The sequence below is a fragment of the Accipiter gentilis genome, chromosome Z, assembly GCF_929443795.1.
Source record: "Accipiter gentilis chromosome Z, bAccGen1.1, whole genome shotgun sequence".
NCBI lineage: Eukaryota > Metazoa > Chordata > Aves > Accipitriformes > Accipitridae > Astur > Astur gentilis.
Window position 1 is genome coordinate 68,077,524 of NC_064919.1, and position 62,911 is coordinate 68,140,434.

The following is a 62,911-nucleotide window of genomic DNA, read 5'->3' on the forward strand; positions in this document are numbered from 1 at the left end:
TATTTATATCAACCCTGTGATACCTTTAGAGACCAGACAGCTTTCAGTGCACGTGCTGTAACAGCCAAACTGAAGTCCATAGCTAACCAAATATGCAATCAGGCAGGACTAGTGAGGACTTGTCAGCACATGTTGCTGGCTCGCACGAGCTAGCCTAACATTGTGCTTCAGGCTCATTTCAGACTCCTGTGTCCAGTTCCTGCCATACCTTTCAATTCTATGTTTGGGTTGGAAATTAGGGTCACTTTCCTTTGTAGCCAAATTTGTTTCAAGGACAAAAGTAGCAGGGTAGGAAACAAACTCGAGCATTCTAAAGCACTGTCTCCAGGATTATTCAATTAAAGTTTAAAGAAACAAACCAAACATGAGGTATTTTGATTCAGGAAGATCACTAATAATCTTTGAACTCTTTTGTTGTCCTGTGTGTTGGGACCCACAATCAGATTTCAATCTCCTTTCAACCACCTCCCACTATGAAAACAGATGTAATATAATACAAGACTGTCCAAAAGGGAGTAAACTGGGAGCAAAAGGCACAAAGACTCCCAGGCAATACTACAGCTGAATTTGAGAATTCAGTTTTTACAAACACGAGCATATCCTTGCACCCTTTTACTCTTCACTCCCTAAAGCTTCTCCAAATTATTTTCATCCATAGACTTCACTGGTCTCTCTCTTCTTTATTTGCCTTCACACTGTACTACAATTTTGCTATGTATCGACGCTGGGTTTCATATCAAGCAAAGTATTTTAAGAACCTCAGACCTTGAAATAGTGGCAGGATGCCCAGAGCATAAAAATCAGTGCCCCCTTCTAAAGCCCAGTAATGCTATCACAAGCATTGTAAAGTCCAAAAATATCATAAAGTCAACTCAGCACAGAAAAAGCTGTGGTTATGAATCCAGACCTCGCCAAATCTACCCATAAGAACAATTTCACATTTGGACTAGGTCCACCTGAGTACTCAGTCTCCCCCAGCAGCCAGGAGCAGAATTATGGGTGCAAGAAGAATGGCACCATAGTGATAATTCCCCAGGACACTACCTCAGCTCCCAAAATTTTGTACCTACAGGCTTTCCTGAATCAGAGCGTGTGTGTGTTCAATCTATTTCCATTAATTTGCCCAAGGCCTTCTAGAACCATTTTGGCTCAGCTGTTACTTGTTTTGCCTCAGTCCACCATCAGGTTGCTTTCCTATTGCTATTACGGAAGACAGAGGGCAAAGCTGGATTTCCACGGCTTCACCCACGCCGAGCAGAAAAAAAAGAAGCATGAGGAAGCACAGTGGAGACACAGCCAGCTGGCATGGATGTGAACCAAACCAGCATAGTTATATTGGCTACCCTGTTTCATGTTCTTTGAACTTTTAGGGCTTCCTTGGGCATCTTGCTGCTTCACTTTCATGTGGGTAAGAAACCTGGCAGGAGAAGAGAGACAACGTCTCTCATTCCGCTGGGAGACTTGGTTGGGTTTTGTGGTTCCAGGTGAAACCTGAACAAAAGGAAGAGAGCCCCAAAGCATGCACCCTGTGCACTTCAGACGTCACTGCTAACTTTTATCCTAACCAGTCTCAAAACGAGACTATTCAGAAGAGGATGAGAACTCCTCCGCTTCAGTCTATGCTTGGAAGAAGGGGGTGGAGAAGGGGAGCAATACCCACTCCCAGGGCTCTGACCCTGCATCCCTGTGTTGCTATGAACTGCTGTTGTCACCTAATTTAATACCATTGCAGTTCAGATGAGCACGTTGGTAAACAGAGCAGCAATGTAAGGGCAGCATCCTGTTTATATTTCACTGCAGGATGATTCATTTACGGTTCTTCAGCAGGGCAGAGGCTATAATCATGCAAAAGGTCAGCAGTTTCTGCTAGGGCTTTTGCATTTAGTCAGATAGTGTTTAGGTTAAAAAAAAATGCAGTGTTGATATAATCCTGCTGAACAGTATTCATCCTTCCTGGAAATCAAGAGTTTGACGTAGATGGAACTTCTTTAATTTAAGGTATGGAAAACACTCCCCATGTTGCAAAAGAAAGTTGACTGTCTTTGAGTACAACAAATGTAATCCGCCTGCAACCATACCTTCTTGTGGACACTGGCAATACGCCATCTCTCACAGATCCCCAAAACCAGCATTGCCAGACTTGCAAGGTGAAGGAACAAGAAATCACCTGGAGCATTAATGGCCTCTGTTAAATGAGGCTGGGGGAAGCTCTGTCATTGTTTGGGTAAAAAATTACAGATGACCAAAAAACCTAAAGCACTTGCCCTTCTATTATACAGCAGATGGCCTGCAGGATCAGGCATTTAACTTCAGCATCAAGATATCGAACACGACATCCGGCACAGTGGGAACTAATCAGTTTCTGATGAGCTGTGATTTCTTCATGCTTAGCATTTGCCTGAAATTTCATCTTCTACCCTAGTCACTGAGCTTTGCCTTTTACATGCATTATACACAGCTTCTCGTGTTTTGGCTTCACTGTGAAGGTAACACCACACACACAGGCAGTGCTTGTCCCTGGTCTGTGCAGGAACAGACTTTGGAAAATCTGTGCACGATCTCCCAAATAAATTATTGATTTAGAAGTTGACACCAACTCTTAAATATAGCAAACCCTCCCAAGGTGTATCCTATTCAAACACTAAACTTAGCTCACTTATACAAGAATACACATGAGGAACAACCTTTCCCAGCTGTTGGAAGAGTCTGACCTTACAGTGCTACGTGATTTATATTACAATCAAATAAACATGGCGTCTGAGAGGGATAGAGGTACTTATTGCTTTCCAAATATTCCCTCACATACGCACAAGCCAAAAATCTCCTTAAATCAGTAACTACTTCAACAAGCCCTTGAGGAACTAGGATGTAATTATTACAGCACCAGCTCCTGATTAAGGACTTGTTTGAAAAAGGGCTCATTAATTTGCATGCACATCTGATTGACTGTGATGGAAGGGAGCCTTCAGAGTTATGCAGGACACTGGTTCCCCTACACAGTGCTCAAAGCATCAAATACATGCCTATTAGAAGAGTTGCCACCTGTTTGTTTTCCATCTCCTCTACATCTTAGCCCCTAAAACCTCAGATCTCTCCTTTTCTTGCTGGCCTAATTAGTACTAACAGTTCTATGCAAGTCTATCCAGATTGTAAAGAGGTTCATAAAAAATAAAGTGATTCAGGGAAGTCTGACCTGTTTCCAAAGAGTACATGACAGGAGAGAAGGAGGCCAGCATGGCTGGGGAAATAACTTGCTGCCTGTTTTCAACTCCAATCCACTGCTATATAAAATAGAGTCTTATTATAGCAATATGAAAAGTAACAGTGTATAACTGTTAACATTATATTAAGGACTGTTCAGAAAAATGTGAAAATAGTTCAATTTTATAAGTACATTTTAATAAGCAGAAAGATTTAATCACAATTTTACCTGTACCATGAAAAGGGAGGTTTATAAGCTTTATAAGCCAGGGGTGTGCAACCGAACTATCACAGGACAGTTGGCCAGAAATGCTGGAAACCAGAAGGAATGTAGCTAAAACTATTGCGCTACTTAAGCAAGACAAAGGCTGTTGGAACAGGAACAACAGGAATAATAAATACACGGGATTGCACAGGCCAATTTACCTGGCAACATTCCCCAGCATCAGCTAAAATGGTACCACAAACCCGAGGCAAGGACAGAGCCCCAGCTGCAGAGAAGTCCAGGTGCCAGCAGAAAGGTTTCCATCTCCAGTTCCACCACTGACTCCAGCGCATGCATGAGCAGTCATTTTGGCTCCAGTTTCCCATGTGTGCCTATAGCTGGTGGGAAGTACGTACAACCTCACTTTGAAGACGATACGTACCCTGGAGCTGACTGTTTTGATGGAGCATTGTATGAAAAATGGGGAAAAGTCGTGAAGTGATGTCAGGAAGGCTCATTTTCTTCATGCCCTGCCACAACAGAAATGCAGAGTGAACATGTTTGTCCTCCCAGTTACTTTTGCACTTCTACCATTCATATAATAATATTTCAGGTCAGACACGGTTGCTGCTTTCAAGCGAGTGGCACATCTTACACACAAAATCCTTCATGTTCTTAATTACAGGTTGTGAGCTGTTTGGGGGCAATAGCTCTCACCTCTGCCCTCTTTGAAGAGTGTTTGACATTACCAGGTCTTTAGGCAGTGCAACTAACACACAAGCTGTCCACCTGCTGCTGATTGCAACCATTCATAAGCTTTTTCCCAAACTCTGGAATGTTTTTGTTTTGTTTTGCTCTCCTAAATATCCACTTGCTTGTTTGTCTTGGCAAAAATATTCCTGTGTTCACAGTTAAACTTTCAAGAACCTGAAGGAGTCCAACCTTTTTCTCCATAATCTCAAAGTGATCACGTTGGCAGCTGGTATCACTCTTCTAGACGTGGGTTACGCAGTTCTTTTCAAGGACCATTTCTCCCCCTCCCTAAGGATTAATTCTGGCACTCTGACAACAGAGTACTATCTGTTATCTAGACCCTGGAGAACAGTTTCATCTGAAAAAGGACCAGATCTGAGGTGGACAAATGCCAGGTATTCAGGCCTTCTAAAACTTTTCCTACAAACCTTGCACAAAGACAAAGAAAAGCCTGTTCCTCTGCCTTCCCATGCATTTCGCTTCCAGTTTGCTTCCCTTGCTTTGTTCTGTGTGCTTTTAACGTTGGTGATAAACAGAGGATTGAGAGCAGTGAACGTGGGCAGCTCTCTGCTGTCAGTAGTTATTTAGCACCTAGCAAGCACCAAAGCCTCAGCAGGGCAGCCACATTCGTACAGCCTGGTGTTAGGTCTGAACCCTTTCCCAGCACCTCTGCGGTTCTGGCAGAGCAGCAGCCAGAACCAAGACCCCGCAATGTCCAGGGTGGCTTTGCAGGTTTCTGCATGCAATAATAACTGGGACACACACGTGCTTCACTATCCCTACCGCAGCAAGAAGAGGGAAAATCTCCAAGCAGCAGGATGGGCTGGCAGCTCTGAACATCACCTCCCTTCAGCAGAGACACAGGTCTGTAGAGCAGAGCTCAGTGCCAGCACCCTGTAGCGTGGGTCACACTGGCTGTACAACGGCACGGCATGCTGCTGCAGAGGCCACGGGGCCATGCACAGCCCCACTGCAGCCCCTTAAAATGTCTGCACCTGCACCGCAATGGCACACAACCCCAAGGGGCTGGCACCACTGCAGAGAGGAGCCCAGGTGGCACGGCCCTGGAGATGGCCTCCCAGCAGAAGGTGGGATCTGCAGGCAGCCCAGGGTCATGTCACCTCAGCAGGCAAGAGTAATCTTGATGAATTTGAACCCACTGCCCATCCTTAGAGATAGTCAAAAGCCCTCTGGACATGGTCCTGGGCAACCAGCTCTAGGCAGCCCTGCTTGAGCAGGGAGGTTGGGCAAGACAACATCCAGAGGTCCCTGCCAGCCTCCACCATTCTGCGACTCTGTGAAATCTTAGGACTTGTCAGTTCCTACTAAAGACAGTTACGTAACTCTGGTTCATCTATGTAAAAAATTTATAAAAATTACGTTACCAACTCCACCCAGTGCTCTTGTTGAGAATTGTAGAATCAGAATACAATAAGAGATTTTAAAACTCATAAAATGCAAATCAGCACACTTAGATGAACATTGCCAGCTGGTGTTAGGTCCAAGAAAATCTTGCCTTTCTATATAAATATGGTTTTAGTCGGAGACCAGTAGGAATGGAAATATTTTCTTGAGGAGTAGAAAAGAAAAATGGTTTAATCAAGCTGTCTCTGCATGGCTGCAAATCAAATATTATTCTGGTGCACGGGAGCTTTGCAGTTTATATAACCTGCCTGTAGGAATACTAGAGATATCTGGAAAGTAAAGTGAAAATTTCTCAAATCAATATGAACATGAAAACGGTCAAAATCAATAAGACGTAAAGTGAGTGATTTTCATTGCTCAATAAACACGAAAGAAAATGAAGCTTTAACACCTGCAGGTAATGAGTTACAGCAATACTGGTTAAATAAAAAAAAATTTACTTTGCCCCTACCGTTTTATTTTATTGATGTGACCAGCACTGAAGGTTAAGAAATAATATAATAAATAATGTCAGCACGAAGCTAAATATTATAAAAGGGTATCTGCATTCCATTCAGGAAAGATCTGATACATGAAAGCCGAGAGCTGCTGATTGCTGGTTTTGTTTCTCAAATGTAAACCCATGCACATTGTAAGGTCTATAAAACCATCAAACAAACATGATCAGTTCTTCGAACTAAGCATTCACTTGAACCCCAGAATATATTAATCTGTATGTGCAAACACTGTGTGAGCAGAGCTCTCTGTTCCTCAAGTACACGTGGTGGTTTTTAGACATAAGGTAAATAACCTTTGGAAAGACTGCCTCCGATTTCCCTGCATAGTAAGCCAATTCACTGCTCAAGCATTAATACAAATCACATACTTCAGAAGAAAAAGAATTGGCTTTCTTGAAAAATCCTGAAAAGTAGAACCATTTGTCCTGCACTTAGTGGGCACACTTGGCCACTGTGACCCCAGAAGTGACTTCCAGCCACAGGCTCATGCCCTGCAATGTTCCTCAAGCCTGGGGAGAGCGTGGCAGACGGACAGGCCAGCCTCCTCACTTTGCAGAGAACCGCCTGACAAGATCAAAAGTTACCTTGTGGTTTAGTATATCCTGAAAAATGTTAGTGGCCAGCACGAGAAGTATCGACTGAAGAGCTGTTTTTAGAAAGATCTGTAGGTATTACGCTGGCACAGGTGCCACCTGCAGGTTATTAAACAGGCAGCGGAGGAAGGAGACAGCACAATCTTTCCTAATCTGCTCTTCCAGGTCCTCACTCAGATTTACTCAGTCCATACCTACCACACTTGAAAATAACACGTGAGCACTACAGCCTCAGCAGACAGTTTATATTTTGCTTCACCAAGGCAGCCTTTTAATCAGTAACAAACATAGACACTAACTTGTTACAACTCTTGGGAGGTAGCCAGCCTGGATGGAAGATAAGGGTATATTCTGCTTACACAAGGCAGCACATTCTGCAGACGGGTGCTCCTCTGAACCTCCTCATGTTTCTTCAAACCAGGAGCCTTCAGCAAAAGCTGTGTCTGCCCACTGCTGTGACCTATGTATCTTTGGCTACCTCAGCCTTAGTGCCTATAACAACATTTCTAAACTTCTGAGCAGTGTGTCCTTTAACAGGGAAGGCAGAAACAATGAAACATCCATGGAAAACGACATGGTTGAAAAAGAAATTAAGGACTGAAACAGTATCTGTTCTTGGAGTCCTCATACAGCTTAAAATATTTTATGTATATGCATACACACACACACACACACACACACATTGGTTTTAAAGAGTTTTCTGTGGGGTAAGGATTAACAGTCAGCATATATACTCAGCAGTATATTTTTCATTTTTTTTAAATAATTTCCATCTCCAACAGAAAGTTCCAAAATGTTTAACAAGAAAAAAACTCAAGTCTTCAGCTGAAGACTTGAAACTCTCATCTCCAGAATGTACTGCATCCTACATCACGTCATACAATGACATATATGAGATGGTTGCTCAGTTCTATATTTCACCTGCTTTGTTGTCCAGTTCCTTTAGAAAAGAGAGAGTGGTGAGTACACCTAGTGTCTTCACTCAAATACCTACTGCCCTGGGAGCCTGATCCCTCACATTTTTGTCTACTTCATGTATTATTCTTTCACCTATAGAGCAGGACAGGCTACAAAATATTCTTTCCTACAAAGATGAAATATTTGGGCCCGTCTTACAGGCAATGAATATAATTTTATGGGATTGGAGCTCTTAGACTTCCTTCTGCTGTGCAGCTCTGACTCGAGCACTGCTGCACAGCAATGCTACCTGCTTGCAGCAACATGATGCACCCCGTACGCCCCAACTTGTGCAGCATCACTGTAATCATCAATGTATGAAAGATGTAATCTTCTCTGCCTCTGGCATAATCAGGAGAAATCCTTAGATTTGAAACACTGCATGATATTGCTGCTGAGCAAAAGGAGAACAGGAATGCCCAAGCTCTTACAGGGAAAAAAAAAAAAAAAAAAATGAAGAAGTGTTGCAAGATAAGGATACAGGGCTTCTTTTAAATGACTGTTTGCAGATGTGTTTTGGCTTTTTTTTAAAGGAGTGAAAATCTAGGCCCCAATTTAAATGGTGAACAAAGTGAAGGTTTGCATGAGAGGTATAGCAAAACCCCTTGATTATCACCTTAACTCAAGTTGAGGCATGGGCAGATGGGGCAATAGTTCCTCTACTACAGAAGTAACAGGTTAGAGACCTGTGGATTTATTTCTTCCCTCTTGGATGGACACTTTCTGCTGTTTTCCAAGGAGTTGGAGGCAGCAGGAGGCAGCTTTATTTCATTTGGACCAATCCCAGGATAAAAGCCCAGCCTCTCCTCCTTCAGACACAGGCTCCATGAATCCCCAAAGTCTTACCATAAAAGACCTTTGTACTGTGTAAGTGCATGACCTCCATTACACATGTAGCCTTTGATTTTTATTTATAAAAGTCCTTAAGCAGCTTTCTAGCCCCACACATCTCTGTTCCGTACAGCAGGAGGATGTGTCCAGAACTGCAAACTAACATGTGACCAAGGAACTAGAGGGCATTTAATCCAGAACGCAAACACCTGCAGCATCTCTTACACAGTTAGTATGATAACAGAAAAAACTAGTGTGAAGTGTTGTCTTCCTCCTCAAGCAAGAGAGGCAGAGTACCACCTAATACCCCAGAGACAGGCTGGCATGTTAATACGTCTTATTCCCTAACTCCCTTAGGTCTAGATAGTTACAACAAAATTGCTTTTAATTAAAAGTCTAAAACAATGTTGTGAAGTCTTGTTTTCAACCACAGTATCTTTTACTCCCACTGATGAATAGAAATGGCGTTGCTCTCCATCTTTGAAAAATGAAGCAATTATCTTAAAATATATATTCACTTCATGCTAGCCACCCAGATTTCAAGATTTTGCCCAAAAGCCACAAAAAAAACTTGTTATAAGTGCTCATGGCTCATTTCCAACAAGCATGGATCAGCATCAGAACTGCAGTGCAGGCAAGAGATAAAAACTTCTTATAAAAATCCAGTGGAAAATAAAACTCCTTTAAAAGACCTGCAAGTTGCAGACTGTAAAAAGCTGTCTCATCCCAGCTCTGACAAGAAGTAGTCTAGCCGCAAGTACATAAATGAGAGCACATCTCAACTATATCTTTTCTGTCCTCTAGTGTCAGCTTTTTGTGATGAACAGAATCAGAATAAGCTTTTTCCTGTTGTCGATTTTAACTGTGGGGTTTTTTTTAAGGAAAGAAATCCCTGTCTTATTGTGAACACTGAACAGTGGTAGAGACACCGCTGAAAAGAGGCCAAGTTTTGACTGAAAAATGTCAGCCTTCCCCAAACCCAAACACAAAGTTTTAGACAGCATCACTGCAGCACATGAATGCAACCAACAATCTTCAAATGGGAGATTTACTTCAGGGGAGAATCGCAGCAGAACAGAGAATGCAACTGATTTTGCTCCCACCTTTTCTTTTAAAAAGTGTTCATGTATGCACAGAGCATGCAGGTAAAAATATAACAGAACTGACTTTCCCTCCTTGATTTACAACATACCTATACATGCAGGCTGTTCGGCCTAAGAACATCTCTAGCCAAACTCCAACCTATAACACACAGTTATTTCAGTCGTTTCACAAGTATAGTCATAAATCATACCAAAGTAGAGCAGTTCTATGAACAGTACGATTGTTTCTGCGTTTAGGGGCTGGTATAGTAAAGTATAAACAAAATCTACAATACTTAAACTAGTTTAGAAAAACAAAACCAGATTAACTAATAATAGTTGCACAAAGTCTATGAGTAGAGCAGGAACAGAGGCCAGAGTGAGCCAAAGATCTCCAGCACCCTCTTCTGGTTCCTGGAGCCCACAGGCACGACGGCAGCTAGAAACCTCCCTTCTGCTCAAGTGACATTGATGGACCCAGTTAATACACACCTAGATCCCAGCTAACAGGATGCCAGTGCCTTCAGCAGCACTAGAGCAAAAAATATAGGTCATCCTATTGTGTTGAAAATTTCAGGAAGAAATTTCAACTGTTGTAATATAGTTCCTGTGAGTCTCCTTATCTATTCTTTGTGTTACTGCACTTGCTAGAAGCCATAGATTCAGGGCCAGGACACTGATGTACCGGACAACGTACAGACACTGGGAAAAACTGCTTACAAGAGACTGATGGGAAAGCAAAGACAATTCACATGCAATGTGCTCCAAGAGCCAGGCAGAGGTCGGAGTAGCCTGAGTTGTCTAGGTTCCTTATTTTGCTTCATTTCACTTTGGAAGGTTGGGGAGGAGGCAGGGAAGTTGGGGGTGTCAGACACCATCTCTAAGAAAGAAGGTAACAATGAAATTTCACTGACCTCCAAAGACAGTATGGAAGAAAGTATAAGGATGCCTTTTTCAAACCTGACCACATGGATGACAATCCAGCATCACTGGCCAGAGGCAGAGGCCATCTTCTTGAAGTCAAGTGAAATGTGACACATGGAGTGGGAGTGCCTACATCTCAGGGGGCTCAAAAGCATGTTAAATGTAATCAGGGACAGGAGATACATTGGAGGAGCCAGAGAGGATCAAAGATGAGAGAAGAGCCTGTGCAGCATCACTCTGAGGCAGGTGGGGCAGCAAGGTGCTGAGGCCAGAGGTGACACTGCTGACTCAAGAACTGGGCAGATGAGAAGACCCCCAGTGAAGAGTCTTGTGATACATGGGCAGAATAGGTTATACAATAGAGATGTCCTACAGTGAAGATCTGCAACAGCTAGAGGTGGTTATGAGAACCCAAAGATTGTAAAAGGCGGGGAGAAGCACAAATTAATAATTAGGAAAGTAAGTGAAGAGTGAAATGGTCAGACGATACTATTTAAAAGTAAGAAAATAGAAACCAGACCATCGATTGGGAAGTCTGTTCTCTCAGCTAAGCAATACTGCTTCTGCACCATGTGGAGCCATTTGCTTTTCTTCCTATCACACTGGTATTTCAAGTCATTGGTGTCAATAGCTCTGAAGTCTGGCCCACACATCACTGACCACCTTTTTCCTCTTGCGGATCAGATACGTCAAACACAACACAATCATCAGCAGGTCACCGCTGTTCTCTCTGGTCACACCATGATCTTTTCTCCCTGGAGTCACTCGAGCTCCCCAAAACCCAGACTTCCATCATTTTGCACAGAGCTAAGGCACAGAAAGCACCCTTGAGGGCCAGCCATGCAGAGGCCCTGGCCAAGCACCTGGAGGAGAAGGTCACCTGGCCAAGGACTGACATTACCCTAGGACCTTGCCAAAGTAAGCCAAAGATAAAATGACCTGTCTGTCCCTGCATGGTCAAGCTTTCATGCATGATGGGAGAGATAATACCATCCCAGTGCCAGTCACAGAAGAGCTTTGCAGGAGGACCAGGCTCATGCTGAATAAGTTCCTGGGAAGAAGAACTTCCTCAAGAGCAGAGAGGACAGCCGGACACCCAGGCAGCAAGGCCCAGAGACTCCTCCCTGTGCTCCGTGCCAAGCTGCTATTCCCCACACCATTAATGACCAGGAAAACCAGCCATAAGCATAACCATTAACTCCACATATATTAATAAATGACGATGACAACAGCCACCATATTGCTGCTGCTGGGCACCCCTAACGTGAGCAAACACTATGAAATACCCTTCCTCAGTCCACACGCACTCCCTCCACAGCACTGCCTGCATGCCTGGCAGAGCAAGGGCTTGCCCCACTCATGCTCACCATCCACCTCTCTACACCAGATCCTTCCTCTCACCTTGCAATAAAGCCGACAACACTATTTGTCCCCTGTCACCCTGCAGCTCTGCCAAGATTGCCACTGTTTCAAAGATAATAAAAAAAGGTTTCTTCTTTGCTGAGGCTTTCTACATATTAGTTAACTAAGTCTGTCCATCCTGGTTTGACAAATCCTAATGGTTACTTCACGTACCAAAGATGGGTTTGCATCATTTTTTCTTAAGCAATTAACAGTGAAACTGTTGCAGAACTGGGCTCCTCTGCTCATCCACACACCTCCTTCAGACACTGCCCAGCAAGTCACTGCTCATCCAGAACTATTTCACCTACATTTCCTCCACTCATTTCTGCATTTAATCTTTGACAGGGCTTAAACACCATTAAAACACTCCAACACCAACATACCAGCTTGCAGGTCCTCTCTGCCCACACCAGGCACTGGCTGTGCTACGAAACCTCAAAACTTCCAGCTCAGCCTGAAGCTGTAAGCCACTGCTCCTCCTTTTTGCAGCTTCTCCTCCTCCAGGCATGTATCTGAGACCCCCAAACCATGCTGAGCCCCCCACCCACATGGCACCCATTGCTCCTGCAGCCAGTGCAGCACCAAGACCTCACTGGCCTCCCTCACAGCTCTCCCTCCAAGCCCAGTTTTCTCCCCCAGCCCCACCAGGCAGCTCAGGCCTACCTGGGAGGTAACAAGCAGCTCCTGATCCACAGCTGCAGCACGGATGAAGCGCCTCTTGAACAGAGCCAAGCTGCCCATCGTTCATTTTACTCAGCTGTTTCTGCTAAACACTGAGCTCTTCCACCACCCAGCCCCACAAGCCGTGCCTCTGCATAGTCCTCTCCACCCTTTGTTCTTATTATTTCTTTATAAATTGTTTTCCACTCTTTATTAGAGCAGTTTCTGCTCTAGCCTTATCTCTCTACCCTCATTCCTTGAAGCCAGGTCTAGCTGTAATTGCTACCTGCCATTGGGCATCCAGGGGAAGAAGCCAGTGGGTCCTAGTGGGTGAAGTTGTCTTGATCTACACCCTGCTCCCTCAGCCCAAGTCAGGAAGCTTCTGGGCCTGTCCTTTTGCTACTGACTCACTGTTTCTGCACCACAAAATCTGTGAAAAATTCAGAGGTGAGGCCATCTGCCTTTCAGAAGGCTTAATAGCAGCCAGACAAAAAAACCCAACCAACCAACCAAAAACCAAAAAACTGAAGAAAAATGCATATTTAACCTACACTGTATCTGCCCAGTTTTGACCTATACATTAGTTAAGCCAGGCTGTGCATCATTCTTTTGATTTCATTTCAGCCAGGTACCAGCCTCACCTCTTTGGAGAGCTCAGGCCTTTCCCTATTTCTGCCCTACTCTACTAATGATGCACCCCTTTAGTTAAGGGTACTTCTACACCCCAGGTTACTTGGACAATTGTCCTGGGTTCAGCTGGGATAGAGTTAATTTTTACAGGAACCTGGGAGGTGGGGGCATAGCCGGGGCAGCTGACCTGAACTAGCCAAGGAGCTATTCCATACCGTGTGACATCCTGCCCAGTATATAAATGGGGAGCGGGCCGGGGGGTGGCCTCTGTTTTTTTCGGTGGGGGAAGTGGCGGAGCGTCGGGTCCCGGGTGGTGAGCAGTTGCACTGTGCATCACTCTTTTTTGTATACCTTTTTTCATTAGTGCCGTTGTTGTTGTTGTAATCTCTTTTGTGTTTGTCCCAGTAAACTGCCTTTATCTCAACCCTCGAGGTTCCAGTTTCTTTTTCTTTTTTTCTCTCCTCCGTCTCCTCCCCATCCCACCGGAGGGGGGCGGAGGAGTGAGCGAGCGGCTGCCTGGTCCTTTGTTACCGGCCGGGCTGAAACCACGACAACAATGCCCTCATCCTCACTCACAGGACTGTGCCTGTGCCTAAAATCCCTTAAGCATTTTACAGAAGCTCCAGCTTTTTTCTAATCCCTTTTCAATCTCGATTTTCCCATTCATACAACAGGAAAGCATTCTAACATCAGGACCACCTTTGTTAAGCAGCAAGAGAAAGGTTATTCAAAGAAAATTAAGGTCAAGCACTTGCAAGGTGAGAAATACAGAACCTGACTGGAGGCCAAGAAGCATAAGCCTGTGCAACCTTCAAGCCCTTGCAGGCATGCGTTACTTGTTAGCCTTTAATTGTGTAAGCACATACTATTGACCTGGCAGGACACCTGCCTTATTAAGTATTTTGTTTTTCCCTACTTAACACATGATCCATACTGTGCACAAAATGCAGAACTACAGCCCTCCTCTTAAGCGTGCCTCTAGTACTCTTGTACTGAGCCCTTCACCAACATTAACTTACCTTCATATCCTTGTCATTAGCCCACAGTATGGTCCATTTTCTCCAAGTAAATAAATTACCAAGATTAAGAAAAAAAATTTCAAAAACATCCACTAAAATCAGTATCTCGCTTGCTTATTGTTAAACCTGGCACGTCCTGACCAGCTTTATGCTCTCTCAATGTAAAGCAAATAAATATAAAAAGATAAGAGACAAGAAATAAGAGAACCACACCAAACCTCCACATGAACCATCTTTTAGGTTCATACTTTTAGGTTTATACTTTCTTACAGTGCAGCTGCATAATTTGAGATCATCACATGCAGCAGATGTTGGCTGTAATCTTCTAACACAAGAATAGCCACTAAGAGACAGGGAGGAATACTTCACTGGCATCAGAAAACAAGAGTCTCACTTTCAGACATAATCTGGATGGAAACATACTGCAGACCTTTCTTTTCAAAATTAGGAGAGCTTGTGCCTGTTCCTATTTGCTCCCATTTATTCTTGCCACTGAAATTTATTTTCTCTTTTTTGCCATTGAGTTGTACCCAGTTTTACTTGCCTTCGGCCTACCTGGGGTCTGCCATGCTGCAGTCACAACCCCAGTGATCTGGTCAGCCAGGGAAAACTGGTCCCATAAAGTTAACTATTTGGGAGTTAAGTGACTGAGAACAGATCCTTGCAGTAGAAGCATAAGATAACCATAACCACAGCCAGTATCACCAGTTCCACCTGCAACAATATGTTCATTTTTCAGCAGTTTCATCAAATAAAAGACTAAATTAAATTATACTAATTTATCATTTAAGTGGAACATTAAGATATTTCCACACTGCACTTTCAGAATAACTAATTCATTAACCTCAATTAAGAAAATGGTTTTATTCCATGCAAAGATTATTTGTATATGCCACTTTGGAGGTGGACAATGAAAAAAATCAGAGCAGAGAAAAATGCTCATGTGAGGACTTAGTAAAATATCTGTGTACTATATATTCATACTTGAGCTTCTTTTTGAAACAGCTTTCCAATGCAGACAGAAGTATTTCTCAGCTTTTGGTAATGAAGCATTTACTTCATTAAGTTAAGCTTAGCATAAACAGCAGCTTGAGTCAGTAGGCCCACAGTACATGTCAATGCCTTACAGACCAGCTCATTTCAAACATTGTCCTTTTAAACAGTGTACCTTTGTTTTGGGGTTGTGTGGCAGGGTTTTGGTGTGGGACAGGGGGCTATAGGGGTGGCTTCTGTGAGAAGCTGCTAGAAGCTTCCCCAGCTACAAGTCGGACCTGCCTCTGACAAGGCTGAGCCGACGCTCTGGGAGAATGCATTTAAGAGGGGAAACCTGCAGTGAGTAGTGGGATTGGAATGTGAGAGGAACCCCTCTGCAGACACCGAGGTCAATGAGGCAGGAGGGGAAGAGGAGGGGGGAGGAGGGGATGCCCCTGCAGCCCATGGTGAGACGGCAGGCTGTCCCCCCCCCAGCCTATGGAGGGGAGCTGAGGCCACCCAAAATGACCGGGACCCCATGGCTGAGGCAGTCTGTGACTGAAGGACTGCAGCCCATGCAAAGAACACACGCTGGAGCAGTTCGTGAAGAACTGCAGCCTGTGGGAAGGACCCACACTGGAGAAGTTCATGGAGGACTGTCTCCCATGGGAGGGACCCCACGCTGGAGCAGGGGAAGAGTGAGGAGTCCTCCCCCTGAGGAGGAAGGAGTGACACGGACAATGTGTGATGAACTGACCACAACCCCCATTCTCTGTCCCCCTTTCAATTTAAAGGTTAGTTCTAGAAATTTGGAACTGTAAGATCAGGGTCTTTTGCCGTCAATAACAACAGCTACACTACAAATGGCTAAAGAGCAGTTATGTGTGGAAGTAGAACAGTACAACAGTTCAGTTAAGGAAAAGAGTTGTAGTGCACATTTTAGCCAACACACTACATTGTTCTTTGTGCATACAAAGTGGACTCAAGGATTTCCACTGTAAGAAAGAAATCACTTGGCAAACAAAACACTGGGTCAAGCTGCCCTTTTTTTCCCCTCATGGACTTGGACATTTTAAGACAGAAGCTTTACAAGACATTACATAATTCTTTGTCTTTATTATTAAATGTGAAAGTCTGACTTGTTACATTGTGACATTGCTATTCAGAAATGCTTCAGTGATGAAGGAAGTCAATGCTGGGTCAACCTAAGTCCTCATTCTACAACATTCGTTTACAAAGAAATTATAGTAGCTTTCAACACACCCAACACAACATTCCTTCAGAGAAAAGTCACATCATTCTTCCTCTAATGGGTAAGTTACTACATAAATTAGAAATTTTTTTTGGACAACACATCCCCAAATTTCTGTAAGATCAAAATGGTCTTCTACAGATGTTACAGAAGTCTTCACACATCATCATCATCTGATGTATCACTGCTGCTCGTCTCAGAATCCTCACTCTCCGGAGTGGTTTTGACAATGCTGTTTTTCCAGGGGCTAAACTTAAAACCACAGATGATGCCATTTTTCAAAATGCCATTTTTCCGAAGGCCGTTTTTTTTTAACTGAAATGAGAAAACAAGATGTATTTAAGAGAAGGAAAAAGCTAAACACAACAATCTGTTGCATTTCAACATTCTCTACATCTTCATCTCTGGGCTACATTAGATCCACAGCACTACCTTTTCATATATACACACAAAGGAAAACTCCCCTGAGCGCCTTCACTTCTGGGCCAGCCACCGGTATCCAAGCGCCTCCAATAGTGCTAAGCTCCTGCAGTCAACGAGAGCTTACCCTCTTCTCACCCACTTCCTCAGATGTCTGGCCCCAGTGATCCCTCCTCCCACATGGTGTCTCCTGCAATGTAGTCCCTTTTTCCACAGTGCTGCAAACATCTGTGCTAAGAAGGGCAGGGTCTGCAATAAGGAAGGGGCCTAGACGAGGAGAAGCAGCAGGGAGGAATGGGTGTCCCAATCTGTCTACCTGATGCAGTTGGAAAGTCAAAAACACTGGAGAGAAAGGAAACAACTGATTCTACAACAAAAAAGGAATTACTGCATTTCCACACATAGTGCAAAAGCTGGGCAATAAGCCAAGCATTTAAGAGTTTAATATTCCATATGCTCTAATTGTGGCTAGACTTACAGAAATATCAAGTGTTCAGATTTAACATTGCACAAGATTCTCCCCTCCCACTCCTCCTCACTGGCCCCATCAGGTATATACAAAATTCCTAATCTCAAAAAAAAAATAAATAAAAAATAAATCAAGTCTAGATTGCCTTTTCAGACTTTGTTACTAGTGAATTAAATGTCTTTCAATTTCCAGCAGAGAAAACTCAGATTTTGGACAACCAAGGAAATTGCATAAAAACCTTGAAAGAAAATTCCCTTTCCTCGGGCCAAGTTGAGGAGCTGGAAAGCCTGTACAATTCTACTCCCAGCAATGCTGAAACTACTCAGAAGCATTCCTTTACCCTTCCCTTGATATTTTGAAAAAAGGCCCTACCTACAATAAGCACTGGTCCCCTATTCTTTTAAAGCAACTATTCTTCCTAAAGCACAACACTGAAATGGTACTGAAATGGCAATACCCCTAATCATCAAAATTACTGCAGGTCCTTCTCAAAGGTAGGCATTTAGGGTAGCAAACTACAAGTTCATAATGGAACATTAACTTAGTGTTACCTGTTCACTAATGACTCTGAATTCCCTCATCTCATCCTCTGTTAGTGGAGCACATGTTTCATCGTTTTCACAATCTTCCTTCCAGCCCATCTCCTTTAACAACCTTTAAATTAAAAAGGACAACATTAAGGAATTTGCTACTTACACTCAGGACATTTCAAGCTCTGCCTACATATATGTGTAGAGATCTGTAACAAATGGATTAATCAGTCCATAATTTTTTTAAACAAACTCTTACATAAAAGTAGGTTAAAAGCCTTAGAAAAGATATATAAAGCATAGAAGTTGAGAAGTTCTCAGGTCCTTCACAGATGACCCTGCTTTATCACTACCCATGGCAAAAACCGTACCTTCATTTTAAGGCAAGAAATCTGTGTCAGGTGGAAAAGTAAGAATGTATTTCCTTTGCATAACTGCTCTGGTGGAGCAGTAGTGTACCCCCTTGAAAACGGTATGAAGAGACAAAGACTTACACTGAGGGGATCAGCAGGTTTTCCTGGATAACAGAGCAGCCATGAGGAATACTGGTGGTGCTCCTTCATGGGAACCAATTCAGGATGCAATGGCCTCATATAGTTTCTTTTTTCTAGCACACGCTAATCTCAAAGCCAGGACAGGTTTCTTTGCAGTTGAGTCTCACCCAACAGCAGATGCTGCTATTTCAGCACAGACTACAACTAGGAGTGGGTTCTGAGATGAGGGGAGGGAAGGAAACAAAAGACAGATTCCTCTCATGACGAAGCTAGAGATATCCAAAGGTTCAAAAATCAATGTGTTTTAGCTAGTGCCTGTCCTGGTTTCAGCTGGGATAGAGGTAACTGTCTTCCTAGTAGCTGGTAGGGTGCTATGTTTTGAGTTCAGTATGAGAAGAATGTTGATACCACTGATGTTTTCAGCTGTTGCTAAGTAGAGTTGAGTCTAAAGTCAAGGATTTTTCAGCTTCTCATGCCCAGCCAGCAAGAAAGCTGGAGGGGCACAAGAAGTTGGCACAGGACACAGCCAGGCCACCTGACCCAAAGTGGCCAACAGTGTATTCCATACCATGGGATGTCCCATCTAGTTTAGGAACTGGGGAGTGGGGGCAGGGAATCACTGCTCTGGGACTAACTGGATGTCGATCGGCTGGTGGAGAGCAATTGCCCTGTGCATCATTTGTACATTCCAATCCTTTTATTACTACTGTTGTCATTTTATTAGTGTTATCATTATCATTATTAGTTTCTTCTTTTCTGTTCTGTTAAACAGTTCTTATCTCAACCCATGAGTTTTACTTCTTTTTTCCCGATTTTCTCCCCCATCCCACTGGATGGGGCGGGGGGAGTAAGTAAGCAGCTGCATGGTGCTTAGTTGCTGGCTGGGATTAAACCACAACAGTGCCAAAAGTGGGACAGCAGCATCTGAGCAGGAAGACAAGTGGTTTTACATGTGAAGACGCTGTGTAAACAGGGCTTATCTGAGGGTGAAGACACCGTGACATTTAACAACAAAGTTAGTAAGTTCTCTTGCTGCACAGTTTTTGCCAAAAGGATTAGCACCTTCTTCAGGCAAACTATGCACCTGTTGACTTCAAATGTTGAAGATTAAAGCTATTTCACAAAAAATAAAGAGGTTTCTAAATTACGTGCCCAAACTGACACAACAGACTGACCCTTAGAGCTGAAGAACAGTGAATACATTAAAACTGGGAAGTAATATGAACTCACAGTTAATGTCATGTGCCAGGTACTTCATTTAGCCAGATGGCATCAAAATGCCCTTCAACATAACTCTCCCCACAAAGAACTCTAGGTCCCAATACAATGGATGTGCATTGGGCAAGCTTGCAGATGACCAGTGACACCACTGACTGTTGTTAAAACCACAACAAAAGCCTGAAATTGCAGAAGAAGGGGAGAACAGCTCTACTCTGTTCAAAAAAGTTTGCAAGACAGTAACAGAAATGGAAGTTACATCCTCTGTAGTATTTGGGCCAAATTGGATGATAAAACAGCCAGGAACAATTAAATCCTCAGGAAGCAGCAGAAATAATACACAAGTCACCCAAAACTCTCTTTTAAGAGAATGTGTGCATTTGTATAGACATACAGAAAAAGACTTGCAAAGCCAAATGCAGTTTAATGATAGTTATACTTTTGGCAACAGTAATTTGAGTTAGAAAGTTTTACTGCAAGCAAGCTAAGATGTTAACAGTAGTATGTACTATAAAGTGAATAGTTACAGAGCTCCTGTTAATGTAAATAAAATTTAGCAGAATGGTTAATTAGCTTTTAAGCAACATTGTCTGAAGCTAGCAGGACCGCTGCCCCTTCAAAGCAACACTAGACTTCTAGAATAGTTAAAAGCATGAACTACGTTTAAATAATAAACTTCAGATTAGTAAACTTGACTCCAACAGAATGGCTGCATGTCAGAAACTTACACAGCAGAAGGGAAGCCCAAGATACATTTTGTACAAGATGTGCCAATATTGTTACTAGGTAGGCACAAGTATCCTGCGAGTTAAAGCTGATCACTTCAGGTCCAATTTACCACAAAAAGGTTTACCATAACACTGTCTACATGTATGTAGAGGTCACAGCCAAAGGGCTGGGACAGTACAGAGACACAGACTCTCTGGGATACCACAAAGGAAAAACACTTGCCCAGAAAGCCTGTGAAGGTCATTCAATGTTATTTGAAGTGAAAAATGAGACTTAGATTTGACTCCTATCTTCTAGTCAAAAAAGCAGCAGCAGCAACCTCTAGTGGCCAAAGATTTCTGTCTCCATAGCCAATGGCAGAAAAAAAGGAACAGAGCAGGGTTCATTTCATTTTTCGTACTCATGAGGGATAAGAGGTCATGAAAGTTTCCTCCGCAGGTACTACAAAAAGGAAAGTTCTCCAGTCCAATGTATACATATAATCTATCACACACAAAAAAAGATACAAAAATAAAAATCTATCACTGCAATTGTATAGTTGCCAGAAACAGTAAGAATCTGACAGAGCCCATGACAAGCTCATTCTAGACTGAGTTGTGATTTCCCAGCAGCATCATTCTCATCTCTGCCAGTTGCTACTGCAGTTACTTTTATGAGATACTAGAATTGTTACAATCCTTTTTTGAAGTTACTTTCTCCCTTTCCAGCGCATTTTCTTGTGATACCAATGACAGTGTCAACTAGTCAGCTACAGAAATAATTAATTAACAATGAGGAAAAATTCACTGGTGTTTTACGTAAGATGCAGCATTTAAAGTATTATTAATACAAATAGCAATTACATCCATTGTTCATTCTAGACATGCAGACCAAAATCAGAGGGATGAAGTCACTATGCAGTTCGCTTTATTTCTTTATAAGGAAATACTTCAAATTTTCAGTAAAACAAGTTTAAGTCAATGCACAAGTCTAGCAGAAATAAAGTATATTCCATGTTAAATTAGTACATGTTTAAGAGTTAAACTTTGACAGTACTCATTAAACATTTTATGTGTTCTCAGTTTTCAGATTCTGACTTCTGAAATAGTAAGAATTTATGACATGCTCACTTACCATGAAGGAACACTCTATGTATTATATAAAGTACATACCTATGCTCTGCCTCCAGTGAGCTTGAAAGAACATCTGCCGGAGGGAAAGCTGAAGATTGAGTGACCTGTTGAGATGCAATTGAAGCATTGCCATTCTCCTGCGGAATTTCATTTTCAAAGTTTCGGTTTATATCTCTCTCATGATGAGGGCTGTTGCTGTTACGCAAGTTAAAGGACTCATCATCCTGTTAAAAATAATTATATATTACAAAATTCAAAAGTAAATTCCATTCACAAGTAAGTGTCTGCAAGGGCTGCAATTCAGTGATTCCATTTAATTTAAATTAAGTTTAAATGGAGACACTCTATACTACTTCAGGGGTAATTCTGTTCATACTTCTGGAGTTTGCAATACCTGGATACTACAGAAATCTTAACTTACGCCACTGATCAAGTGATGTAGAAAGCAACTCCCATGCTCTGCCCCAAACATTTTTCTATGAAGTTTCAAACATATCTTAAAATACAAACTTATTTAAGCTGCCTTTCATACTTGCAGAAATAACAGGTTACGTGTTGAACTTACAATGTTCCTAATTAAAGTATCAGAGCCATGTGTGTCAGGAGAAGTTTGAAAGCGTAAGAGTTTAAGTTTACTTAGTGTAAGGGGGAGGTCATAGCCACCCTACTTCAACCAGCAAATTCATCTGCCACAAGTTCAGAAAGACTGGATACTGCTCTTTAAATTCAGACAGCAATTTCCTCTATGTACATGCACACACCACAGCTTCTCAGGCTGTTCTTAACAGCAACTGTAACTTACTAGCCATGAAATAAGAACTAGGAAAAAAGTCTATTTAGAAAGCAGACTGTTCAGCTTCACTCCAATATTAAAAGCTCTTTAATCCTATAATTCACAGATGTTTCTTTTTATTCTATTCATTCAGCACCCTGTAACTCTTATTTAGTAATGAGCCAAATAGCCTCAGAAGTCTCACCAACTGCAAAAACAAAGAGAAGAGTACAATCATTATCTAGTTAACACCCTTTTGACAACGAAATCCCTAAACTGGGCATGTAACAGCATTATCCATAACAGGAAGCAATCACTCCATCAGCTAGTTCTGCACCTGTAAGAAACCATACCGCACGGTCCAAGATCAAGACCACCATCATTTCCCTCCTACTCAGTGTTGTCTGCTCCCAGAAATTTTAGAATGCTTAGCAAGAATTTAAGAACAAGTATCCCAGTAAACATACATTCAGCTGTTAAATCATATGCCTGAAGAATGCATCTCAGATTATCAACAATATTCATAAAAATATTAAACTATTTTAAAATATATAGGGCAAAACAGCTTCTTCCAAGCATGATTCAGCTGCTGATTATGATTTGCCTTATTATTTCAGAGGTGAAATCTGTTAATACAGGCCTGAAAATTCCATCAAGAGGATCACACTACAGAAACTATTGTGCAGCATCTCCCCATCCACTCAGTTGCACACCATGTCTTCTACTGATGATCATTAACACAAATGTTGGAGGTAGGATGGCTATTACTTACATGATCCATTTAACATCCTTTCACACCCATTAGTGAAGCAGCAATGACAGGGAAAAGGAAGCATGCACTTCCAACAGCTACTCCAGGCTACATGTTACATATACCTGTCCAAGGACACTGCAACTTCCACTACTAAAAGCCTTTTTTCTTTTTTTCTTTTTTTTTTAAATACATTTGCTCCTGAAAATCAGCTGCATACAATGGGACAAGCAAATGCATTTAACGTACATATCAAAGATATTATCAACTCAAGACAATTTCAGGAACAGAAACCCCCACAAAGTTCATGTACTATTTTCATAATTCTGAAGCTCAAGACAGTGTTTCCCAATATCTTTTTCATCTTAAGTCAAAATCTATGTGTATTTCTTAAACACACATGAACAACACTACTCCCAACACCCAGCTCAGTGTGCTCGGCCACAGAATACCTAATGCAAAGATGTAGACCTTTCTTAGCTCACACACACAGCTAAGTTGTACGGTCCCATTACAGCAAGTTTTATTTTGCCTGAAATAGGAACAGGGTCAGAAAAGTCAATCTTACTCTTATAAGCAATGCACACTGGCACTGTTTCTTTTTTCATATCTTTGAATCCAAATAAACCTTCCTCAAGCCCACTCATTTATCTGGCTGATTTGTAATTTATAATGTTTTTTTGTTTTGTTAAAACAATTTAAACCACACATTTACAGTGAACAGGCTTGTAATCACCTCATCCTGAATAACACAATAATTATCTTCACTTGGACTGTGTATGATAACTACACTTATGGTTTGTTGGTGGCTGGTAGCACTAACACACATATTCTCTGGTGGTAGCCAAGCACTGCATAAACTGATCCAGATTGAAAGAAACATGACACATATTATATACAGACAGTATAGACCTCCAAGTTGCAATTACAAAGTAAAAACAGGTTCTTTATGTATGCATAAATTGAACTATCGGTCTTATGACTAGACCAAGAATAGAGAACTCCTGACAATCTCATTCTAACTAGAAACAAAATGGTTTGAGAAGCAGAACCAAGTTTTTCCATTAATTGTTTTGTAGGATAACTAATAGCCAAAGTATGAAACACTATCCTCCACAAGTCTATGGGGCCAGATGGGATTCACCCAAGGGCACTGAGGCTCACCAAGACACTTTCTATCATTTACCAGCAGTCCTGCCTAACCAGGGAGGTCCCAGTGGACTGGATATTAGCAAACATGATGCCCGTCTACAAGAAGGGCCTGAAAGAGGATCAGGGGAACTACAGGCCTGTCAGCCTGACCTCAGTGCTGCGGAAGGTTATGGAGCAGATCATCCTGAGTGCCATCACACAGCACGTACAGGACAACCAGGGATCAGGCCCAGTCAGCATGGGTTTATGAAAGGCAGGTCCTGCTTGATCAACCTGACCTCCTATGACAAGATGGCTGACTTACTGGATGAGGGAAACACATTCGATGTTGTCTACGTGGACATCAGTAAAGACTTTGACACTGTTTCCCACAGCATTCTCCTGGAGAAACTGGTTGCTCGTGGCTTGGACAAGTATACTCTTTGCTGGGTGAAAGACTGGCTGGATGGCTGAGCCCAAAGAGTGGTGGTGAATGGAGTTAAATCCAGTTCGGTGATCAGTCACAAGTGGCGTTGCACAGGGCTCAGTACTGGGGCCAGTTCTGTTTAATATCTTTATCAGTGATCTGGATGAGGGGATCGAGTGCACCCTCAGTAAGTTTGCTGACGACACCAAGTTGGGAGGGAGTGTTTATCTGCTCAAGGGTAGGAAGGCTCTACAGAGGGATCTGGACAGGCTGGATCGATGGGTCAAGGCCAATTGTATGAGGTTCAACAAGGCCAAGTGCCGGGTCCTGCACTTGGGTCACAAGAACCCCATGCAGCGCTACAGGCTTGGGGAAGAGTGGCTGGAAAGCTGCCCAGCAGAGAAAGACCTGGGGGTGCTGGTCGACAGCCAGCTGAATACGAGCCAGCAGTGTGCCCAGGTGGCCAAGAAGGCCAACGGCATCCCGGCCTGCATCAGAAATAGCGTGGCCAGCAGGAGCAGGGAAGGTCGTACTGGGCACTGGTGAGGCCGCACCTCGAGTCCTGTGTTCAGTTTTGGGGCCCTCACTACAGGAAAGACACTGAGGTGCTGGAGCGTGTCCAGAGAAGGGCAACCAAGCTGGTGAGGGGCCTGGAGCACAAGTCTTGTGAGGAGCAGCTGAGGGAACTGGGGTTGTTTAGCTTGGAGAAAATTAGGCCGACGGGAGACCTTATCGCTCTCTACAACTACCTGAAAGGGTGTTGTAGCGAGGTGGGTGTCAGTCTCTTCTATCAAGTAACACGTGATAGGACAAGAGGAAACAGCTTCAAGTTGCGCCAGGTGAGGTTTAGATTGGATGTTAGGAAAAATTTCTTCACTGAAAGGGGTTGTCAAGCATTGGAACAGGCTGCCCAGGGAAGTGGTTGGGTCACCATCCCTGGAGGTATTTAAGACATGTAGGTGTGGCACTTAAGGACATGGTTTAGTGGTAGACTCAGCAGTATTAGATTAATAGTTGGAGTCAATGACCTTAAGGGTCTTTTCCAACCTAAACAATTCTATGATTACATTATTGTACTAAGCTTAGTTTATTCTTTTTATTGTTGCTAAAGACACAGATGTACCTGAGTTATGTATGAACAGATACTGCAGAAAGAAACTTGTAAGAACCACTGGAGGAAGAGTAGTACTTGGAACAACTTTTTTTAAATTCATCAAAATATAATTCCTTTCCTTCATTTAAAGATCCAAGACCATGACTTAACAGCTGTTTACAGCAAAATAAGAAGCAGTTTATGGTCCATCTGAAAACTACTACTGCTGGATCTACAACAGGTATGAACAAAACTACCTTCTTTTGCCCAGCATGATTCTTGTCTTCATGTTCCTTTTCCACGCTGTCTTGTTTCAATGCTTTCAAAAACTCACTCTTCTTATCAGTCCGCATTCTTGTCAATTTTGTTAAACGAGGCTGACCAACTTTGTCAACAGGGGATGAAGAATTTGACCAATTACACTAATGTAGGGAGTCAGAGGGAAAAAAAAGAATATTATAAGTTTATTCATTTAGAAAACTTTGAATGAAAGACAAAAAGACTCCCTGGCACCTGTAATTTCAGGTTTCACATATATCCATGGTCAAAAACAGAGAGAAGGCATTTCTATTTCAATATATATAGTTCTTACATGTAAACCCAGAGATGCAGATTTATGGAGCACTGCTAACGACCTTCTGAAGTGCATCATACCATTAGCAGTTTTGAAGTTTAAACCTACCAGGTTATACTTCCTAATGCACCATTTTTACCCCAGATAAAAATACAAAGCAAATGGTGCAGTACTTAAAGGCCAGTGATGTGCCTTCCATATTTCTCACACATTAACTTCCAAAAAAACCTTATTTAATGCAACTGTGCATAAAACTTACTGATCCCCTTGCCTAGCCAAATTAAATGTTTTACAGATTTGATAAAAAACTACAGATACTGTTTTATGTCTTTCACTGCATTTTGTAATAGAGAAAATACCTTGGCAGTTGATTTGAAAGGACTGAAATTGCCAACACCATATGCAGATCCATGAGGAAATGGATTCCCAACTTTATTTTCTTTTGCTTGGCTTTTCCACTGTGTAGGCTAAATAAAAATTTAAACAGAAATTTAAAGAGTCAATAACTATAATAGAATTATTTTCAGGAATCTTCAGAAAAATGATTAAGCAAAAGCAAATGATAACTACAACCACAATTTAGTGCAAACACCTCTTTTCTTGTGGAAAAGAGACTGTTTATGAGCAATTCATCTGCTCACAAAATATATACAAAAGGCACTGTTTTACTGTAAGTTAAAAACATCCTTTTTGCTCTTACACTTCTCAGAAAAGATAAATAAGAAACAAAGAGAGATCCAATTACAGTATAGCTTGAAAAGAAAAATGAGAAAAAGTTGTTTCCATTCACTTTTGGGGTGTGCTGCACTTAGCAAGAGTTGAAAGCATAATACTCTAGGAACAGTACTCTCAGGGGTGAAATAAGCACATTTAGAACTACAGCATGATTTTTTTCAGCATTCTGTTCACACCACTGGTATCCAAGACTCACCTTTGTGGGTGGAGTGACAAGTTTAGGGACTAATCCTTTATAAGCACTTGTACCAGGTCCATTCCTTACTGGATGTGAATGAAAACTTCCTACTACTGGGAATCCAGATATCTGCAGTTCTTTTGTACTGCCCTTTTTAATGACCAGCATTCTCTGCGATCTAGATTTAGGATTCAAAGGGTACCCTGGAAAAAAAAGAAGGGTACATATATGTGTGTGCACGTATATACAATCTTAAGTCTCTAGTTCATAAGGCACTGGATAGCCATATGGTCCACAGAAAACAGGCATAAATCAGGAACTTATTTGTGGAACTAACACTGGACTAACACACTGTCCAAACCTGGATAAACACAGGTTCTGATCCATTTTCTAGCACTGCCATTTGTAAAATATTTCACTTGGCAATTCAGGAATTTTACTTTCAGATAGTAAAGATATTCTTCAAAGAAGACAGCTACACAGTTCTTGTTTGCAAATCTAAAATCCAAATACTATTATTTGTTGGTAGTTACCTAATCTTCAAAAGACATTATGGTTTTCATATTTCCCTTTAAGGTTACTAAAAAATAATTACTTATATATTTATTAACAGCTCAGTTTAAAGCCAAATACTCCACAACAAGGCTCTATAAACATGAGACAAGATGTGCACTACTCCAGACCACAGCAATGACCAGTTTCTCTATCTCCATGCCTCCAAAGGGCATAACAGAACATCTGAGGCTTACAACATTTCCATGTTCAAGAGAGTACTAATTAAGAGACATATAGCCAGCTGTCATACTAAGTTAACTGACATTTAGCAGTTTTAAAGAACACCTATTAAAAACAGTTCTAAAATTTTCAAAAAGTGAAAAAAAAACTTTATTTTTTGCACATGCATTCCAATGTTGCATTAACAGCCTTTTCCAAGATTATCTCCTCTCCCTGCAAGCATTTCTACTTCAGTCACCATAGCCTACATTAAAAAAAACAATTGTCTTAAAAGCATAACTAACTTTAGCTTTGTTTAGCAAGTAAATGTTACAAAACATTTGTGATAACTGTATACTTAGCTCTCATTAAACTTTATGAAAGACTTTTCATAATACTTGCAAACTCCCATCACTCATACACAAAGTAAAATGGAATCTAACAGAAGCATACATTGTTAACAGGCATTAGGAAAAGGATGGTTACATTCCTCCTGTCCTGAATATTGTTTGCTTTAAAAGGGAATAATAACAGCCTTAATTTCTGTTTTTCAATTACAAAACAAAATTTGCAATAGCAGAGCTGTAATAAAGTAAGATGCCAAGCTGTAGCGGTAACAAGTCACTGCACTGTAGCTTACAGGTTGGACTAGATGATCTTTAAAGGTCCCTTCCAAACCAAACCATCCTGTGATTTAATGTAGCTAACAGAACTGTTCCTTCCTTTGCTTATGAAGAATGATATCCAGAAAATCTGGAAAGCTTTCCCTCCTTCAGTTTAAGCTGAGCCACATTATGCAGCAGCCATAGCTAGAGTGCTGCAAAGGTTGTGAAACATTCAAATTGCTATGTAATTTTTTTTCCCCAACTTGCTTAGGAAAGAATTTAGTTATTTTTGCTTTATTATTGAAAGATAACTGTATTTCCTGACTTTCACATGAAAGCTGCTAAACACACAAAACCGGAAAGCATTCCAATTATTTAGGCTCCTGCAAAAGTTCTTAGCAATTAATATTTATATTGAGGGGCTGGCCTACATCTAGTGTTACCTAAGAGTGCAAAACGTACTGGGGAAGTATGAGAAATAGAACCAGCAAATTAAAGTACCATTTAAAATGAGCAACAAGTTTCAGATCTCAGTCTTAGCAACAGTTTAAGTAGTAGCTTTTATGCTTAATTAAAGTTATTTCTTCATAAAGAGAAAGGTTCTTATTTTGAGTAAGTTTATTACTTTACAATCTGTGCAGTCTAAAGCTGCCATCTTCTTAAGGGTGAAAAATTGACTTCATAAAGCCCACAGAATTGTAAAGTGGTAGCCAAATTTAATCAGGTAGATAAAAGAAAACAATCCCAAACTACAGTTCAGTTCAAGGCCTGCTCTCAGGATTGGATTTGTTACAAGTAATTCATAAGCAAGACCAACAGCTTAAGACATTTGCTTCCAGGAAGAGACCTTAGACCTCTGCAAGCTAACCTGCTCTTCCCAGTCCTCACAGGTTTCTCTTCAAACTCTTTCAACAGCTCTAATCAGTCAGAAGCATTCTTTTAGAAAATCTTCAGCTAGCAATCACATCACTAGTCTAGGTTACCCACCTTTATTGCACTTCCTCTTGAAAACAGAGGTGAAGATAAATTCTTGACATCCTTACAAAAAAGATGTATACTTATTCTGGAAAAGAATCCTAGCTGAGGCTGCATCTACGGACCAACAGATTGACGTTCAAATGGAAGTGTCACCTCTCTAACAATAAGATACCTACGTTGTAATAATATTGAAGTTTCCTCAATCTCAACCTATACTTTTATAATTTAAATCTATACCTTTATAATTCTAAAAAAAAAAATCCTATGTTTCAAATAAAACAACTTCAGATCTCTACTACATTTTTTACATTTAAATAATCAGAAATACTCACCCCACACACCTGCAGCTAAAGATTTATTCTGGTTTGGTTCCCTCTCATATTCAGGGTTCAAAGACGGCTGAAATATAGTTTTATCATTATTAAAAAAATAAGACTTGAATTCTGGGACTAATGAAATAAATAACCACAATAATATCAGCAGTATGATCTCTGCTGTCAAAGTTCTTTAAATGGAGACAGACTAGACACTTCCCCTGTGATCCAAATAGGTCAATGCTCACTTGTTGCTCTTCTCCAATAAAACATCTCAGACAGCAGTCAAAAGCATTACATGAACTGTCTAGAGAAAACAAAAACCAGCGATGTATGGTTCTTCAAAGAGGAAGCTCACCCTTCCTCTCACATTCTACAGTTCTAGGTTGAAGCATGGGATGTCAAAGGGCCATTGGCAGGAAGATCACTTTGTTAGTACTTCAGATTTCCAGTAAGGTAACTGTGTAGAATTTAATACATACACACACCACAGCAAACTGGAACACAATTATAGTTTCACTTAAACACTTATGTGACAATAATAAACATATAATGATAAAAACTGTATATAAAAGGAGAAACAAGCTAGTGGGCAAATGACTAACACCCTCTGACCTATGGGAAGGGTGATCCCTTATATGATGATCTTAAACTCATGAAATCTCATGAAGTAGCTTGTAATAATGGCACTTGCAGAAACAATGAAACATTGTTTATTATAGTTACAATTAACTTACAAAATCCTCAGCCGCAAACTGTTTGGGTACTTCCTTGTCTTCACTTTTCCCAGTTTCATTAGCAGGTACATGGTTTTCATGCAGTCCATGGCCTTTTCCACAGTGGAAAGCACTGGCACGAGCACGGGAACCTCCACCATGGTATCCCCCACAATGGTTTATATTTTCTGTACAATTTCTGCCTTGTGAACGCCAACCATTCCTCTCTTTTCTCCAAAAATGTCCTTAGATTTTTAAATTTTAAAGAAATGCAATTAGAAACAATCTTAAAAGAATATTCTACTTTTGTAAAGTTCTTAGAGAAGTTAAGTCAGCAGCTCTATACTCTAGGATGCAATAGCGTAGTAAACTTAAGTTTCCATTCACATAAGCAGCAAGGAAAAAAAAATCTTACAAAACAGTGCCAGACAAAGAGGCTAGCAGTCCAACATTAAGACAAGTCAACATCCTTTTCTAGCTGCTCATTTATATGTTGTTGGCTAGAATATTAACACTTTTACTCTTCATAAGAGAGAAATACACCTGGCAACTTTCAAAGACTTTCAACACTACTTTCACCAGCCCCGGTCATCATATCCTCTCCCAGAAGATTTGTCTTTCCATTACCTCTATTTTACTACAGAATAAGAATTTAGTAGTATAGTAGTGGTACCATAGTAGAGCTATTATCATCAGACTTCTTTTCTAGCTGGAGTGCTACAAAGCAATAATGTAAAAGTATTCAAAATGTTCCATGAAAGCTAAATTATACCTCCATTAGGCCGTCCAGTGTTAGGATCAAACCCATCTGAAGAGTTGTGTCTTCTGCGATTCGCTTCATAACGATTCTCTGCCCATGAAAAATTTTCAGAACGTTTCTCAAAGTTCAGTGATGACTGTAAATGAGCACAAGTGGTAGACCTGAGATATCTGGTTAATAACAAAGCTGAATTATCAGAACTGTAACATGCACATTACTCATGGTATATACAATTCATTTATAAAATGACTTTGAATGACAGACAATGCAGCAGTCCTCAAGTATACATATCTTCAGAGCTGTGTCACCATCTCCCAGGCTAGTAAAGTAGAAGCTGTATCTTCCGCTCCAGGACACTGAAAGAGCACCGAGGACCACGCTTGTGACACAAGGTAAAAAACCCAAGTGTCTATTTTGTTTTGGCAGCAGAACAGAGCACAAGTGACAAGCGTTGCAGCAGAGGAAAAATAAAAAAAGGTAAGAAAGGACAGGAGATCACAGTGTGGAAGGCAAAAAAGAAGTCTGGGATCTTGATTTGGGTGTTCGGAGACTACACATGTGCATTCCATAGAAAGCAAGGAGTAACTTCCACTGGAGGCAGCTGTACCCAAAAAAGGGCCAATTTTATTAGTCTTGCCATTATAACTTTAATAAGACAAATGCAACTAGTTATGAAATAACCTAGAGTCAAAAGGGTACAGATTCACAAACATAATTCAAATTACCAGCTTACAAATAGGCACTCTAGAAATTTTAAAGAAATAAATCTTTAATATGTCAGTAGAAAGTACATTATAAACTAAAACCTTATATCGAGAACAGCACTCAGAAATAAAAATACATCCTGACTAGAACTCATACCTAAGGGAATTAAACCAAAAAAGATCATATCTTACTGCAGCTGTCTTCCCTATTCCTTCTATCTGGCTTTATTATTTTAACACGGTAACATTTCTTTTGCTGTTACATGTTAAAAATTCAAGAACACATTTTCACTCTGCAAAAGTAGTGCTTAGCCTTACTGTTGTTCACACCACAGGTCTCCCCACTGAGCCACAGCAAAGGGCTGCGTTACCCAACACCTCCCTGCCACGCAACCAGCCTTTGATTCAAATGAAGCAAAGCCCCCTTCCCTCTCAGCAGACTTACTTTGCGCATGTATATGTCCATTGTATTGCACATGTACAAGAGATCCAACACCTCCCAGGGCCACAAAAGCTACAAGTGCATAAATGCACAGCTGTGTGGAAATGTACTGTGTCAGCAAATTAAGCCTACTGATTCCAGGGAGTATCTACTCTACTGCACTCGAAGTACCAACTTTGCTGCCTGAAGTCCACTCTCTCTCCAGACTGAGTAACATTCAGGAAAAAAAAGTACAGTAGTAACAGTGTTATGCCTGAAAATGAAAGCCCCAAGTTTATTTCAACAGTTATTATCCACTAACATCTATTCAAGTTATACTAATATTTAAAGTACTCCACTGATCGGGGGGGGGGGGGGGGGGGGCAGGGGGGAGGGGGGCAGGGAATCACAGTAATAGATTTAACTACTTTGGAAAACATGTTGGAGAAAATTATTTCCTCCTTCCCATGTTCCCTACTGCCGCAAGAGACAATCACACACAGAAAATGATACCCAAGTTCTACTGACAATGCCCCAGCAGAGCTCAAGGTGCTGTTCAAAACTCATTGCTTAAAATTCAAACCCATGTAAGCAAAAGATATGTTTAAAATACAAAGCATGTATTTCCAAACCATACAAAAGTCAAATGAAAAGGAATTGCCCTTTCAATGTGAGACCTAGGAAGTGAATTACTTCCCTGACAAACTTGGAAAGAAGAAACTAAAAACCACAAGAAACTATCAAAAGGTCTAGGTAGTTAAAAAATTATCATAATGAATCTCAACATTTAAGTAAAAAAATAAATCCTTACATACAAATTTTGACTAAGCTGCCAAAAAAATCAGAAATCTCCAGAACTGTTGATCATCAATGAAATTTTAGAGGATAGCTTCATGTATTCACATTTACATATGACAACCTCCTAACATTGCCTTTGGAGTTTGACTTTAATTTTTTTGTATGAACTTTGAAGAATAATCACATTTTCACAAAGTATAACTGACAGCATTTTATATATAATGTTTGAGTTGTACGTGATACAATGAATCTAAAATCTCTAAATTGTGTGCAAATATCATGCAGTTTGCATTTTCCCCACATGATGGAGGCATCAGTCTATCAAGCCTCTTGTAGCAGAGATGACAGTAAACTTTGCAATCAACAGGAAATCTATTGGCAGTTTCTGGAAGTTGAGAAATTATTTTACTAGGTTTAGCCAGCCAAGAAAGAAAGCAATCAACACAGATTTTTGAACTATAAGAAGTAGTCTTATTGTTTAACATGAAGTAAAAGTAAGCTTGCGAAAACTGAGTTTACCAGTCTGTCTGCAATCTCCCCATACAAGTTTTACAACAATCCTTTATGAAAAGTTTCATCCATATCCCAAAATGGCTTCACTGTTCACAACAACTTCCCATTTCCATCTACCCAACTTCAATACTGCACTGATGCAAATAGAGTAGTTCCAGACCTGAATTAGAGATACTGAGCAATGGATACCCAGCTATTTAAGTGGGCTTTGCTACATAAGTGACAGGGAGATGATACAAAAGCTTATACTTAAGAGGAAATCATCAGCAATAGGTGAGATGGATTTCAGTCAAGCTGTAATCTGTATCAGTGACAATAAGAAAGCTCATTCACAATTCCAGCTTCATGGCATCAGGTTTTTCAGTGCTAGCCTTTACCTATATTTGGAAAAGCCTTGGCTACCCAGGATCAGGAGGGGAAACAAAGCTCCTAAAGATGCAATTCCTAAAACTGCCTTTTCACGGAAATAGAAACTGACCGGGCAGAGTTCAGTTTCTCCTTCTCAAGTCTAAATGTTGTTGATACCACAGCCTCACCCTAGCTCCATTCTGCATGAAACATGAGACACCCCACCTTCCTCACCCCATCTTCCTCTTCATCTCCATCCCTTTTATCTGCTCTTCCCTTCAGCTGTTTTGTTGATACATGGGAATCAGAAATAAAAATCTATTCTAGGCAATAGAGAGGACAGGGAGTCATGGTTTAACCCCAGCCAGCAACTAAGCACCACGCAGCTGCTCACTCACTCCCCCACCCAGTGGGATGGGGGAGAAAATCAGGAAAAAAAAAGTAAAACTTGTGGGTTGAGATAAGAACGTCCAATAGAATATAAAAAGAAGAAACTAATAATGATAGTGATAACACTAACAAAGTGACAGCAGTAATGATAAAAGGATTGGAATATACAAATGATGCACAGTGCAATTGCTCTCCACCAGCCTATCAACATTCAGTTAGTCCCAGAGCAGCGATGCCCCCGCCCCTCCCTCCCCCCAGTTCCTACACTAGATGGAACATCAAATGGTATGAAATACCCCGTTGGACAGTTTGGGGTCAGGTGCCCTGGCTCTGTCCTGTGCCAACTTCTTGTGCCCCTCCAGCTTTCTCGCTGGCTGGGCATGAGAAGCTGAAAAATCCTTGACTTTAGTCTAAACACTACTGAGCAACAACTGAGATCATCAGTGTTAACAACATTCTTCTCGTACTGAAAACATAGCACTGCACCAGCTACTAGGAAGACAATTAACTCTATCCCAGCTGAAACCAGGACAGGGAGGCACAACATTTGAGACCTGTCTTGTAGAGGAATGACAGTACAAGCCTTATTCTGTAATCTAAGAATTACTACACATCAGGTAGGACCAGAAAGACTTTGCAAGTGTTTAATACCAAACATGCTATATATATATTACAGAATGCTGATCATTAAGAGAGGCCGTAATGCAAGGAAATAAGCTGCAGTTCAAACAATGAAGCACAAAGACTATAACGGAGAAAGCAGACAGCTACAGAGATTTTAAGACATGCAAGAAAGTCTATCTAAAATCCTTGAGGCAGAGAATCATAAAAGAGAACAGGATCCACAACATATGCTTACAATGAAATTTCCCACAATCCAGGAATGAGGTGACAAATACAACCCATACCTCAGACATATTCAAGTGGTACTGGAGTAGTTCTGAAACATACTTTTATCCTGCTATATTGACACTTTGAGCATGCAGGTAAAGCTCTTCCAGGAGGTTCCTGAAATATGTGGTGAAGATTGTTTTGTAATTGTGACACCATATTAAACTAAGCTCTGATTACTCTTCAATCGAAAATGTATTAAATTGGAAAAAAACAGATCCAAAGAGTTGAATATATCAGAAGTCAAGTAGAATAAAAACAAACAGATCACAGGAACCATCCTGCAACAGATAGGCCTGATGTTCCCAGAACATCAACTGAGAGTTGCTGACAGACTGTAATAAACAAAGAAGCTAGGTAGGTCAGTGTAGAAGAAAGATAAATAGAGCAATGTGAATAAGGACATTCAACTACTTGACTAAAAAAAAATGCATGTGTGTGTGTAGACATATATAAGCAAAGCAATGGGAACACAAGTAATACTGATGGCTAACTGTGCATTTAACAATAGCACAAGCCTATTTCTGTAAGTTTATAAAGGCTAAACATTTTCCATGGACATGAAAGACAGCAGGAAACTTACACAAATACATTAAAGTAAGGCAATGCCACTCTCATAGCTGCAGATACAGATACTGCATTCAAAAGATTATCATGAAGCAGACAGATCACAGGAGTCTGAATACCCAGTGCTGCCTCTGCATTCATACTAACTGAAAAGAGTAGAAGGATAGACCAGAAAAAAAGAAACATCTATGAGACAGACATACTCACTACTTCCTATTATTTACAAGTATTTACAAATCCTAACGATTCAGAGATTGCTATTTCCTGTTTCCAAGCTAACTGTCCTATTGTATAGAGTAACAGTAATCTAGATGAAACAGCCACAGTGAAGATGCACAACTATTTGAAAGTGCCACACTCCGCCAGTAGTAACAAGCATCCCACCAGCAAGTGAATAGCCATTTCAGAAGGTCTATTTCAAAAGCATTCTATCATTCAAGTGATTAAAAAAAAAAAAAAAAAACAACAACAGTTCTGTAAAATTTATAAGATGCAGAGAGAAATCAGAAGCAAGAACATCAAGCACGTGCCTCTGTCTTGGTACTTCTAGCACAAGATGCAATAATTCATTTTAAACTCCTGATGAAAGCAATCTTAATTCAACAGTGGCTCTGATAATACAGCCAAGCACATGCTTCTTTCCATGAACTCAGCTGCTCAAGCAAAAAACTCTACTGGAGGTATGAGCTTGACAACCACAGTACAACTACTTAAATCACAACAAGACTAGCTAGGTATCATCTGTTATCACCCTATTCATAAAGAGATTTGCATTTTTACTACAATTGAGGTTATAACATTTAAACTGCTCTAATGAGAGTGCCTGTTCAAAACAAAAACAAAGAACATACTCTTGTTGATGATGGTGGAGTAGGAAAATTAAGCCAGGCTGGAGCAAAGTCATGCTGCGCCATTTAGGTCCAGTCTCTCCAAATCAATGAAACAAGGCTTCAGCACCTCATGGCAAGTCCCTGTAATTGGAAAAAGAAGAAATGAGTACTTCTCAGATGCTTATGTTACAAGAGGATTACACTTATGGTGTTTTGATCATTATTTCCCTTCTGTGTTCTGGTATTATTTTCTCACACAGATCTGGTTTAGAATCTAACTATCCTCATCTCATTTATAGCATCACATTTGTGCTTTTATTACCAAAGTGTCACACTAATCAAATATATCACAGCTATAATGAAAATACAACTGTAACATACCTTCCTTTAATTCCTCTTACAAATGGGATGAAGCATCTTGCACAAGGACTGATCCAGAAAGCTGTGACAAAATTAGCTTGTTGAAGTACTTTATGGTACTATCTAGAATGGATTTCAGGAGCTATTTCATTAGCTTCCTAGAAGAAGCTGGTTTTATTAATTATTCCCTGAAAGTTAGTCTCAAAGGCCATATTAAGGCTCCTTACGAAAAAACTAGATGCTCAGAGCCACCACAAACCCCATATTATCTCTAGATTCAGTGAAAAGAGAGTCTACATGTCCAGAAACAGTGTCAAAATCCAGTAAAATTCTCTAGTTTGAAAATGGGCTAGAGAAAGTAATGGCTTAAGATTAAAACCCAAGAATATGTTTCCTACCCCACACTCTCCCCACAGGTAGGAAAACATCTCTCAATAAGCAAAAGAATGCAAGAAAATGTGAACTATGTTACCCAAAGCTGAACTATAGCACAGAAAGGAAAATGGATGAAACATTGCCTGAATCATAAGGGTATCTGAATCATGCTCTGCAGCTAGACACTGCAAAATCATCAGTGATTCAAAAAGATTTTAAGTATGATATACACACTATTAGAAATTCAGCTAGTGAAAGCATAATAAACACCCACATTCATTTCATAGGGAGACCCAAATAAAAGTGTATTCCACGTCTCTGCACAACAGAGTGCAGATCTGTTAGTCAGCATAGACATAGCTCACTAATCTAAGCTTGCTGCAACACAAGTAAGTATTAGTAAGAAAACTGCACTTAGTTGAGCTGATGGTTTCTTTTTATGCTGTGAGCTCATACTTAGGTTTTTTGGTACCTCTGCTATCAGAGTTAAACTCTAAGGTAAGATGCACAACGTCTACTATCATTAAATAGACAGATGTTTAAAGGTATGTCACCCAAATAGCTTGCTGAAGTCATCCAAAACAATCCTCTAAATCAACCTCAAAAAAATTCCAGAGAAATTTTCTGAAGAACCCAATTATTTCAGACTACTAAAAAACAAGTGAAAGAAGTTCTAATGAATCACAGAACTATCAAAAAAATGGCTTCTCCTTCTAACAGGAACCAAATTCACTTTTAGTGATTAATCATGTTCAGCAATGACTTAGAAACAGAAAAGGGTATATGTTTACAGATGAACCAATACAACGCATGCTAAATTCAGAAACAGCAGATTAAATGTGAGCAGACTGCAGCAAGAAAAAAATATTTTTCTCCTTCCCCCAGGCATAGTTCTCGTCTCCAAGCAGGAGAATCATGAAATCTTTAGAAAGGATCAAGACAGGTATTAATACTGGAAGATCAGCACAACCACAACAACAAAATCTTCAGACCAAGGCACTTACAGTCTGAAAAACAAAGGCAGAGATTAGGTTTATACTGAGTAAGAACATAACAAAGGATCCAAGAAGTATTACCAAGTTATTGGTAAATCAGCTATTAGGTATGGGACAACAAAGGCACTAACGATGTGATTTCTTCATAAATTCATCTTACTGTTTTTAAAAAACTAGTCAAGTTTCCTAACACTACTGCCTATACAACCACCATGAAAACAGTTTATTCATAACTCACTAACATCCCTACCTTTTGCACATAAATCAAGGGCTTAGGTGAGATTTGGTGATCATCAAGTACCTGAGGACTGGAAAAGTGGTTTTTTTACAGAGCTCTGTCCACAGCTCACTGATACTGGGTGTATATTTCTTCCTGCAAAAATTATTCTAGAAGCAGACTCAGATCTTCCTCATGTTCTCAGTTCTTCAACTAAATGCTCTAAAAAGGTTTTTCATAGTGCTGCTCTGTCAGATGAGTCAATCCCTTTCCTACAAAAGGGTATAGTGAAGTGGTAAAGACAGACACCTGGGCCAAAACTACACAATAGACAGAGTGCAAAGTCAGCAGCAGAATATCGGTAAATTTCAATAAGCCCATAAAAGAAAAACCTCTTTCAGGCCTAATTTTTCCAGCTAGTTTTGATAAAAGAAGAACAGTAAAAAAAGCACAGATGTATTTTTAGAACAGTACCTGACTGTGTTTTACAGTTAAAGACTACCAAGAAAAGCAACTGTTGAGGATATTGACCTCCACACCACCAGAGCCAAGAAAACACTTTCTCTCATCTGCTTGTACATATTATTGGTTTGGCAATTAGACATGGGAAAATCAAGTATTTTCATTATTAAACCTTACTAACTTTCAATGGGCACAAACACCCTAGCCAAAATTAAATTGGGAAACAAAGAACAGATCAGGAAAGGAAAAAATATTAGCATATTTTTTAAAACTGTATTTTAGCATATATAGCCTACCCAGCTTTAAGGTGGCAACTCAATGTTCTACCTTCATAAATACTCTTACAGATGCTAACCTTCTGACGTTGCCAAGAAGTTTGTCCTAGAATGTATTTTAATATAAATACATTTTCATTACAAGCATGAGCTCCATTTTGATGATCTGGCAAATATTCAATAGCTCTAGGATACTCTTCATTCTCAGAAGATATTTTTGGTAAATTGAAAACAGATCACAAAAAGTGAGAATGGGATGTCAGCAAGACCAATCTGCTGCCACAGGCAGGATTTACTATGCTCAAACCCTTTGTGTTCAGCTAGGTTGTCAAACACCAGTTTGTTCCTTGCTTGCTTTCCGGCTTAAGTTAGGTCAACAACTGAGACTACCATGATATTCTGCAACATGTCCCATCACTAGAAAGGTTCCTTCTACCAGGTCTGACCTTAGCCTTTTTTCCTGCTAGTCAAGTCCATTACTTAAGCTATGCCCAGCAGAGACATTTCTGCATTCTGCATCCTCCAAAGCACTTGCAACCTCTATTCAGATTTGTACTATCTACAGATTTAACAACCATAAGTTCTATTTCATGATGGAAGTTATTAATAAAAATACTGAAGAGCCTTTAGAAATGTACTTGACACAGCCTTCCAGCTTGACATCAATCAAGAGCTGCCTTTACAAAGACTGAAGAGCCACTAAGGCAAATAGGTAACATTGATCTGCAATGTACTTTAGAAGAACACTTCTGCCTTTCAGAAACATAGGACTACTTTTAAAATAATCAATATTTAAAAAAACAAAACCAAACAAATTAAAAAATTGAAGTATTTAGAGAGAATGAAAGTCAGTAGTATGCATCCATAGAAACATTTACAAGAAACTGTTTTAATTATACTGACAGACAGGAATAACCCATTTGTCTGCTAGCAAGCCTTCTCTTAGGTACACATCACACAATAGATCAACCGCTGTTCACTAACACTGATAAAACATCTGTTGTACTCCCAGTATTAATACAGCTATCAGAAGTAAGGTTACTGAGGTATACCACAGATCCAAACACAATTCCACTGCTTTCAGAAACTCTCTTAGTAACAAAAGAGTAGGCCCAAAATTTATCACTGGATGTTTAAGTCACCATTCCCTAGCAGCACAAACTCAAAATATATATGCCATTCTTTAACCAAAGTGTCATAAAAGCCAACTTGGGTCAGGTTGTCTATTACTGAAGCAGAGCCGCACAATTCTAGAAAGGTAAGAAAGATACTGAAATACTGCTACCCTCACTCATGCTATTAACACTCAAATGCATTTAAGTTTCTTTAATCAGACTGGTCAAAATATTCATTCTCATCTCAGCAACAGCCTCTAGTGTCTGATTCAAGTACTGTGTAGTGACTTCAGAAAGTCTTCCAAAGCCCATAAATTTAGATAAAATTTATGTTTTGCTGTGTTATGGATAGTAGAATAGTTTACAACAAATTAAAAACCCAACTGTTCTTAAATGTTATTTCTTGTGGGGGATCAGAGACAAACCTGTAAAGCATTTTGTTTCAGGTAACTTGCAATAATTATTCCAATACCCAATTACATAAAATTTAATTCTATAGTTTTGTGAAGTATGATCTTCAATAATAAGGTAGTGAATGCCAAGGAAAAAGGACAGCTGGTTCCAAGTGATGTACAGTGAAGATATTTGTCGTAAACGTAACTCAGTCATCCACTCTGAGACACACTAGCAGCTGAAGTAAGAACACTGCACCAAGTATGCTTAACCAACATCCAAAAAAGGTTGGGATGGTGTTTTTTATAGTTGAGTCAATAAGGTCCTTTTGTGACAGAAACTGTTTTTCACCAGTGTTAAAGCAGCTGGAAATACTACTTTTTAAGCAAACTTATTTGTGTCAGCTGAAGAGCGTTCAGGAAAATTTAATATATTACCTTTGTTTTAGAAAAAGAAACAATGTGCTGAGAAAAGGGAAGCAGAAAGCCACTGCGTGAATCAGGAGTCAAGACATCTGTGAAAACACTAAGAAAAAACACCTAGAGTCAACACCCAAAACTCCGCAAAAAACCTAAAATTGAACTCAAACAACTGTCATTAGTTTAGCTTTTGCTTACCAAATTAAATGAAGAAATCAAATATTAAACAGTATAGTCTATTTTACCTTGTCCTGGTTTCCAATGGGATAGAGTTAATTTTCTTCTCAGTAGCTGGTACAGTGTGTTTTGGATTTGCTGTGAGAATAATGTTGATAACACACTGATGTTTTAGTTGTTCCTAAGTAGCACTGATACTAAGTTACGGATTTTTCAGTTTCCCATGCTCTGCCAGCACGCAGGTACACAAGAAGCTGGGAGGGAGCACGGCCAGGACAGCTGACCCAAACTAGCCAGAAGAATATTCCATACCATAGAACATCATTCTCAGTATATGAACTGGGGGGAGTTGGCCAGGAGGTGTGGATCACTGCTCAGGCATCAGTCAGCAGGTGGCAGGCAACTGCATTGTGCATCACTTGTCTTTTCTTGGGGTTTATTTATTTATTATATTCCTTTTTCATTATTAGTATTGTTATCATATTCTATTATTATTATTATTATTATTGTTAGTATACCATTTTATTTGACTTTAAGTATTAAATCGTTCTTATCTCAATCCATGAGTTTTACTTCTTTTTTTTCCCCCAATTTTCCTCCCCATCCTACTGGGAGGGGGGAGTGAGAAAGCAGCTGTGTGCTGCCTACCTGCTGGCTGGGTTTAAACCATGACATCCCTGCAGTACTACATTCTTTTTTCTAAAATAATCACAGAAAAAGATACAAGTAAAATCACACTTAGAATAACAGCACAGAATTCTAAAATTTCACTTGGTGTAATAATGAACTATTTCGGTGATCAGGGACAAGAAAAGTCTTGAGAAAACTACTTGGCTTGCTTTGCCTCACAAAATGAGGACCTAGGATGTATTTAAACAGTGGTTATAGCTAATTGAAGGAGTAAATTCCACCAAGAAGAGAGATGACTTAATCCAAAACACCGTAAGAATCACAAGAAGATACCAACCATAGTAGATTTAGGCTGGACTCAAGAGTCCTGAAGATCAGAAGAACAAGTTTCAGGAACAACTTAAGACAAATACTTGAACTTGTCAATTTCTATTATGGTCCAAGTCAGAAACTAATAATTGTAACTGAAAAGTTTAATGTGTAGCACAATGCATGTACACAAAGATAACATTGTAATAATTAATCCACTTATTCCCATCTTAGGTGGTAACTGATGAGAACAGTTTTCCCCAGCAAGTTTTTTCCCCTCTCTCCCCTGCTACTTGAAATCAATATAGTGTTTAAAAACCAAACTTTTTAAGCATGAAGACTACACACTACAACCAAAGTATAAATCAAATCTTTTTTTTTTTTTTTCTGCAATAACACAGATAGAATTCAATATGGTACAAAAACAGAAAACACTCTGTATTCATGAACTTTTGGATTAGCTTACTTCCAGACTACTTTAGCAAAGTGCTTCTTCAAGCTTTATCTTACAATTTTCACATTACCTGCAAGCTTTAGTTCACTATTGCTGGGACAAAATATGGAATCACCAAATTGACTAACATTTAAGTTTTGTTTTCAAAGCTTGTTTGTAAGCTAAAAACCCGCATGCAGTTAGCACATAAAACAGGGGCATGAAATATATAGATCAAGGAGATCCAGTTGAACAAACTATCCAAAACAGTGTTCTGGAATATATCTCGGGTTTAACAGAGTTTCTCGCATTTTAATAAAATTTGTATAATTTCTTGCACTAAAAATAATTTATTTTAAAATCTTCCCCCCCCAGCCCCATGTTCACCAGGGGGGTGGGGGACATGGGGTATAGAGGGAGGCTCACTCTCATACCATTTGTCCTAAATTAGGGATTCCTGTCACCACAACTGTGTAGGTTACAGATTTCACCCTCCTTCACTCCAGAACAATTTCACCAAACAGGCAGGCTGGCAATACATGGCAGTAGTTTCTAATCACTAGTGAACCGTGAGAGCATTACAGGCTAAGCATAGTCCAGAACCCTAGCGAGCGTCTATTAGTCCAGCTTGTATCTCTGTGTAGCACATCAAAAATGAAATACAGTGCAGTCACATACCAGACTCATAACAGACAGAGTAACTGTAGAGCGACTACAGACAGAATCGGGTGCATTTATTAACTCTCTTAGCTGCAGCGCCAAACCAGGAAGCAGTTATGCTGCCAAAAGTTATGGAGCAAAAGGGATAAGGTGAGAAGACAGACCTAGACTTTTATTTTCCATGCCAGGCATCTATAAAATGCTTGAAACAACTAGACCTGACAAAGCTTTAAAATAAAAAAAAAATCTCCAACTCAAACACTGGAATACTTATCATCTAACCTCACTTCTTTCATATATTAGAAATTCATATGATGTCTCCTGCACTGCTCCTGCTAACACAGTGGAATGACCGCCATTTCCTTTACAAATGTCTTCAACCTGGCCTTAAAACATATCAAGAAAACAAAGGCTACTGAGGTCTGGAATAAACTGATAAAATGATCACTCCTGCTCCCTTATAAAGACAATCCTTTATCCAGAATTGCTTCTGGCATCACTTCCATTCATCAAATCTTTCCAGCATCAGAAATCCTCTCTCTATTTGTCTACTTACACAACACTAAAAATAGCCAGACAGTATCTCTGGAAGCGCATAATACCCTTCAGAAGTTGGAAAAGGTGATTCCCATGAGAATTCATCTCAAGGGAATCTCCACACTGGCTGTGCAAGTGGACAAGAGAGCCCACAGATGGCAGGGGAGGGAGGCAGAGGGATGGGGTGGGAAAGAAATTCTCTTTCGGGATATTCCAAGGGCAAAGAGCAGAGCAAGCAGATGTAATCAAAGCATTCTGAATTTTAGTTCCATGTTTTGTTTTCTATAAACAAGTCAAATAAGAAAAAAAGAGCCTGATTATTAAAGTACAGAATCTTGAATGGGCTGTGGCCTATAAGGTAATATGCATGCTGTGATTTTTTTGAAACTATTTTCATTATTTGGCTTAAATAGCTCTAACTAGAGGAAATGCATTTAGTACCGCATCTTTAATATATTTAGCGATAAACACTGTAACAATTTTGCAACTCATAAGACTCAAGTGTAAAAACACGCAACTCTACCTTTTATTTTCCCAGTTCCACACCCATTGCAGATTACAGGAGGAATGTCTCAACAACACAACTCTTCAATTTATCACAGACAAGGTTATGAACTTTAAGCATCACTTTGTAACAAAGCATTGCTACCTTGTACCATTCTTCTAAGGGCATACTGTCTACTTGTCCCAACAGTTTGTAGTCCCATCAATAGCATTAACAAAGATAAAGTCTCCCTCACTGTTTTTACCTTCACAGTATTTTACATGAGAAAAATATGAGCTTGATGCCTTACCAATTTTAAATCTGGAAAGTATCTTCTGAAAATTAAACTATAACATCCAGAGAATGTTCCGAAAGACTGAGAACCAACTTGCACTTCCTTAGAAGATCAAAAAGAGTATCAGCCTCTCCCTACAGGAAAGATGCTCCAATCCCTTAATCATCTTTGTGGTCCTTTGCTGAACTCGCTCCACTAAGTCCACATCTTTCCGGTACCAGGGAGCCTATAATGGGATACAGGGCTCCACATGTGGCTTCACCAGGGCTGAGTAGAGGAGAAAGACAAGCTCCCCTCAACCTGTTGGCAACACCCTTCCTAACGCAGCCCAGGGAGATGTTGGCCTTATTTGTTATGAGGATGCATCGCTAGCTCATGGTTGGCCTGCTGACCAACAGAACCCCCAGGTCCTTCCCTGCAGTGCTGCTGACCAGCTAGTCAGCCCCCAGCATGTACTGGCATATGCAGCTACAACTCCCCACAGACAGGACTTTGCATTTTCCCTTTGCCGAATGTCATGAGGATCCTCTGTCCAGTTCTCCGTCCTGTCCAGGATCCTCTGAATGGCAGCACAAACACCTAGTGTATCAGCCACTCCTCCCCATTTTGTATCATCTGCAAACTTGCTGAGGGTGAACTCTGCCTCATTGACCAGGACTTCAATGAAGATGTTAAATAGTACAAGCTCCACTACTGAACCCTGGGGTACAATAATGGCTTCCTTCAAATGGCCTTTGTGTCACTGATCGCAACCCTGACGGCTGGGCCTGGCCATTCAGCCAGTTTTTGACACACCTCATCATTCTCTCCTCTACGCATACTTTGTCAGCTTCTCTATGAGGATGTCATGGAAGACGTCCATGACGTCAAAAGCCTTACTGAAGTCAAGATAAACACCATCCATTGCTCTCTGTTCATCTACCAGGCTAGTCACCTCATTGTAGAGGCCTATTAGCTTGGTTAAGCATGATTTCCCCTTCATAAAGCCATTCTGATGGCTCCCACTCACCTTCCTGTCCTTCAAGTGTTTGGAAATGGTTTCCAGGATTAGTTGCTGTACCATCTTCCCGTGGACTGAAGTGAGGCTGAGCAGCCTGTAGCTCCCTGGCTCCTCCCTTCTTACCCTTCTTGCTGACAGGATTGACATTTGCTCTCTTCTAGTACTCAAAAGCCTCTCTCAATGACTGAGACCTCTCAAAGATAATAAGGAATGGCCTTGCAATGACATCATGCAGCTCCCTCTGCACTCACCGGAGCACCCTGCCAAGCCCCATGGATTTAAGTGTATCTTATTTAAGTGTTCCCTAACCTGATCCTTTCTCCAGGGAGGAGAAAAAAGTACAGCAGAACTTTAAGATGACAATGACATGAGATCAGAGACAGTCCCCACCCAATTTTAAGGGCATGTTGTCTAACTTGTCTAACAAGTATTTAGCTGGCAGAGGAAAGACAGTCCCACTGGTGTTGAAGAGATCCAACTTCAGGGAGGTCTCTTCAAGTGTACAAAACAAAAATACTTCCCTAGCCCAGAAAGCTGTCTTCAATATTTAAGACAGGTTTCATTACTGTTGGCAAGATACATTTGGTAACACTATTTGCCTGAACTACCAGAATAAATAAAAACAGCTTTACTTTTTCATAATGTCCCAACACAAAGAAACAGATAAAAATGGTGACATCAATATAATAAGGAAAAGGCTGGTCAGCATAATAGTAAAATAGCCAAACCACCTACAATCTAAAAATTTAGTTTACTAGAAGATTGTTATGCATTTGGCATCTTACCATTTGGGTTTACCATTAATAAATACAACTAATTTAAATGGAGCTGACCAAAACTTGATAGGAGAAACAAATTTTAAAATAATGCTAAAAATTAGGAAAGAAAAAAAAAAGAAGACAGCTAAACCCATCTCACCAGAAGCTAGAAACAAGGAAAAATAGTTCTGCATTTTCAGCTTCTATACTTCTCATGCTCTGTGAATAGCCTGTGTTATTTTACAGGAAGCAGTTTCTGTGACACCGCGTATTTCAGAGACTGCCGAAAGATGATTAAAATAAAGGCAATATAAATTCAAACAGCTAGGAATACTTGAAGCTTGTGAGTGGATTAGCAAAGTTATTAACAGGAAAAAATAAATAAATAAGGAAGCTTCAGGCCATGAATTCCCAAAATTAGAAGGGAGGTATGCATTCAGATTTCTTGATGCTCCCTGAAGACCAGTTTAGAAATTCAACCTATTGATTTTCATAGAGAAACCCATGAACAGAATAAATGTGAAAAGCACATGCATATATGCATATTCATAGTTTTCAGGAAAGTCCGAGATGAGCATGTACGCATATCTAAGTGGCACATACCTATGATCTTTTAGCTGATACCTCACAGATTACTATTACCGTAAGTACAGCACACCACAAACTACATGGGGGAAACTTAACTCCACCCCTCAGCTACACACTTGTATGAAAACCCACCCTTACCTTGTCACCATAATTTTTAGTATAATATTTATAAATGGGCTAAAAGAAGGTTGTAAGCCATCAGAATTGAAGTATACTATAGTGTTGTTATAACAGTAGAAAAAATAAACGGTTATACACTATTCAGTGTCTCAAGTTTGTTACTACTGCTGCTGCTTTACTTCCTTGGTAATGAGCTACAGCAAGTATATCAAATCCTTATTAAGTCAGGAAGACAAACGAAGCATATATATGAATTTCAGAAGGGTCTAATAAGCAAGTCTGTATGACATCTTAAAAAAGAGTGACGATCTAATAAGAAGTGAAAGGCAGCACACAATTTTCTACGAGGGAATTAAAAATTAATGTTTGCTATCAGAGATATGCCAAACACCAACTGTACTGCATTTCATAACAACAAAAAGAGAAAGCTATTTGCCAAGGTAATTTTTTTTTTTTTTTTCTGAAGAAGCATCATCAGCCAGCAAAGTTGTAACTAAAACAGAGCAACTCTGGAAAAAATGAGCTACAGAATAAATTGACACTTCAAGTCTCCCATCTTGGGCCAGCTTCAAATGTTTATTTTACCTATTTAGCATCAGCCATAGAAAAACTAAAAAGTTTTGCCCGAATTAGGCAAAGAAACTAGATACACAAGTCCCTGCCATCAGACTACAGAGTCTCTCTTCTTCATAAACAGAAACATTCAGGATTTTTCTCAAACTAAGCAGGCCTTTCAAATAATCCACTCCATCAAAAGTTTTTCATTCTACCACAAGACACATTGTCTTTTAAACAAAAAAATTTCTTGTGATAACAGATCCTTGTTATCTCTAGTCAAGAATAGCACTAATTTGAAGTTGACAAGTGCAAGCTTTAAACACTTTTGTTTAAACCCTATATATCTCAATTTTCATTCACCTTTTAAAGACGCAGCTTATTAGAGATCTTCCTTACTCTGATTCATTTAGTTTGAACAGAGTAAAATAATCTAATTTCAAGTTATTTTGCTAGCCAAAATTTGCATGTTAGTAAAACAGAAAATAATATTCAAACCCTAACACAAGCTTTATGGTGTTTTTGAAAATGGAAGCATTTCTACTGATCACAAGTTGCTGCAAAAGCATGACAACTACTTGAACTGAAGACTATTTATTTCCTTTCTTTTCTCTCCATGTAAATGTACAGCTACAATAACAGAATAAGCTTAAAACTCTACAACCACCCTCTTAATACTTTGAAAGGAAAGTGTGCATGTGTTCCCCCTGCTACATTTCAGTGTAGAAGAGGTTTTACAGACATGTAATTTACAATGTTAAGTTTGGGTATGGTAATTCTCTCAAGTTCTTTGGTTTTCTAAAATTTATTGTCAAAGACTCACACCTCCAATAAAAGGAAAGGGAGCTGAACCTTTAAAGGTCTTCTATCCCACTGGTTCAACAGACATTAACATGTTCTGAACAATTCAGCTGAAGCCTCTTTCTTAACTGTGCTAGTGCAGAGCAGGTAATAATATCTCCTGGGTTTGTCTCACTGTCCCCACCATCCAATACAGAACTGTTATGATGAGTATTCTAGCACTGGACAACAAGGAAGAATAGAAGAAAATACCCATACTTTTTTTTTTAATTTACCTTCTTGCCTCATCTTTTAAGAAGAAGTATGACAACTAAGGCTTCCTGCAGAACACTGAGGAAGGAGTGAGGTCCTCTGCCAAATCTTCCAAAAGTCTTATGACATGCCTAGGTACGAGAAGTGTATGGAGTCAAACTGTAATGGTCAATTTTTTAACCATTTAAAGCCAACACATTCTCTAGTACAGCCACAGCCCTAAAACCTAGTTTTAGAGTGACTTAACAAAACAAACAAACAAAAAATAAAAACCCACCTTCATTTCTACTTAGAGCTTGAGTTCCTTATGTGAGGATAAATCAACTACAGCACACTTTGTTTTGCATAAGCATTTATAATGTTGGCAAACTTGAGGGTACACTGGTGTTCTAAAAATCCCAACCACTGCTCTTTAATGTATAGTCCTCTTTCTATATATAGATACGGTTCACAAGCAACAGGGTTTATATACTTCTGTGAATCAAGTATTAATGTCACAACAATAAAAACATCTTTTAGGAAATGTTTTAGAAACAGTCAAAGTTAATGAGAGAGCTTCGAATAACTTAATCATCGTTTTTATCCAAAAAAGTTTTTCCTTCTTGCACTGTACCAAAATGTAAAAAAATTAAAAAATTAAAAAAAAAAAAAAAAAAAAAAAAAAACCTATTATATAACACAGAATAACTTCATATTTGAAGGTAAACTACAGCCAGGTTCCTTCTGCTTGAAACCCTACACACTTGCAGTACCATTTAGCAGAAAGCTAGATAAATGCTAACCTCCTGCCCTTTGCAAGTTCAAAGTCCAAAAGCTGAAGTGTTAGCGCAATAACATCACCACCCTGTTCAGCATACATTATGTAACAAAATCACCACGAATTCTCTTGTACTTTGGAGTCTTCACAAGGATCTGAAGGAAAAGCAGTTGAAAAAGGTAGCAGTTTTGACATATCCTGAACACATAAAGTGCTAAAAACAATTCTGTGTATTTCAGATGTTTCCCTGACTATGTTTACCCAAAATATAAAAGGAGATGATTGTGGAAGAGTTGATAGCACCACATAGGGCATTATCATCAGTTACTGTGTAATACTACTGCTCAAACACACACAGTAACAAAAGCCAAAACAAAACCCATGCCAAGTCTCATTCAAGTTCGCTTCTAATAAGATCAGCAATTAGTTCTCTTTGCAGGACAGAATTTACTCCTAGTACTAAAAAATAAATAAAAGCAACTTCCCCAGAAATTATTAATGAACTATGACTGTCACACTGTTTTATCCACACATTTTAAACATGAGAATCTCATTAGAATGGAGGGGGGGGTGGGGTGGAAGGAGTGTAAAGTACATTAACTTGTGAAGTACTAACAAAGCTAAATATCTACACAATTTACCTATATCACTTTACAGATGTAATTCCACTTAAGCTTTGCTGCTAGTTTAAACTCTGCTTACTCTTAAAAGGTTCCACCAACAGTTTTTTCACGCAGTACAGCAGCCTACACCATTCAAGACAATTTCTCAATACAAATGTACCCAGTTTAGGGTTCTACAGGAATAAATGCATCAGTAAATGAGCCAAGTTGCTGACAGTTATTCCAGTACAAGAGCTATGGTTACATCAAGCCTTAAGTACAAGCTCGTGGGGGCAAGGACCTTATCTTGATAGTTGTCTGCAAACCACTTAACAGACTGTCAGCACAAATGAAAACCTAAAGAAAGCATTAAGGTGGACCAGCATGCTAGACATTTTCTCCCCAGTAGGCCTCACCCAAGTATGAATTTTGCTTAGGGTACAAGGGCACAGCTGGAACACACACCTGAATCCTTGTCAAATACATTTGCATGCAAGTAAGAACAACTGCACTTCCCAAGTGCAAACACAGTGAAAAAAAAAAAAGAATTATCCTACCAGCAGACAGAGAGATGTAAAGACAGAATTAATGTAATGAAGTTAAAAAGCAAACTCTTCAAAACATCCAGATGGGAAAGAGTCCAGATAAAGATGTCACCCAAAATAGTAAGTGGGGGATGCAGCTCCTTGATTTCAGCGAGACCGTCTTGTCAAGAGGTAAAAGTATCTCACAGCACTGCAAGTTAATAGCTTGAAAAAAGAGACACATCACTTTTCCTACAAGTTAAGAAGGAACTACTTGTATTACTATTGTTTATGACCATACAACAGACAAAAATCAAATGAAATGGCCTGAAATCTTACCATTTACCAAATGCTTTCAAACAAAACACAAATTAATACAAATAAAGGAATGAGGAAGATCATTCTTCTCTGTTGGTTTGGTTCCTTCACATGTGGCTCAGTTCATACAGTGAATCCCCAGCCACAAAGACTCTATGTAGAAGAGCCCACAAGCCACAGTCACAAGAGATTACAGAAACAGCCTCCTATTCATATTCCACATCTTCCATTTTTTCAAAACAACAAAACTGAAATAGAAGTTAAAATAACAAAAGAGCAAGGCCATCCAAATAAAGCAAAATACTCAAGTGAGATCAACTTTCAGATAGTTACAAGACAATACACAGAATAGAACTACTTCAGTGAGCTTGAGAATTTAAAAAACTTATTTAGATGCAAGTCTTTCATTTGTGGTCAAAATAAAAAGTTACAGGGGAAAAAACACTGTAGTAATCTTTAGATACAGGTTCACATGCTTAACTTTTTCTACAAGGCTTTAACACAAGCCATCTTGCCAAATATCTTTGCATTGCCCTTAGAGAAAAACTTTTTTTTTTTCATTAGCACACTACTACTAATACTTCAGTATTGCAGAAGGTCTGAAAATGTTTTTAAAAGGTGGCTACTACAGTAAATATGTCACCTTTACCAGACGCTCAGTTTACAGTCTACCCAATAATGCTTTAATTATTTAAAGCTTTATGAATAATCAGGGTGGGGTAGGGGGGGAGAGAACTTAAGTAAAATTACCACTGACTTTTGAATTAAGTTGTTCTGTCCATCTTAATTTTCTTTGAGGCAGTAGCAATTCAGCTGAATGCAAATCTACAAAAACATTAGTGTAAACATATTAGTTTCAACATTTAAACTATATCTCTCTTCAGAAACATTTAACCATTATCGGAGGAAGGGGACAGCAATAAATCTAAAAATAACACACAAAATTAGTTAGTTCACCACTAAATTTTGTTTTAAATCCTTCCAAAAAGGTGAAGGTCTTTTGTAATGTCATACTTGCAAACCGGTCAGACTCATTCATTCTCATTCCAGAATAGGAAATTACTCTGAACCCAACCTTAAAATAACAGCACATTAAAAAGCCAGTTTGCACAGGCAGTAAACTAGTTTTTGGTAAAAAATATCTAGCTTTCGTAAGTGACAAAGAACAGTGGAAGGAAATTAAAAAAAAAAAACAAAACCAAAGAAAAAAACCACAGACAAAAAACACCCTACATTGCAAGTACTTTCATGCTGCAAAAACATCTAAAACAAATGGAAAGATTAAGATGTGCAAGCCATCCAGCAGACCTGTTCAATAATTATAACAGCTCATTGTTGAGATTACAACATCCATGTGAAGGTTAAGTTACCAAAGGATTCAGTCTAGATGTACCTTTTTTTTTAAACTCCCAGGAAAATCACACTCCTACCTACACATTTCTCTTTATACGTGTATTCTTCAAATTCTTAAAGAATTATTCTATTAATTATTAAAAACAGCAAGTAAAAATTTGATTCTGCAAGCTCATTTCAACATTCTCAAAAAAACAACCACCTCAAGGCAGTAAATGTTACTGGTTTAACCACTCTACTGATAAAACGTATATTCAACTGTAAGTTGATTTATGAACACTACACAACTTACCTAATCCAAGAGGACCGCACAAGGTGTTAGTACTGTGTGATTTATATTTTTCCAGTTTGTTTTCCTTGAGATAATATCCAGAGTTCTTGTTGATACTACATTCGTAGCTGTTTGACATAGATTTGACCTCACAGAAATCGGCTACCAATCCTTCTTGCTTACAGATTCCACAAGGCTACTTCCCAAATTTGCCAACTCTCTGTCTTACAAAGGTGTTTTTTTCTCTGACAAGTTCTTCTCTTGTCTATTCCACGGACATATCACTATAAGAAGCATCAGCTCCAGGTGAAATAAATACACTTTTTACACCACAAACTGTGAAGCCAAAAATCCAAATTTCACATCTGAACTCTGGAACATTTCCTAGCTTCGGGTAACAAAGGCATTTGTAAACAACAGCTATCTGGATACCTCCATACTGCTTATTGGCAACAACATTTTTCAACAAAAATATTAAATAAAACATAAAAGAAAAAACGAAAAACAAACATCTATTAGATTCTTCATTTAGAAAACAGGTCTCACTGCAAAATGACAGAAGGCTATGCCAGAAAATCCAAAAAATAAGATAAGGGGAAAAATACCTGCCATGAAACTTTTCAGCAATGTCTACAACAGTGACTCAGGGTGCATTTAACCTGGAGCCAGTTAACAAAACTGGTTATGTCTATGACTCAGACGGAATGTTGCCTAGAAGAAAGAAGTATCTAAAAGTAAGAAAGCACTTTATTTTGGTAGCCGAAGTATTCAGAACTTGTTAAGTTTAGCTGTGTATCCATGCCATGTGGACAAAAGCGTCCAGGGGTGAGGTGCTCGGCACTGCTAGAAAGAAAAAGCTTGCGACTTCAAACTTCCAATTCACTTCTCAGATGCCTACTGATTGTTTCAGAAGCCTTTTCAGGACGAAGCACTTGGACAAATAATCCCAGAACCGTGTCCGATATTTCTCCCCTTTCACAAGAAGCAACTGCTGCAGGTCAGTTTCCACCTTTTTTTCCTCCCTACCAGCCGAAGCAAAAGGCTGCAAACATCCAGGATTCTCTCCCTCTGTAATCCAAACTGCCTACGGTAAAAAGAACCAGAACAATCAGTCTTCCCTTTCCGAACTGGCGTTAGACAAACGCAAAAACCTGAGTCTTAAAAAGCAAACACACATGCAACCAGGGAACCGAACGCGAGGACACAACCCTCGGCTAAACCTCGGCTCACATCCAGGAGAAAGCAGCAGGCACGTTTATCGGAGAACGCAGCCTAGAGCGAAAACCTTCTCCTGCCTCTCATCCCCGAGAAGAGGAGGAAAAAAAAAAAAAAAAAAAAGGGAACAAAAAAAGAAAAAAGAAAAAAGGCGGGGGGGGGGGGGCGGTGCGGTGCGAAGCAAGGGGCATTTCTCATTTTATTGGAGAGGACGAACAGGTCTGCAGGGAGCACCGGGACGGAGGCGCTGACCTGGGCCGGGGACACCGAGCGGAAGCGCAGACGGAGCCGCCGGGGGAAGCCCCAGCCCGCCCCGGGGGAAGCCCCAGCCCGCCCCGGGGGAAGCCCCGCCTCGCCTCGCCGCCCCCCGCCCGCCAACTGCGCGGGCAGACCCCCCCCAGCTCCCCGGCCACGACCGGCCTTTTCTCGCGGCACCGGGAAGGGCTCCGCCGGCCCGCGCTGGGCGCTCGCCCTGCCTTCCCGGGGGGCCGCGCCGCCCCCGCCGGACCCGGGGGCGGCTCCCCCTGCCCTCCCCGAGGGCGGGCCTGGCCGCGCGGCGGGGGAGGGAAGGGGGCGGCCCGGCGCACCGCACGCCAGTGCCCGCCCCCGCCCCTCCGCGCCACCGGCCCGCCGCCGCCAGACCGCCCCTGAGGGGAGGGGGGCGGCGGAGAGGGGAGGGGAGGGGGTGCCCCGGGCCCGGCCGCGGCCCCACACACACACACGCCCCCCCCCCCCCCCCCCCCGAGAGCCGCGGGGGCCACGGGCGCGAGAGCGCCGCGCGCGCGCGCGCACGCACACGCGCGCACACCCAGGCGCGCGCGCGCGCGCGCACACACACACACACCCCGCTCGCCTCGCTCCCAAAATGGCGCCGCTCTGAGCCGCGATGCTCTGCGCGCACAAGTCTCGCGAGAGCCCCCATCGCGACCCCGCGGGAGCCCGGGGCGGGACTTCCCGGCCGCAGCCGCCGCGGCTGCGACCCCGCCCCGCCGGCGGGAGCCCCTCTGCCGTGACGTCACGGAACCATCCCGAACGTTCCGCGCGGGGCGGCGGGGGAATCCCCGGCGCGCGCCCCGCCCGCGGGAGTCCCCGGCGCCGCCGTAATTAACCGCGCAGCGGCGCAGAGCCCCCACCGGCACCGGCGGCGCCTCGGTTACGCCGAAGTGCCCGAACGGGCCACCGAAACCGCGACGCGGGCTCAGGCCGGGCCGCGGCTCGGCCGAGCCAGCCCGGGCGGGCGCAGCGGGGCCCTGGCGGAAGGTCCGCCGCGCCTCGTCCGTGGGCCGGAGCGGTCGGTGCCGCGGAGAGCCCCCGCCTCCCGCGGCGAGGCGGGGGCGCAGCGGGCACCCGGCAGCGAAAGGGCAAACGAGGGCCGCCGCGGCGGACGACCGCGACATCGGCGTCCTCGCGGAACCGAGAGGAACGGCTTCCGTTCACAAGCAAACGGGTGGAAAAATACGCTCGACGTCCAGGCCGTCGTTCGGCCCGTGCCTTTTTCGGGAGAGGCGTGACGGGTTTCTACAGCCTGGGAAGCAAATGTCGGGATTAACGCATTCACTAGACCGTGGGTTTGGAGCCTGCGTTGGAGTCTGGATTCTCTTGCCGTGGCCGTTTCCACTATGAGATTTAAATTATCGTAGGAACTGAAATTATGCACTGATTTCTCACAAAAACGTCTCAAAGCCCTGACAAACAGTAGGATTTTTAAATGCATTTTTGCAGGCATCTACATGCTGTCCAAATAACCCATTCTCATCATTCGATAAAATTACTAGCAAGCAACAGTTACTGGCAAAAGTACTCAAAGCCAGCAACTGAGAAACCTAGAAAGTAGAAAAATACATGAGAAATTCATCTTTAAGAACCTGACAGAAGCTCCGAAACTGCTATGGTCACATCTACCTTCAGCTCAACTCTGAGTAGCCAACCCCAATTCCACTTTCTAACAGCAACGGTGGGGTTTTTTCCAGGTTCCCATCACAACCTTGACCGCACTGCAACCTCCTTTTCTCCACCTCATCTGTGAAACTGTTTGTCCTGTTATTCACCTTGACCTGCGCTGCAGAAGTCCAGCTTCCCAGGCAGGGTGACGGACCATACACCCAGCCCCACTGCTGTTTTCACAGTCCGTTGCCGAGCCTGAAGCCACAAACTGGAAAGGCAGGGCCGTGCTCTGCCACCTGGCCCGACTGTGAACCGCGGCGCCGGCCAGGGAGCCAAGTCTGATGCGTCTACACGTGGTCACTAGGACCGTAGTACCGAAACTGCCCACGCTCTCAAGTTTCACTGTTAAAATTGTTCTCAGAATACGAATTTCTAACCTACATACTGATCAATTTAACCTGCATTAGACATATGCTGCGGTAGCAGGTAGAAGCTAATGGGTTTGCTCTGTCAGGAAAAGTCACCTAAAACATCTCAGGACTCACTATGCTGCGCGATTCAGACACGTCTAATACCGAGAAAGCTCTGACCAGAGGGTTCACATACAGGTCCTAAATCAACCTATACAACCCTAAAATATGATGCGTAACAGTAGCTAGGAAAACAAGACAAGAGGTGAACCCAAAGCAGTATGAAAACAAAAGTATAGAGAGTCAATTAAGCATCTCCAGGCCACCTTGACAACAGACACTTAAGGTATATTAACGATCTGAAATGACCTTTCAATTCATTTGAGCAAGTTACAGCTAAAACCTCCACACTGCACAGCTATTCTGAGCATCTTCTGGCTTCGCAATGCATTACGTACAATGGGTATCAAAAGAGAAACACAATAAGTAGCAGGAGATTGTAAATTTATCTGTATCAGTCCTCCTAATAGGTTTCTCTTTGCGTTGCTTTGTACACAGCCCTATTTCCTGCTGGTGACAATAACCACATCAATTTTAGTAACCACAGGAAAAGCTGTGATAGTCATTGGGGAAATCACTTTAAAGTGGTAATGGGAAATGGGTTTGATTTATATCTCTAATTGTTCCGTAAAAGAAGGTATAATGCCATTTCCACTTCATGAAAAGCAAGGCTTTGACCCAACAAACAGCTGAGGTGATGTCCTTAACTTAACTGAGGTCAGTGGCAAATCTCACACTGGATTCAAACCAAGAGCTCCCCTCTTTTAACGCACTTGAGTTCACATATCACAAGCATTCAAGCAGTTCCAGCAAAGTCAACAAGACATTCTTAGAGTGCATTCCTTAAAGGAATTAATTTGAAAGCCTACTGGCATGTGAATTTGGTTTATGAAGAGGTTCCTGCCATGCATAGTCTAACTATACCAGCTGGTTCTCCTGGTATACACAGAGTTTATACCAGCAAAACAATGTTTCTGCTAATACAGGTTGGTTTGCCTGTGTGGGGAATAATTAAAGTACACTGATAAAACCATACATATTCCATTACTAATGAAGAAACCCTGGGATAAAAATAGTCATTGTCTCTCATGAAGAGCAAGAGGAAAGACAGAAGACTGTCAGAATGGCAAATCTGCAAAGCCATATTTATAGCATTTTTTGGTTGTAACACTTGTTATTTGATCTTCTGAACCCAAATTGTACCTGGATCTTCAAAAGTACATAGAGCACAGAAGAGAGCAAGGGCATTAAAGCAATTGATATTTAAGAGAAACAGCTTCTGAAACTAGTTAGGCTGAGCAGAACAGGTCTGTTTTGGAAAACTGCTGTAGGAGGTTATGGCGACATCTACGTTGGAAATTAATGGGGGGGGGGGGGAGGGGGATATATCCATATGAACCATTCTCTCTTTTGTTAAGCAAGCTTGGAGAAGGAGGCCAAGATTTTTGCCACAGATGCTCACACATATTTTTTAAAGTCTTTTCAATGAGCCATGATATAAGCAAAGGATAACTCATGTGGAATTTAGACAACAGTTAAGATTTAAGAACAAGCTAAGAATTACTGGTTTTGAATGACTGAGGTACCTCTGGGTAGTTTGATGAAAAGAGAAGAAAAACACATTTAGCACTTTAATCCAAATCTAGTATTCTGAATACTATATGTAATTTAAGGTTCTGTTTGTTATAGATCAGACTACAAACTGCAAGATGAGTGAAGAGAAAGATAGCTCATGCCATATTCAGGGACTGCCTACATCAGTATATGAAAACATTGAAGAAATACAATGAAACAAAAATGTGTGGGAAATGCTGAGGGGTAAGAATTTAAACAAGAAACATTTTAACTCCCACCAAATACTAACTATCCCTATTTAAATACAAGTCTTAGAACTCCATTTTTGTGTCACTCCATGGAGATGTACAAAACACTTGACCTTGTAGTAAAAACCCAGCGTGCCCAATATACAATCAATTTGAACCAAAGAATCAGGCAGAAGGCCAAAATCAAAATTTTCTTAGAACAGGTTTAAAATCTGATTAATACAGATTTGATCCAGAAAGCTTCTAATGCAATGAGCCCAATATTTAAAAACTAGAAAGAAAACATCCACCTAACATTAATAATAAAAAGCCAGCTCTAATGTATGTTCTTCTCAGCAGAGGTGTATTTGTACATTCAGATCCCAAACACAGTTCTAATAAACAGTCCTTATTGCAGAGTTTCAAATATCTTTCAGCTTCATGTTCACAATATGAAACATTTTAACTAACAAAATTAAAAGAATGGAAGCATCATACAAAAGTGCATAGCAGAATCTAGTCATTACAATTTGCAGTAACACGATGAACACTGGTATAAAGTATCTGGGCTTGTCTATTTATATGTATTATCCCTTCCACGAAAGGAAGGTAAAATGACTTTTCCAATTGCTTCAGGATTTCAGTGGGTGTACCTACACAAGTAAGATAATGTGATTTGACTGTATTAAAGAATTGACCATTATTATTTGCATCATAGGATGTAAAATCTCTAGTTATTCAATTTTTCAAGAGTTCTGAGCATCACCATGTGCAAGGCACTTTAATACAATTAGCAAGTACCAAACAGGTCTGAAAATTAAAACATAAGTGCTTGTTAAATCATTCTTTTCTGAAGAACTTTAATATTAAAAGTTACCACTGACTTTGATGAGCAGCATCAAAGAGCAGCATTCCGGGCAAAGACTTCAATAAAGCTGTAGTTAACGGTTCATATTTTGAAGCAATACCTAGGTATTAATTTTGAATGACACAGAATTATAAATTTGTCCTCTATTATTGAAATTAATTGACCGTTTTCTCTCTCTCAAGATAATGGCTGCTTCTACCTGAAAGAGTCAATATCTTAGTGACACTAGTGAAAAGCCAGGATAAGAACTCAGAGGCCATTCTTTTGTTTATACTAATTGGAGGTAAAAAGATCATTAAGAATCAAGCTTTTGAAAGAGCACCTTCTCCCTGTCTAGTTTTTCACCTATATTGTAACTGAAAACAGCCTAGTAGCTTTTCTCCTTCTAACAATAAAAGCATCCATCTCCAAGAATACCTTTCAGAAATGTTGGGCAGTATTAAAACAAGGGTTATTTGAAACTATTTTAATGGTTTATCTCCATTAAGTAGTATTCCTTTCATGTAAGTTAACCAGCTAATGAAGGGGGGCTAGAAGGGTACAACTGTTCTTCAGATACGTCCCAGATGAATGCTTTCTACATGATATTTACTCTGTTGAAGGAAAAAGTCATATTACACACCTTCTCTAAATTAAAAAGCAAGTCAATCCTAAATGTACTCAACTTCTGCCCTGTTCCACCTTTCTGCCCCCCTTCCATCCATGCAAGGAAAGTGAAATAACAGCAAGTAAATACCCACTGTTCTACATTTCAGAAAGAACTCAAAATAATGACTATGAATAACAAGAAAGAGTTCAGATGAAAAGGAACAAGTTGAAGGAATTACAAACAGAACATACAGTATCAAGTGACTAATTTTTCATAAGATGTTTGTATTTACCCTACCCTTTTCTCTCTAAAATGAAATTCCTGTATTTTCCCTAAAATTAAACCAGCTAACTTGTGAACTTACAGCATGTTAATTTTGAAGTAAGGAGACCAGGTGACCAGCATGATGATAGGATCTTGCACATACTTAAATATGAGTAGAACTCATTTTAATGCAGGTTCATTTCATAGACAAATCTATTTGCTTTATCCCTCTTTCTTTAAAAAAAAAATAAAATATCTGTATTGACACCAACTTGACATCTTATTTCCCCCAGTTTTTAATAACTAGATTAATTTAGAAACTTTTCACATCCAAGTAAAGTGAAGAAAACAATTTTTGTAAGGTTTTTCTGCCAGTTTTGCCTACCATCAATGTACATATTACCATGTTTTTTAAAAGTGTGTGTAGTTACTACAGAGGCTTACCTTAGCAAACTGGACCCAGAAATCTGTTGTTTCTCTACACAGACAAACTTGCTGAAGGAATTGGATGTAGAAAAGTCTGTCAGTGTCTTCCCAACTAAATTAACTGACCTAATTAATAGAATAACCTATCCCATCCCCCACCCCCCAGAAAAAAAGATACAAACTTATACCACCTTTTAATATCTGTTTGCTAGAACTCTAGAAGCCTAGATTTTGTCATATATACTAAAGGTCATGGGGTATAACTCACAGTTCAAAGATCTCCTTAGTTTTGTGGCATGAGCCCCCAAAAGAACTATTATCAAGATTGATAGAATGGACTCAGCTGTTGCAGTTCCTTATCTTGATTCGAAATCAGCCTTGGGGAGGGGGGGGGGGGGGGAGCATCACATGACAAAAACAAGATTCACTTACAAGTATTTTCAAGAAAGACTAAAGAGGGAAACCTGCCTCTCAGCTGATCCTCATTCTCTATTTTTCCCTTCACAGACAAAAACAGGCAGCAGAGGTTTCTACTATCTGTTGTATGGTTCTGTCATCTGAAACCTTGCCCCCAAAACAACAAACAAAAAAACACACAAAAAAAAGCGACCCAAGGAAATTAATAGCATGAAGGGCTGTGAATAGGGTCAAAAGCAAATGAAATTTTTTCTTAGACTTATCTTCCTGGAGCTGCATTATGCTGTTTTACAGATCCCTCTGAACAAATTTTAGATGCTCTCTTTTATTGGTTCAGAATTGGAAGTTTAGAGATACAGTTCTTTCCTACTGGACACTCATCCAACATAAGGGATACTTACACTCTTACATAGTGACATTTTTGTATGTTGCTATTAGAAACTCCTGATATTTGTAACTAAGTGGAAAATAACTCTAAATTTGAAATCCCGGAAACACAAACTTCACGAAGGTGGTGCAATAGCTTCCAATCAGCATTGTCTTGTTTTGATTTTCACTTCTGCCAGAGATCCTGCATTAGTCTTTGGCTGAGGGTTTTGTTTGGGGTTTGTTCTTTTTTTTTTTTTTTAACTTTTCTGTGCCTTAGTTTTCACATTTGCAGAATATAAACACTTGTGTATCTCTGTGAACTTTTAAAAAGGCAATTATGATACTTTCTGCAAGCTTGCTAATTATAATAAATTGGCTCAAAAGAAATAGGCAAAACACCTCGAAACACAAGTACATGACTTCCTGTTTAGGAAATACTCCTTCTCAGTCCTTCCAAAGCAATGATATCCTATTACACTATACTAACCTTGCCAGTATGGTTAACAGCATTTCCTTACTAAGTAAAAGCAAGATTCCTGTAAATATTTTTCAAATTATGATGGCTATTGTGTATGCATATAAAATATTTTGAGACACCAAAAAGCATGATGGCTTTTTTCTTCATACAGTGTGACATATGCTATCTGCAGATGCTATAAAATGAAAACTAGTGAGGTTTAATGCTATACTTAGGAGAAATTGTTTCTCATCATATTCTTAATTGTTTACAATTTAATCACACGCCTATCCTTTCATTAAAAGCTCCTTACACTCCTCCTTGCCCAACAGTGCAGGCAAGGCATACAGAGGACGTATGTGGCCATCTGTTTTTCTATGTGTAGCTGACCAACAGTTGTTTTCATTTACATTGCAAGTGAAGTCACATTTCAGTATGAAGACAATCAGAAAGCCACTTTCTCTAAGCCAGAAGCCCTTCCCAGGAAAGCTGAGCCCTGAAGGGAACATGGGGCTCATCCCCTTCACACCAGGATTATCCCACCCCTTCAGTGGTAAAACCAGGAGGGTTGTAGGGTACAGCCTAAGGTACGTCCCTGATAACAAGCCTTCCCTAGACCACGTCTGTAAAATGCCTGAGGGAGCTGCTGTGGGCAGGAGCTTCGTCGGGGTGAGTCCCTGCTAAGGAACAGGCAAGGAGATGCCACCTGGGAAGGGAGAGGATGCATTACAGGTGCTTGGAACAGATGGGGAAGACTCAAGTCTAGAAAGAGGGAGAAACTCAATACAGGCTACACAAGCAACATGTAAAATAAGCCAGAGGGCAAACTGACCAAGATACCAACTAGCTAGAAACCCCTTGGTGCTTTAAACTGAATGACAAATAAAACCAAACAAAAACTGTCATTCCAATTAAGAATGATTCAGAAGGAAATGCTCACTGAAAAGCTGCTTCTCCTGGTAGAGGGGAACTGAGGGAGTGACTTGGCCAGGAGAGTCAGGCTGCCTAAGTTCCTGCTACAATTACTAACCTTTTGTTTATAACTATTTATAATTATACAGGGAATAAATTGTTAAATTTACAAAAAAGAAACCATTAAAAAAATTCCCCTAAATAAAAAGATTTGTTATGCTCACATTACACCATCTCTTATGTAATTACCAATGCTGTCATTATATGCATGTTCTGTAATCTGTAACAGGTAAAACGTGTCCTTGCTGTAAATCTGCTGGCTGTTGTTAAGCTTCACCAAAAATAAGCTCTTCTGCCTACTACTACAATTAATTTTTTATTATTATTACTATGAAAAGAAAATAACTTAAAACTTTTTATCCATGTTCTTTAGGGAGAAATTTAACTTTCATTTTTATAATAATAGCAGAATACTAAAAGCTTGGGAAGGAGGTCAGGGAAACCATTCCCTTTGAAAATTTGGCATGAGAGGTACGCGAGCAAGGCTATTTTAAAAAGTCAAACTTCCTTACATTATGCGGGAGTCCAGTTAGTACTGCAGAAAGCTGTGTTACTT

General features: G+C 40.5%; 1 protein-coding gene across 11 annotated transcripts; it reads right to left on the minus strand.

The window, feature by feature from the left end:
• Positions 1–16,249: 16,249 nt before the first annotated feature.
• Positions 16,250–54,746, minus strand: GPBP1 (GC-rich promoter binding protein 1). Of its 11 annotated transcripts, XM_049795303.1 has the most exons (15): positions 52,644–53,984; positions 51,756–51,823; positions 50,714–51,246; positions 49,580–49,709; positions 48,821–48,928; positions 36,609–36,728; positions 31,138–31,261; positions 30,387–30,610; positions 29,668–29,734; positions 27,057–27,241; positions 26,485–26,592; positions 25,809–25,973; positions 21,417–21,601; positions 17,846–17,948; positions 16,250–16,720 (listed from the first exon to the last, which is right to left on the minus strand). In XM_049795303.1, the coding sequence occupies exons 6-15, from the start codon at positions 36,669–36,671 to the stop codon at positions 16,562–16,564; spliced, it is 1,383 nt and encodes a 460-aa protein (XP_049651260.1). In that variant the 5' UTR covers positions 36,672–36,728; positions 48,821–48,928; positions 49,580–49,709; positions 50,714–51,246; positions 51,756–51,823; positions 52,644–53,984; the 3' UTR covers positions 16,250–16,561. The 11 variants fall into 11 exon arrangements, with proteins under 11 accessions (XP_049651260.1, XP_049651262.1, XP_049651258.1 ...); XM_049795305.1 differs by lacking the exon at positions 50,714–51,246; XM_049795301.1 differs by having other exon boundaries at positions 49,580–51,246.
• Positions 54,747–62,911: the final 8,165 nt, after the last annotated feature.

Excerpts from the sequence above, each read along its gene's own strand:
- GPBP1 (XM_049795302.1), bottom strand. The coding sequence starts at position 36,671 with ATGGCGCAGCATGACTTTGCTCCAGCCTGGCTTAATTTTCCTACTCCA. Across the intron at positions 31,262-36,608 it reads CTCCACCATCATCAACAAGA|TCATCACTGAACTTTGAGAA; the intron begins GTATGTTCTTTG and ends GCTCATTTACAG. Across the intron at positions 26,593-27,056 it reads TTGTCACTCCACCCACAAAG|CCTACACAGTGGAAAAGCCA; the intron begins GTGAGTCTTGGA and ends ATTTTTATTTAG.